Genomic DNA, 72,089 nt, shown 5'->3' on the forward strand with positions numbered 1-72,089 from the left:
TTTGTATATTGATACAAATTTAAGGTTATTTTTGTTATACTTTATATATGTTGCTATTCCTATTTAAGGTATTGTACCTATGCAGCTTATTTTAAAAGGTTATGTAACGCTTTAGTCTTCAAAAAATATTAGGATAATAAGTACAGGTTAATAGTCATCTATAACCATCAAACTTATAGTCATACTAGGTATGTTTTCAAAGTCATACAGAGACATATTTTAGATAGATAGGTGATCTTCAAACACTTCAAAGATCTACAGAATATGGCTCTTAAAATATTTGAATAGCATAAGGCTTTTCTTGACAATAAGACACGCCTGCTCTTGGGAGCATCAATCTACTTTTAAAAACGATGATGGGCATCAAAAAACCTCCATATGGAGTTGCTTTTTATGGCAAGAGCTAGCCAGCCATCTGGGCCAGAAGCTGCCCTTGCCTGGACTGCTGACAGTATGCTGTCCTAACTGAATCAACAGGATACAAAGAAAAATGACTGATAAACTTTGCTGAGACAAAGTGGAACACTCCTTCAAGAATTTTTGCTTCACAGAAAAGCCTATCAGATATTCTGGGCCTGTAGGCCAAAGATAGATGCACCAATGTTGCAGAGGATCCTTGTGTGACTGTCCAGGCAGATAGCTGTTTCTGTCCTTTCTTTTAGTTTTGGAAGTTGCTTCTTCTATACTCTGTTTACAAAGGTAATATTATCTCCTTCCAAGGTCTTCAATGGAGTTGAAGACTAGATAGTCATTGTTACAGTTTTCCTTAGTTATGATAGTAAATTAGGTACAGAACTTTGAACTCACCAATATAAGATAAATAATATTTCTTCAAAACTGCCAAATACAAATCATCTAAACTTGTGAATGTAATTTTTACTCGATAATTGTAATTATATATAGCTTTACTGTGTTAGAGTTAAACCCTTTCCTTTTTGCTTAGACAAGAGGGGGGGAAATGTTATGGAATGATCTTTTTGTATACTGTGAAGATGTGCCATTCTGATTGGTTTAATAAAAAGCTAAACAGCCAATGACTAGGCATGATTTTCAGGTACATGGGATGCTAGGAAGAAGAAGAGCAGAGTCACCAATCAGAAGGAAAGGAAGCAGCATGGGCAGTACAGAGTAAAGGTAATAAAACCATGAGACAAAAAGGAGATTGATAAATGTGGGTTAATTTAAGTTGTAAGAGATAGTTAGGAAGCCTAAGCTATTGGCCAAACCTTTATAATTAATAATAAGTCTCGTGTCATTATTGGGGAGCTGGCAGTTCTGAAGAAAAGGTCTGACTACAGACGAGTGTCCTTATTGGCCGAGTCATCTCCTCAGCCCAGACTAAGAACTTTTATAAATAGGATCCGATTTGACCTTCTCAAGGATCCTGATAGGCAGGTAGAATTGACAGGCTTCTAGTATATGAACGAAGGAACTAAGAAGTTTAGAGAGGGTTTTTGTGGCCCAAAGTTCAAACAGACTAGTCAACTAAACTATGACCCTCTCTAAGTCTGCTTCTTTCTCTGCTGCACTATATGGTCAAATCAGTTCCCACTATACATGGAACCCTGATTTCAGTCACCAAAATCAGTCCTTGTCCTGTCTGGATAGTTTAGTAAAGAAAGTACAATTTATTCGTTCAATACAAAGAGGCCCATAATGTCTTGTGTTTCCTAGAGATAAGACCTGAACCCTATAACCCTGAAATGCTAGTGGACCTGTGAAGGAAACGTGAGAGATCCCAGACACTCCAGAAAGGTGTGCTCCTAAGATGCCTCAAACCCGTCCAGGCACTGGCTGAGTAAGTTTCCATCATATGTTTTGCTTTGGCATTGCCTACCATTAGGTCTTCTCTATCATTTCCTGTGACAGACCCAAGTAACCATTCCCCATATTTTCCAAACCTTACCCCAAACTCAGGCATGCTGATGTACCTGGCCTACATCCTCAGGTGCCTTTTCTGTCCATTTTGCCCATCTGTTCTGGACCTGGCCTTGTTCTCCATGATTCTAACTCTTCCTCCACAGCTCAGCTTCTTCTCTACTGAAACTGTGCTTGCTGAAATACTGATGCCCGCCTGTCTCTGCAAGTTACACATTAAAATCATGGAGCACAGGCACTGTAAAGGTTGCTTCAGCAAGCAGACATTTATTAAGGAGTCGTAGATGGAAAACACTTGTGACCTTTGAGTTTGAGCAATAGGTAACCATCAATCACATTAATAATTAACCAGACATTTGTGTCTGTGGTTCAGCCCACATGTAGGCAGAGTAGGTGGCCAGTGGAAACAGCCAAAGGACTGCCTAAATTATCTTTGTATCAGAAGGCCCACTTTGGAGCCAGCAGACAGATCTGGGAAAGCAGACACACCCCATTGCCATCATTATTACAGAGACTCTTGCTGACTGGGTGTTTTTGAGCCTATTAACAATGCTGCTCCATTAGCTGAGGAAAGGACCTTGAAGAGACAATGGAAAGGAGCAGAGAAAATGGCCATGGAAAGTCTGAAGCACAAAGCATTGGATGATCAAGGAACAAACATCAGTAGGTGACCTTGGGTAGCCAAAGATTAATGAGAACACCTAACACTGAGGGAAGGAGTGTCTAAAGAGAGTGGAAAGGCAGGCAACAGGCAATGGGCGCCCTTCCCCTTTTGTTTCAGCCCTGAACAAGCCCCAAGAATAGTTCGTGGGACCCTGTGGACAAGAACCTTTCTCCCAGTGACTCCCAGCCTAATCAGAACCTGGGAGCGTGCACAGTGCCATGGCTGAAAGTCTTCCCTCTGCTCTCCAAAGTTATCTGAATGCCCCAAAAATAAAGACCATTGAGGCATCTTGGGGCTCTCAACCTACTGTTCTTGTTCTGTCAGAAAAATTGTCAATAGGGCTGGAGATATAGCTCAGTTGATAAAATTCCTACAATGCCTGAAGTCCTAAGTCCAATTCCCAGGCCTGTATAGAGCAGGCATCGTTGCACACCTGCAAAGCACTGTTTAGGTGGTGGAGACAGGAGTATCAGAAGCTTATAGTAAGTTATTGGAAAGAGGAGGCAGGGGTATCAGAATCTTAAACTCATGCCAGGCTCAGGTACATGAACCCCTGTTTTTGTTTTGTTTTTATTTTAAAGATGTTCACAATTGAGATCTACAGCCCCTCTGGAATGTTCTAAACAGAATAGGACAGTACTCCAGCCTTCAAATCCATCTAATTCACTGACCATTTTTTGCATAAAATTAGCCCCATTTGATTGTTCCAGGAAGAAGCTGAGATTGAAGCTAAGGGAAATAATCTATAAGGAGCATTAATAAGCACCAAGTGTAAAACCATCAGTGTGAGTAGTCCTGGGATAAATCATCTTTGTAAATGACCAAGGGTGTAGAATTTCCCAATCCTCAGATTGTAGCCACTGTTGGATACTCTGTCAAATCCAGAGAAGCACTCAGCACTCCAACTAACCTCCCCGCATGGTTCCCCTGTAGCTACTAGAAATCAAAACTGTACCTGTAATGGGATTTATTTTGTTTTATTTTTGTGATGTTGGAGTTGAACCCAGGGCTTTGTACATGCCAGACAAATGCTCTTGGCCTGGCCAGCACTCTTCATCCTTTAATGGGAATGGGAAGGCAAATGTATACAGCTATTCCATGCTTGTAAAGTGAAAGCTACCATCTGATGTTTTTTGTTTTGTTTGTTTGTTTGTTTTTCAGGGCTGAGGGCAGAACCCAGGGCCTAGTGCTTGCTAGGCAAGTGTTCCACCACTGAGAGAAATCCTCAACCCCGATCATCTGACGTTTCACACACGGCAATTTTTCAATGGATTTCTTGATTTTGTTCTTGTGAATATGGGAAGTAGGAGAACTGGGGGCCAATTACCATTAGGCTTTTCTTTGCCACACTCTGCATGGCTTCAGGGACTGAGCAAACTAGAGAGAGAGAGAGAGAGAGAGAGAGAGAGAGAGAGAGAGAGAGAGAGAGAGGAGGGACTGAAGAAAGGCACACAGGCACAGTACAGAAAAGATAGGATCTGGAGGTTTGTGTCCCCTCTGATAGAAGGCACCAACGGCAGCAGCAGCCCAGGAGCTAAGCATGTGCACTTTATACATCTGAACCAGGAGGCAGGCTTATTATATAACGCTGAATAAAGAGGCAGGTTTACTGTATACAGCTGAATACGGAGGCAGGCTTAGCTATTCTCAATAGGGAGTTGGTAGGGGAGCAGTCTCAGGCAGAAACACCTTGGAGAAGGAAGCTGTGGTTGATAGTTTCTACATACACTGTCAACATTCACACTGAGATCAGAAGTTTTTGCCACTCCCATGGGTGTGAGGCCTTGGGGTTCTTGACATGGCCATGCTCATGTCAAAGACACACATTTACTCAGGGTTTCCTTGGCTCCCCACATTTTTTAAGTGTATAAGCTTTGATCCCCATCCCCCTTTGCTATTTCACTCTGGGAAGGTGTGCTGTGTCAAACTCCCGCAGTTGGAAGAGCATTTGCCAGAACCCACTTATGGCTCTGAAAGAGATTTGGCCAAAAGAGGAATGTATGCAGAAGTTGGAAGGTGGAAGCAAAGGAGCAGCCATTGTTCTCGAAAGTGACAGAAAGAGAGAATGGCGTCTGCCCAGCTCATGCTCACTGCTTCCTGCATTGTTGCACAGCCGCCAAAATCACTGACCAACAGTGTCCTATGGCCCATACAGGGATGCTTGACCACCAACCTCCAGGAGCAACAATCATAGAGAACAATGTCTCCCGACAGCATCCCTGCACAGTCCTGCCCTGATGGGATCTGTCTACCTTCTCAGGCCCACTATGATGTCCAAATGGCCCACCATAGAGTCAGACTGGCAACATTTCTCCAGTTCCCCAGTTCCTCCTTTCACACTCTTAGTTCCCTAGTTTCTCCCAAAGTTGTCCTCCACGACACTCCTAGTAATTCTCCATACCTGATTAAACGCCAACTCCCTTACAGGGGGTGGAGGGAGTCTGGGAGCATTTATCCAGCCAGAGAGAATTCTCTCCAGTCAAGAGCTGACTGTGCCTCTATGTGATGAAAGGCACACAGAGCGGTAGCAATTCTCAGCACAGAGACAGCCCTGTAGGGAAAGATTCTACACATGTCCTCTATTGTGATAGTAAATGAGAGGTCCTGGCTCTATAAAAGGACTGAGAGATTCTTAGTTTTCTATTGTCCTTTTTAAATCTCAGTATACGGTACACATCTGTAATTCTACCACTCAGGAAGCTGAGGCAGAAGAATTGCCCCCAAGTTCAAGGTTAGCCTGGCTATACATTGAAACCCTGCCCTCCACAAAAACAAATAAAAAGTGAAAATGAAAAAGAAAACGGTCCTTTTTAGATTTCAAAGGCGGCGTCAAGCAGGGTGGGCATCGCTTTTCTACAAATATTGATGTCTCAGTTATGCTTACTAGTTCACAAGAATGCACTTGGGGACAGAATCCGTGGTTATTAAGCCCTATTTAAATGATAAACTCCCATCTTTGTTCTCAAGCTATCTATAACAACCGCATACTAATCATAAATATCTTTTCACCTTTGGAAAATAGATGACATGAGAAATCCCCAGGAACAGAGAAGCTCCCTTTATCACCGACATATCTCCCCTGGTTGCATAGCATCCCCACGGGTCCCATCTCAGTGTCTGTCAGGTTTCACGTCTCCTGTTGTCTTGTGACATCCTCTGTGAGTTCTCACCCCCTCCTGTTTGCTTCCTCACTTTCTCTGTGCTTTCTTAGTCACCCAGGGGACAACCTGCGCTCCAAACATCTCATCTCTTGTGACTGAGGATATTCTGCTATGTGGTATTAAGTATGGTGAGAGGACACACACAGTACCACATAGATCATTGCAATGGCTCGCACAGAGAAAGGAAAACCCATTAACTCACCCGGGAGGCTTCCGCCTGTCATAGAGGTGCATGCACTATGCAGTGGACAAGATAAGAAGCTGTAATAAAACTACCAGCTGGAAACCGGAATCCCAGGGAAACTGAGTTCTCTCCAGTCCTGGCTGTCCTCATTTGATATGTGTAAAGGCACAAACCACATACATTTGTGGAGGCAAAAAACGTTCAGTTATTTCCAATAAGCGTTTGCCCTTTGAGAGTGCCATCAGCTTATCTCAGGCAGAGACGGCCATGAGTAATGACTACAATTCCCAGTATCCCTTGCAGCTAGACATAAACAGATAACTAAGTTCTGGCCATTGGTGTATAAGAAGAACGATTCCACAGAAGTTTCCAAATGGTTCCTTGAGAGAGAACTGATAGGTGTGCCCTTCATTTTTCTCCTACCTTTCACCAAGCTTCTTGAGATGTGGAAATGTAAGACAGAATTCGATCTTGGACCTTAACAATAAAAGCCACACTTCAGCAATTATGAACCAAAGCTAGAAGTAAAATGGAGTTCTGTGAAAAGCTGTACACCTCATGTGCACTAGCCTTGTCACTATACACAACCACAGCCAACAAAAACTGGCAGTGGGCTCATTTGCCAACGACGAAAGAGCTTCCCTGTACTGACCAGGTTTGTGTTACTTTAATGAAATACCTGAGGCAGCTGAAGTTTTTACTATGAAGGGTCTACTCAGTTCCATTTCAGAAGTGCAAGGATGTAGGTGAGGAGCCTAAATCCACTCAGCTCTGGTAAAGAGCCTCCTGCAGCACCTGTCATTGTAAAGATGTGCCAAACAGGAAGTCAGACAGAGATGCTTGAGGTCCCCTAATCCCTTCCAAAGTCACATCTTCAAGACATAAGGACCCGCTTCTCAAAGGTTCTGTTACTTTGAAAAGGGCCACTTTGAGAACCAAGCTCTAAGTCACAATAGATCTTTTGGGGCCATAATTAAATAAAATTCAAACCATAGGACCCCTATGCCACAGTTTTATTTTTTCACAGAGTTTTCACTATTACTCCCATTTTTTGGGTTATCTATTACAGAGATCAAATTCTAGCAAATACATGTATGTGTTCCACTATATTTAGATGCTGCTAAGAATAATAAGATAAATATTCAATTGATATTATGATCAACTTTAGTCATTAGATTATTTATTTATTGTAATCAAGGTCTCACTATGTAGTCCTGGCTCACCTGTAATTCACAGAGATTCTCCTGCCTCTGCCTTCCAATGCTGGGTTTTAAGACCTGCACTCCTGTGGCCAGCAGATTAGCCACATTCTTAACAAGACATGTTTTTAATCATTAGAAACAAATGCTTTTATAGTTTCTCTGGAGATTTTTGACATTAGAAAATTGATTTAAAAAATTGAGAACACTCACAAATGTTTGAAGTCTCTGCTCTGGATACTGGGCAGGTAGTAAAAGTAAATGCTGGGGAAAGAGTAGAAGAATAGTCACAGGATTGGTTGATATACTTGGCATAATTAGAAAACGTCTTCCAAGGATGGTTCCTTCCCTAGTTGATCTCTTCTCCGTGTTCCCTTTACGGCATGAGCCATCCAAGTCTTGGTGACGCAGGGTAGGATGATTTAAAACTTAAAGGCTCCCACTAGGCTTTGAATGCTGGTTCCCTACATAGTAGCAGTTTGGAGACAGTAGGAAACTCAATAAGGTAGGATTTAGCTGGAGTAAGTAAATAGGTGGTTGGATGTGGATCCTTGGGGTTATCTTGTTCCTGGGTCCTTCCTGACTCACCTTCTGCTTCTTGTCTACCAGACATAAGTAGCTCTGTCACATGACCCTACAGCTATGACAGTCACCATACTTCAGACCCAGAAATAACAGAGCCAGCTGTGGTGGAATGAACACTCAAAAGCTGGGAACTAATGTGGGGTACCCCTCTGTATGATATAAATGTTTTATTATCATTGGCTAATAAAGAAGTTGCTTTGGCCTATGTTAGGGAAGAATATATCTAGGCAGGAAATCCAAGCAGAGATACAGGGAGGAAGAAGGTAGAGTCAGAGAGATGCCAACAGCTGCCAGAGCGTTACCGGTAAGGCATGGGCCCCAGTGGAGACACACAGATTAATAGAAATGGATTAATTTAAATATAAGAGCCAGCTAGTAAAAAGCCTGAGCCATCGGCCAAACTTTTATAATTAATATTAAGCCTCCAAGTGGTTATTCAGGAACTGGCAGTTAAAAACCTCCAGTTACAGGGAACCAAAGTAAATCCTTCCCTTTTAAGTGACTGATCAGCAACACAAAAGTCTGGCTAATGCGGACAGCCGCCTGGACATGTCCCTTTCCTGGCCATACTTTGTCACTTTGTGTCTGTACTGAGCTAGACTTTTTATGACATGGCTCCATGCTCCGATCTTCCAGGAACTCTAACCTTCTTTCTCTTTCTCCCTCCATGTTCCCCCCACCCTAGTTTCCTTTCTGCTGCTGCGATAAAAACCCTCTGGCCAAAAGCTGCTTAGGGGATAAAAGGGTTGCTCATCTGGCCTACACTTCCAGGCCGAAGACCATCACTGAGGGAAGTCAGGCCGGGAACTCAAGCAGGAACTCGAAGGTAGGCCTGCTTGCTGTTCCAAGCAGCCTTTTCTCTAACCAGGGAACTCATTCACAGCCAAGGAAGGTCGGGAGAAACCATTGAATACTGCTTGCTGGCTTGCACAGGCTCATGCTCAGCTGACTTCCTTACAGGACTGCTGGACCAGAGAACCACACCACCCACGGCAGGATAGGACCCACCTATACATTTTCACAAGAAAGATAATCCCCTACACATGCGCCCACAAGTCAGTTTGATATGAGACTCATCTGAGCCTCTCCTCTCAAATAATTCATAGGTTGGGTCAAGTTGACAGTTAAAGACATCTTTTTATTAATGTCAACTCTCTTAGAGTTGGAGTCTCCCACTGACATTACTTTCCTCCCTACCTGGTGTGGGAGGCCCTTCTGTCTATGTGTTGCTTTTATTGGTTAATGAATAAAGAAATTGCTTTTGACCTATAGCAGGGCAGAAGTTAGCTAGGCAGGGAAAACTAAACTGAATGCTGGGAGAAAGAAGGGCGGAGTTGAGGGAGAAGCCATGGAGACAGACGCTGGGAATGTTTCCTGGTAATCCACAGCCATGAGGCAATATACAGATTAAGACAAATGGGTTAAATTAATATAAGAGTTAGCCAGTAAGAAGCTAAAACTAATGAGCTAAGCAGTGATTTAATTAATACAGTTTTGTGTGATTATTTCAAGTCTAAGCTAGTCAGGCAACCGGGAACCAACAAGCGGCCCTGCTCCTACACCTACCTCTCCTGATTCTCTGCTCAGATTTAAAACAAGCAGTTTTTTTTTTTAGCACAGAAGGCATCCACTAGTCAGTCAGTCCTTCACCTGTATGTATAAGCTACACTTTTACCCTTGTCAACCTAAAGACAGAACAGAGACCCTTCTCTAGAACCACTCCCCTCTAGGTAATTGTCTGGTCTTTACAAAGTGTTAATGGCTTTCAAAGAGAGGCCAAATGAAGTAGCACTTCTGGTTGTCTCTTTTCCCAAAGGCCTAGTCTAGCTTTGACTCCAATGGAGTTACTATGTGATGGATTTTCTGTGTGCTTCCTCTTCATTCTCCCTCCATACCCCCCATTCCAAGAGAGCATCTGAGCTATCTTGTGGCCTAGCACTGTCCCTCATGGCTTCACCCTTCTCTCAAGCTTGCTCTATGCATTTGTTTCAGCAAATGCAATGTCCTTCTCAAGGGATGCTCTACCAGAAGTGAAGAGAATACGTGTCCCTTTAGTTCTGAGGTGAGGATTCCCTCAACCCCACCAATCATGGACATCTTCTCAGTTAACAATTCATTTCAATTTGTCAACTCACAGTCTCACTAAAAAGCATGAGTTCATCAAATGGGCTCGTAAAATGGGCAAGAAATGAGTTCTTAAAAAGAACCACCATGTAGTTGCTGGGAATTGAACTCAGGACCTATGGAGGAGCACCCAGTGCTCTTAACCTCTGAGCCATATCTCCAGCCCCATGACCAACTTTTTCACAAGAGAATTTCTTTTTATTTACTATTTTCCTGATAGTTTTATGTTTTTCTTCAGCTTATTGTTACTGGTGAGAAGAACATAACACAGTTCTGGATTTTCATTTGAAGACAGGCAGGCAGCATCCTTCTAGGGAAGTCTGCTTCTTAAATGGGGCGTTAATATTTGCTAGCAAAAAAAAATTAAAGAGCCTTTTAAAAGAATGTACAATGCCAACTTATCTTGATTATCTTGATACACTGCTGAGGATTCTCAGAGAAGCAGCACCGACAGTCCTGTATGTATTTAAGAGATGCATTTTGGCCATTGGCTTACATTATTACTGAAGTCTGTGTACCAGAAAAGCTGGTGGTGAAGTTCAGTATAAGAAGGCAGACCTGAAAACATATGTGGACTTTGAGGAGGGACCACATTAGTGTAAGTCTGAAGACTGAAGACCCAAAAGACCCAGTGTCCCAGACAGGAAAAGGGGTGTGTCAACTCAAGAAGAGAAAGCAAATTTGCCCTTTTTTCCTACCCTTCTGGTCTATTCCATTTTCCAAATGACTGGGCAATGATGTTAGTTAGAAAGGGTAGATCTCCACTGAGGCTACTGATTTAAATGCTTAATCTAGTCCAGAGACACCCTGATAAATATAAAAAGAGTGTGAGGTATCTAGACAATTCTAAGCCCAACCAAGTAAACTTAAAAAATGATTTACCATTGTATAAAGAAAATTGATATAAATAAAGTGAGTCTATCAGATCTATAACTTAAAACACAAATAAATTCTCAGATGATCCCATTAACCTTGACAGCATAAGGAGAAAGGGACAATTTCTTCAGTAGGGAAAAAGGTTGTTTGTTTGTTTTTAAGAAAAAAAACATTTGTTTTACCCACAAAAGTAACTTAATTATAAAGAAAAAAATTTCTCTATTTCTCAAAAAAAAAAGTGTTGTCTGGTGAAATAATCTCTACGGTACTTCAGCAGGGTACCTACAGTCTGCTGACCTGCATAATGATGGTCCCCAGGACAGGTGGCACCTACAGGGCTTAAGAGCGTGAGTTCTGTACCAACTGACTGGGTTCAAGTTTTTATTTTGGTGTCAGAATGTCCAAATCAGTCTGGTATTTACCTGAGAGGAGTAGAAAACAACCCTGACCAACTCTTTAAACAGGATTTATTACATATACAGTGTTCTGCCTGCATGCAGGCCAGAAGAGGACACCAGCTCTCATTACTGATGATTGTGAGCCACCATGTGGTTGCTGGGATTTGAACTCAGGACCTCTGGAAGAGCAGCCAGTGCTTTTAACCTCTCAGCCATCCCTGCAGCCCCATGAGCAACATTTACAAATGGGGGAATTTACTTAAAGCTTAGGAGGTGTGCATCCAAAATTGTCAGGCAGTCTGAAAAGCCTGTTCAGAGACTAGACATCTATGGCAGTGCCAAAATCATGGTGCAGACATGGTCTGGAGACAGAAGCTTAGCTGTGTCCTTGAGTGTTATGGTGTCTCCCTCTCCCATCTGCCAACACTTCAGTTCCTACACCACGGCCTTTGCTCAGAGACTTATGCTGTCCCGGGGGGGACGCTCACCACAGCCCCTGCTTCTTGTTACAGGTCAGCGACAAAGCGAGGTTCCTGGGTTACCTCTTCCCAGGGTCATTCATCACACGTTTTAGATATTGACTTCTCCTCCATTTGTCTAAACCTCCGACCACACTGGGACGTCTGGGTCCCCGGGTTAACCATCTGGAAATACCATATTCCAATATTTGTGTGAACATTTGAGTTAATGAGCACAGATCTCTTCTGTGAGGCTATAAGCCATCACTACAGATAAATAAGGAAAATGGAATGTTAAAGTCCTCCAAGCCTAAAAATACTAAAGAGACGTGCTCAGACTTGATTAGAAAAGCAGGACATACTGACAAAAGTCATTAATCTACTCCTAAATCTGTTCCCACAGGAAAGGCTGATATACTGTCATTTCTTTATGATCTGCATTGAGTCTGAAAAATGGTCACGACCTGTCATTTGCACATTAGCCGCGTACCTTGATAAATCAGAAGGTCATTACCTCAGAGTGCTGAGCCCTCCGGCGAGGCTACGGGCATGGTTTCCAGTTCCATTCAGATTTGCCCTATTTTTATTTATTTGGCAAATAAAACCACAGATAGACTGAGCAGAGTCAGCACTAAATGGGGTGGCAGATGCTGTTCGGGCTGGTCTCGCTGAGGCTGGCATCCCCATCCTGACTAAACCACTGAGATGCTGTTCATATTTGCCAAATCCCAGAATTAGAAAGCTCGGCCTGGGCTCCGATTGTCCAATGAATTTAATGGACAGTGACTAGATTCAAATGCCTCAGCACTCAGGAATGCCGTGAGGAGAACAGGCTCTCACTGTCAGAGATGAGATTTTCCATTTTTGCTACCAGCTGTAGGTAAAATGTATTTACCGTCTTGCAAATGATTAACAAATTCGGATCTTAATTTTCCTTCTACAATGGGATGCAGGTGAGAACTATGATAACCGGTCCTCCCAGATTGTCACATTTGCATCTGTGAAGTGCTCCTGGGGTCTGGAGGCGGCCAGAAGCCAGAATTACTTCTCAGGACCGCTGTGCATTTGATACATGGTATTCGTTCGCTATATTTATTTCCTCTTAGCCTTGAAATTTTACAGAAAATGACCTCTGAACAGAACATAAAAATTAATGGTGGCCAGGCAATGTCTAATACAACAGAAGCTGAACATATTTTACAAACCATATAAACTGCAGCTTATTCATGAACACAAATACAAAAATGCCTGTATTGGGGGAAAAAAAGATCCCCGTCCAATACACCTAATGCCCATGAATAAATCAGACGTTGACCTCACAGGACTCAGTTGGCTTGGCAAGCACTTCGGTGTAACTCAGAAAGAGGGAAAGAAGAGAGTGACGGTGGGGACATTATTTTGCCAAGGTCTCAGGAAAAACATTTTCTTATTGGGAAAAAGTCAATTCAAGGCATATGGCTTGCTGTGGTGCCTCTTCTACCCTCAAACAACCACAGTCAGTTTCTCTCTCTCTCTCTCTCTCCCTCCCTCCCTCTCTCTCTTCTTTCCTTTTTCCTTCCTTCCTTTCTTTCTTCCTAAGAGTCATTTTTATTTTATGTATATGGGTGTTTGCTGTAGGCCCATATTTCTACATGCTGTGACAGCCAGGTTCTTAGGCCATAGCTCGTACCTGAAGTGGTCACATGCCCTTCCAGACAGGCTGTCGCTAACCTAACAAAGGGTCGGGATATTGCTTTGCTCCTTCTCTGTAATTTGGAGGATGCCTGAATAGAGATGCTAATTCAAGCCTACATGACTGAGCCAGCATACAGACCAGGAAGATGTGACAGAGCAGACATAGGTAGATGTGGGTGTGACTAGAGTCATTCACCTGGTTACCTAGAAAACAGAATGCTAATGTATTTTCCCCTCAGTTTACGTTTTAGTATAAAGGCTGTTTGGAGAATAAATGAGAGAAATTTTTCAGGATGTGAACTCAGGATTTCATGAGGAATCACGGAGAATCTCCCTCCCAATAAAGCCATGTGAGTTATGTCTTTATTCCTGTGCCTCCACACTGGTCTAGAGAAATAATTTAGGGTCGGGGCTGCCACCAGACCATGACAGTTTGCCCCTATCTGTGTATGCCTGCATCCACCACATACATCACTGGTGCCCACGGAGGCCCGAAGAGACTATTGGAGACCCTGGAAACAGAGTTATAACTGGTTACGGGTCACCCTGTGGTTGCTGGAAACAGAACCTGGGTCCTCTGCAAAGAGCAGCCAGTGCTCTTACTACTGAGCCATCTCTCCAGGCCAGGATCAGTCTCCTGATGAGATTTTCTGTTCCTTCTCTGGCAGATGAGTGTGAAGATTGAAGGCCACGGGACTGTTATGGGTTTGAACTGTATTGCCAAAACCTACAAATGTGACCTAATTTGAGAATGGGACCATGAATGATGAGAAAATTAAGATGAGTTCCAACCCTCTCTGCTTCTGTCCTCAAACAAAGGGAATTGGGACACAGAGGGAGATGCACAGAGAAAGTGGATGATACAAGGACATGCAGGAGATGGCCAACTGCAAGCCAAGAACTCTTGATGTCCCCAGAAGCTAGAAGAGCACTTGGAGCAAACCATTCTCTCTCCCCATCAGAGAGATCACAGCTCTACTGGCAGGCTGGATTCACACTTCTAGCCTCAGGAGACAACAGATTTCTATTATATAAGCCACTCAGTGTGTGGCACTTTCTTAGGGAAGCTCCAGAAAAAATAATATGGCAAGTAACACTAGGGTTCAGCAGAAGGCACTACCTCCGGAGGTCCTGCCACAAAACACTTAAAGGTGTTGATGTAAAGCTGTTTGCATACTTTTTGGTGGTGGCAGGGACTTTGAAATGCCATAGAGCTGTGGCAATAAACATGGCTCCAGCCAGTACCTCCACCATGAGGCTGGACACTCAGAAAGCTAAGAAATGGAGTGGATCCAGCTGTCAAAGCCATGACTGTAATCCTAGCCATATTGCTTAGCAAATTAAAACCTCATATGGTCAGAAAAAGAGAGATATACAGTAAAGGGAGATTCACAGACAAAAAAACCCTCTAAATGTTTTACAGTGTGTCAAAAATACATATAGGCTTGTGAAAAAAAGGATAAAGTCCTTAAAGTAAATAAGAAAGAAAGAGAGTAGTTGGGTGTGGTGGCACACACCCTTAATGCCAACACTTGGGAGACAGAGATAGGCAGACATCTATGAATTCAAGGTGTGGTAGCACACCCCTTTAATCCCAACACTTGGGAGGCAGAGGCAAGCAGATCTCTGTGAGTTCAAGGTGTGGTAACACACACCTTTAATTCCAACACTTGGGAGGCAGAGGCAAGCAGATCTCTGTGAGTTCTAGGTGTGGTGGCATATACCCTTAATCCCAGCACTTGGGAGGCAAAGGCAGGAAGATCTCTGTGAGTTCAAGGACAGCCTGCTCTACAGAGGGAGTTCCAGGACAAAGATAAACAGAGAAACCCTGTCACAAAAAGTCAAAAACTTAAAAATAAAAATAAAGGAAATAGAAGTTAAAATAAAGTCACATAAAGATGAAAAACAAACAGAGTCTGGATGCTGTATGTTATTATGTTCTCTTTGAATTGTTTGAATGCTGAGGAAGGAGCAACAGCTGCTAAAAGATATTTGTTTATAAATGTTGTTAAATTAATCCATGGTAGGTATTTTGGAAATACCTTGACTTCAAAATTGAAGTCAAAATATATGTTACTTTGGAGAAGAGGTTTTGCTTTTGTTTCCACAGGAAATGAGAGGCTGTGGATTCATTTTGGGTTAGGAAAAATCAGATTTGATCAAGGAAGAACCCCTGAGAAATCTCCACTAGGCCCAGATGGCCGAGCTCCACAGCCAGAACAGATTCAAGACTGCTGTCTGAGATGATCAAGCCTCACAGAATTTTCCAGTCAGGACTTGGCCATAATTATAAATTTTCTTTATGTTCCTGTAAGACTATCAGTGCCCAATCAGCAGGAAATAACCTGAAAAACTATGCCCACATTCCCAAAAAATGGACTATGGATATTTTCCTTTGTTTGGAATGTTAGTTACAAGTTGTTAATGGTCAGGAGAAAAGCTAAACAAAGGATATTAGATTCAGAGTTCTTGTTTAAAAAAGTGGAGGGGGGGAGTATTGTGGGACAATGGTCTTTTATCCTGTCACTTGTATTATTTTTAATAAAACACTGATTGGCCAGTAACCAGGCAGGAAGTATAGCAGAGCAACGAGAATTCTGGAAAGAGGAAAGTTTCAGTCTTCAGTCGTGACCCAGATGCAGAAGACACAAGATGTGACTGCCTCGCTGAAAAAGGTACCAAACCACATGGCTCACACAGACGAGAATTATGGGCTAATATAAGTTGTAAGAGTTAAGAAGAAGCCTGAGATACTAGGTCAATCAGTTTATAATTTAAAAAGAAAAAGTTACAAAAGTATTACTGGCCATTCACCGATGGGGATAGTTTCTTTACTATGTATAGAAACCAACAGAATGTTGGAAGTCACTGGAGGATTTCCAACTCAAGGCAGAGGGATATAGGGACATGGTGTTTCTATATAGTGTGTAACACAAATGTTTAATTGGCCCCTTTGGGCAACATTACTGAATGTTTTCTAGTTCCTGTGGATAAACCCCATGCTTGATGTGAACTACCCAGGCCGTTGCCAGTTGAAAAAGAATCGTCAGATGGCCTAAGAGTGAATACACTGAGTCTTGTATTATGTTTGTAGAAGAAGAAACGAACTGAGCCCACAAGTGAAATGGAAATAGGTTTCAGAATAGAAAGAGAACCATGCAGGGGTTCTTCCTACCTCTATCATATCCGCAGAGAAGCAGAGGCTCTGGGTATATTTCTGTTTGTCCATTCCTGACTCCCCATGCATAAATAACTGGCTAACTGAGCTATAACCACAGAGTCCCAAGTGGGTCCATTTTCCTAGACAGCTTCAAATCTTCTCATAACCACATTCAGTTGAAATGCACTTTTCCTATAACCCATGAAAGGGATGTCACATTCCTCTGTCACACAGAAGGTGAATATTACCCAGGCCTCTGCATGCTCAGCACTGCCCAGATGTTTATCATTCCAAATCCTCCACATTGAGGCAACAAGCACTTCTTTGTCTTTTAGAGAAAAATCAACGCTGACTATTTGAAGGAAGACCCATAAATACACCACACGCTCTAACAGCACCACCTACAAAATCACCGGCAATGCAAAGAAAGACGAGAAATGCTATTTTTCAGCATCGCTTTTGACCACAGTAGAGATTAACTTATGGGAATGCAACATTTATCTTCTCCCCTGCGGTACATAGCTAAATATGTCTTGTCACTACATACTAAGAGTCTCTGAAGGGTTTTACCTGGGACTTTTATTATTTCTCAGGAGTCTTAAGGAGGAAACCAAAGGTCACTAGGAACCTATGAAGGATGGTAAATACCTTGTCATGTTGTTTTGGTAGATAAAAAGTGCTTTACAAATCACACCATGACTGCGTCGGATCACCAAACCATTCAGCTGGGGAACATTTTAATTACTAACCAAGATCAGCTAGGGGACCAATCTGACCCTGGTAATGAAAATAATAGAAATGTTTAATTGAGCATTTTTTATCTGTTATTCTCTACCATGTAGACATAAAAAGGATTGTGCAAACCACACACACATACACACACACACCCGAACCCAACCAGTGAGACATGGGATCAGAAGAACTCTTGTCTAATAAAGAATACAGGACAGGGTGACAGCTTCCAGTGAGATGTAGAGAGCAGGATCAGGCATTTGGGTTCACAGCCACCATTTCTTTCTGCCCCCAGACTCTGAAGGGCAGATGTTCTTTGTGCTTTACGGTTCAAGGAATGAAAATGTCTACCACACTGCTCTCTGACAGAACTGTGAGGGGTCCGAGGTTTTACCGTTGGCACACTGAGAGAAACCACCTGTGGCTTCATGCATGCCTGCAAAAGACAGGAGGCTGACTCCAAGATGAAGATGCACAGCAGCCCGTGTGAGCGCTGCACACACGTCAGTTTCCTAGTTAGGGTGCCCAGCCAAGCGGTGTGCTCAGGACCACTTCAGTTGGAACCCTGAAAGGCCTCAGCATCCAACAGCATCCTACAGCATCCTACAGCATCCTACAGCATCCTACAGCATCCTACAGCAACTAATCACTTGAGTGCGTCTCACGAAGGGACCAGAGAACAACTCTAGAGGATGATGTTCACACAACAGGCCTGGCTCGCAGCTTAGACATCTGAGATTAGGGGACCCCAACTTTATAAAGTTTTGCAAATAAACACAACCAGTTTTTGCCCCAAAGAAGACCCTAAAAATTATTTATTAATCCATCCATTCATTCATTTACTGTAGTACTTGTTCTTGTCCCTGTTGTTGTTGTGGTGGTGTGATGGAGGAGGGTTATCTGTCTATTGTGTTATTTTCATTGGTCAATAAAGAGACTGCCTTGGCCCTTTGATAGGACAGAAAATTAGGTAGGCGGAGTAAACAGAATAGAATGCTGGGAAGAGGGCAAAGAGGCAGACGCCATGGAGCCAGCCACCAGGTCAGACATGCTAAATCTCTCCCGGTAAGCCACGACCTCGTGGTGCTACCACAAGATTATTAGAAATGGGTTAATATCAAGATATGAGAGTTAGTCAGTAACTAACTCTTTAGAGATAATGGGCCAGGCAGTATTTAAATGAATATAACTTGTGTGTTATTATTTCTGGGGCTAAGCTAGCCATGCAGGAGCTGGGCAGGATGAAAAGCAGGCCTGCCCGCAGCTCCTTATAACAGTGGTGGTGGTGGTGGTGGTGGTGGTGGTGGTGGTGTGTGTGTGTGTGTGTGTGTTTTTGGATGTCAGAAGACAATTTTTGGAGTTGGTTCTCTCCTTCCGGCTTAAGTTCCAGGAACTGGACTCGAGCCATCAGTCTTGGTGGCAAGCACTCTGACCTAGTGAGCCGTCTCACAGACATGGGAGATGTGATCTGTAATGTCTTGACTCACAAAGAAATCCTCCCGCTGCTATGAAACAAGATGCCCTACCTCCTGAGACTGTCTGCTCTGCAAGCGCACTTGAACAGACACAACTGTGACAAGAAGGACAGAGTGGGGGGCCTCGTGGGGGGCCTCGTGGAGAGTTTGCTCCCAACACTTCTGGCAGTTAATCGGTGATGAAGACAATGTGTAATTCAAAATTCTTCAGCTTTGTAAACACTTGCTACCCCACCTTTTAAATTATGCATGGGATTTATGACATCAAAGTAGGATAAAGAAGTCTTCGGTTTTTGTTGTTTATTTTTTGAGGAAGGTCTTTCTCTTTTCATTCGAACTTTGAACTCTTAGTCATATGTTTACTGTTTAATACTGTCCGTATCATCTGCGCTTATGAAATAAAAGTTTGAAAGTTTGGCAGGATAATACTATAAAATAAAATAAAGAATGGGTTGGGCTAATTGACTCCTAAATGTCCTATCATTCTCTTTTAGCCTTGTTACTACCTGGGATTTGATTTATATTTGAGTTGAAGGTACAGCAAAATAGTAATCTGGTGTGTGTGTGGTATGTGTGTGTGTGGTGTGTGTGTGGTATATGTGTGTGTGGTGTGTGGTGTGTGGTGTATGTGTGGTGTGTGTGTGGTATATATGTGTGTGGTATGTGTGTGGTGTGTGGTGTAAGTGTGGTGTGTGTGGTATATATGTGTGTGGTGTGTATGTGGTGTATGTGTGGTATATATGTGTGTGGTGTGTATGTGTGTATGTGGTGTGTGTGTGGTATATGTATGTGTGGGGTGTGTGGTATATATGTGTGTGGTGTGTATGTGTGCATGTGGTGTGTGTGGTATATGTATGTGTGGTGTGTGTGTGTGTGGTGTGTGTGTGGTATATTTGTGTGTGGTGTGTGTGTGGTATATTTGTGTGTGGTGTATGTGTGTGGTATATGTGTGTGCAGTGTGTGGTGTGTATGTGGTGTGTGTGTGGTATATGTGTTGGTGTGGTATATGTGTGTATGTGTGTGGTGTGTGTGTGTGTGTGTGTGGTATATGTGTGTGTGGTGTATATGTGTGTGGTATGTGTGTGTGTGGTATATTTGTGTGGTGTGTGTGTGTGTGTGGTATGTGTGACTTGAAACTGGAGCGCTGTACATGCTAAGCAAATACTTTAGCCCTGAATGGTAGCCCTGGCCAGCCTGCCTCATTTTTTAATCCAGGCAAAATTCCAAAAACAAACCTGGGGTATGAATGTTAATATTATGTTCATTTTTTAAAAATACGATCCATCAATTAAAAAGAAAGTAGCTAAGATTGTTGCATAGAAAACCTATTTTTCACAAATTTTCACCATTTTGCACAGTTGTTGACTACAGCATCAAATGTGTATAATTATTTTAGGCAGATTTTTAAAGTCTCTCCCCCCACCCCGTAATATTCAGATCAAATTTCCTTTTCCTTTCTCTGTTTAACACAAGGTGCCAGCAGGGGCTGACATTACAGCATGTTTTTAAAAATTTATTTTCATTTCCTTTTGGGTGGAACTAGTTCTTTTTGTCTGCTGCTCTCAAAGATCCAAAGGATGATGAACTGAAAAAAGAAATGAGCGACCAGAGACAGAAGGTGTAGAATGAGTTTCTATACTAACTGAATGAAAGTTGCCTTTAAGAACATCGTGGCCCAAATAACTGTCCAGGAGTCAGAACAAAGTATGGAAACATGACAGACACAGCTGACCCTTTGAGAGACGTTTGGTGTTGAGATGCCCTTTGGACCTGAACACTCTGACGGCAGCTACATGGAGATGCTCTTGGGGCCCCGCCTCCCAGCCTGAAGCTACCAGACTGATGTGAGAAGCGATCCAGGGGCGTTCTCAGAAGACCAGTGGTAACACAAACTCTCTCCTCCGGCGGATGCCTTTAGGAGCCTTCATCTCAGTGCAGGAAGTAGAAAAAAAACTCCACAGGAGACAGTGGCCTTTGACAAGCAACAGCACAAATGTCTCACCTAAACATAATCAAACTCAGTTTCAGCAAAAGATTGTGACCTGGGGTGGTCCCCAAATTACCTCAGACTCCAAGCTGTTGGCCGGAATTCAATCAGAAGACAGGAAATTCCCAAGCAAGCTTGGCTTTAGATATTTGATTAAGAAACATGGAAAAATGGCTTGGTCTCCAGTGCAGTTGAGCTGACAGAATCTTTCAAAATATGGACTCTGTGGAATAGCAAACAGCGGGGAAAGATGCTTAGCATGGAGCTGTTTTTCTTTCCAAATGAGTCAGAACCTGACATGCAAGGAGAAAAACCAGAACGCATTTGGATCATGCAAGAGAATTTAATAAAACCTGATTTTCAGCAGGCTACTTTCTTTTAGAAGAAATGTTCTTTTGAGGCTTGAAGGCTCTGTTTTCTACTGCCTGACTCAAAGCATGAAGTTTCCCTGCCTTGGAAGCACAGACACACAAGGGTTATTGACATTTCCAGTTTAAACTGAAAGGGTGCAGGTATTGCACGGCACAGGCCACGGCTGCCTTTTGAAAATTTCCCACTGGCTCCGAAGCACAGGAAGCCGTGATTTCCAGGACCCACCGTTCTGGGCAGTTTGCCCTTGAAGCCGGCTCGCCTCTCCTCCTCACTCTGTGCTCCTCCCAATCTCCACATTCTATAAAGCGTTCTTAGTTGCTGCTGCTTCTTCGGACTCCCTTTCCTCCTGCCCAATTTCTGACATTTCCTTTCTTTGCTTACCACCCTATAGCCAACCTTTTCTGTAACTTGCAAGCTGAATATTCCTTTTCTCGGCATTTCTATTTCCTTGGAATACATTCTGATGCAGCGAACTCCAAAAATGATTGTCAGTCACAACCGGTTGCCATTGGGCCTTTCATTACCCTCAGTAACACTGGTCAGTGACCAGCATGGGTCACCCTCCTTTGCTCAAGGGGATTTCAGAAGTGGGGTGCAGCTGGCTGTCCTGCTGACTAAGACTGGGATGCTTCCCATGACTGTCTATCCTGGAATTCTCGGCACTGTCACTAACACACATTGATTTTGTGCCAACCACGTGCCATGTGCTCTGAATAACAAACATCCCGCTCCCATGAGTCCCAATCCTGGAAGACAGAAACAGAAATGCTGACATGGCAGGCTAGCTGCTGCAAAGTCCATTGAGGGGCTGACAGAACACAGCTAAGACTCTTTTCATGACTGTCTTACATCTTAAAACCCATGGCTTCTGATTTCTGTCCGTGATACCAGGGAAATCCAAGTCCCCCGTTGGGATTCTTAGTCTCGTTAATAGAAGAATTTAAGAACGGACTCAAATGGAAACGAGAGGATAATTTTATTAGCGCTTAAAAGATAAAGAATCCCAGGTAAGACAAGCTGGGAATCTCAGCAGCTGCCCAGAGGATGAAAATGGGAAGCCAGCACAGTGGTCAGCCACGTGGTGAACAAGCAGCCATGGGGGAGAGAGGGGAGCCCTAAGAAAACCTAAAGTACCAGGAAAAGGCACACTGAGGCTCCAGGAGCATCCAGAAGGTGACAGAACAGAAGAGAACACAGCTTTATGAGTCAGGAAGGCAAGCTGACCAACCAAACCAAACCTCACAACAACTTTTGGGACCTCACAAAGAGGCAGAAATTCTGGGAAGAAAATACATAGTATCTCATTAGAAGTATAATTATTCCACCTATGTCTTTAACATGGCTTAGGTAAGCCTGCCTCCCAAAGTCTGAAGAGCAGAGAAAACAGCCCAGAGTGTCAGGGAAAACTTAAACTTCTGGTATCAGGCAAAAGGAAAAACAGGAACAAATTAACGAGTTTCTTCAAGCTGTGGAGTCTGAGTTCACAAGGCACCCACATCCAGGTTCCTGTGTCTCAGGACAAAGGATTGCACCAGGGAAACATGGTTAGAAATAAGGACATCTTATAAAGCCAGGCAAACACATCCAAGAATGAGTGGGCTAAGGAAGAACACTGAATGCACTAAGCTTCCAGCAGCTGGACCTGGTAGGACGTGTTTAGAGCACCCAGCTCTCCCAACTTGTGTAGCTCCAGCTTTCCTTATGCTTCTTGCATTTGTTAGAAGCTCAAGGCTTCCGGTCTTCCTTTGCAAACTAGCCCGTGCACGCTGCGTTTGTCCTATGAAGCCCAAATGGGGAAAGGTTTCCAGTCTCTCTCTGCCACCTGGATTCTTCCACATGGTAACCCTGAGGTAGCTTTTGTTTCAAAACATAGGGCACTGAGCGAAAAGACTGTCTATTCATCTCTGGGTTCAGCTGGTGACTATACGAGAAAGAAGGCAATGTTCGATCATTATCTATGTTTGAAAGTTTTCTTTCCTCCCAGAAATCAGATTCTTGGGTGGTATACTTCAGTAGCTCTATTAATAATGGAATATAAAAACTTAAAGCTGGGAGGCAGCTCCATGGTTAATACCACTGGTTGTTTCCCCAGAAGACCCAGGTTCGACTCCCAGTCATACACATGATAGCACACATCTGTAACTCCAGTTTCCTTTTCTGACCTCCACAGGCACCAAGCGTGCATGGGGTGCATAGACATACATACAAGCAAATACACACACACACACACACACACACACACACTTACTATTAATTACTTAATAATACTTAATTCTTAGCCACATGTCTGCAATTCTAGCACTCAGGAAGATCTCAAGTTTTAAGCCAACCACAGATACTTAGTGTATATTGTAAAACCCTGTCTCAAAATAATTTTTAAAAATATTTTAAAGCATTGTTTAAAGTTTCCAATCAATGCTACTGACACATAGTTTGAGAAAGTGGATATTTTAAGTTCTCCACCTAGCACTACCGAAATCAAAGCAGTCTGAATCTTTACATGCTCAGTTATTTTCCGACCAATGAAGACATATCGCTCATTTATGTAGCCAGACCACATGCACCCACAGAACAATCTACAAGAGAGAACAGGGCATGTCGCTTCCTCTCCACCCCGACTGCTCCTCAGCCCACGCAAGAATGGGCTCATGATCGACAACAAACCGTTGCAGTTTCTTTTATGCCCACAGGAAAGGGAGGGAGGCCCAGAGAGGGCCCTTTGTGGAAACTTTCCAAGGACAGAATTTCGCCACTTTATCTTTAGAGATCACCAGGAGGACAGAGACGGGAATGGGATTAACTAAAGATTGACGGAATTTTAAAAACCATTTACCAGATAGAGTTATTCAAAGCTGTGCCTTTCCTTTATTTGAAAAGTAGGAAATGATCTCTTACCCAAGACATCTGCTTGGTTGTATTCATTCCACTGAAATGGACAAGCAATTGCAGCAACTCTACGGCGGCTTAGGGGAAGCAATTTTCCATTGAGAAGCCACTTGGCCTACTTGTTTCTGAGAAGCCACTTGTTTCTGAGAAGAAACATCGCTGTAAAGTTACGCCAAACAAACTTGATTCCCTTCAAGCGAGCGCTTCTGGAAGGCGTAGGGGCTGACTCAGACCCCAAGGCCTGTGAGCTCATCAAACTCTCAAAGCATCACACCTGGCCAGAGTTGGCTGTGTGGGGCCAACCCACGGACTGATGGCACGTGGGAGCCGGGGACTTAGTGAGGATGGAGGGAAGAGAAACGAAGACACGAAAGCACAGAGAGCCGCAGACATTAGGAACCGGCAAATCCACAAAGCTGGGCATCTCCAAGAGCACAGCCGGGGCCTCCTAGGGGCTGCTGTCCAGAAACTCTCACTGACGTTAGAAAGGCAGGAGCAGGTACACTTTAAAAAGTGATACATACGTCCTAAGATGCAAAAAACCTTTACTTCCTCTAAGGGGAAGGAAAAGCCAGGTGGGGAGGGAAATGCCTGAAACCTGAACACGTTTTGTCATCACGAGCCAGCAAACTACTCAAGACACCTGACAGCAAGATTCAGGAGACAAAGGAACTCAGAGATGAGCGTCTTCATCCTGTGAGTCTTCCACTGGGTTAAAGAGTGATCGGCTCTTCACGGTGCTTGGGCTCTCCTCCCCAAAGCAAAGTGATGGTTTTCTCCTTTGGCACTTTGTTTTCTACACTGAGACAAATATCATTTTCCATAGCTAGTATCATTCCTTCAGAACAGTGTGTCAACTGCAAAGACAGATCAGCCACAACAGCACACGAAGACAACAAGACGTCATGGGCCGCTTGATAAGACTCGACAGGAAGTGAACAATAACTCTGCTGAAATATGCCTGCAAAAGAGCAAAGAGAGAGAGACAGACAGACAGACAGACGGGGGGGGGGGGGGGCAGAGGGAGAGAAAACCTATCCGGCCTCTAGATCTACCAGTTTGCATGAAATAGAACAGGGAAACATACTCAAACAAATGCCACTAACCTGTCAGGATCTGAATGTGGCAGTTACTGGACTAAATATCCACGACCTTCAAGGAGTAACAGCAAAAATATTTTCTAAAAAATGAAGTAAAGGGCCCAAACATAGTTCACTGTGACTTAACAGCAGCGGCTGAGGTTATTAACTGAGCAAAAGTTGCATTTAGGAGCCCCAGAGTTCAATCTGGAACACCCCCAAAATAAGACTAAATAAGTCAACAATGGTTGCACATGGCTTTAATCCCAGCACTCGGGAGGCAGAGACGAGGGGTGGGGGGGATCTCTGAGTACAAGATCAACCTGGTCTACAGACCAAGTTCCAGGATGACAGCCAGGGCTACACAGAGAAACCCTGTCTCCAAACAAGCAAATAAAACACAGCAATAAGAATAAACGGATTCATCAAAGAAATGTCTTGTATACAACTGTTTGGTTTCTGGTGGAGCAAGCCATCTATAACCAAAAATTTATGAACAATCAGACAAATCCAAATGCTGGCTGAATATTCAGCAATGTTAAATAAGGGCTTCTAGGGACTCAGGGGACAGCTCAGTTGTTAAAAGCAAGTTTGGTTCTGAGCATCCAGGTCAGGCATTTCCAGACCCCTCTGGCTCTGGCTGCCTGGGGATCTGATGCTTCTGACCTATATAGGCACCTGTACTTACATGCCATAGTCCCACATATTCATACACACACACACACACACACACACACCCCTAAAACTAAATTTCAAAAACATTTTTTAAGGATGGCTTATTTTTTTAATAAAGATGTAGTAAGACTTTAAAAATAATGGCAGTTATCATTATTGAAAGTACATAAATGCATAGATCTTCGCAACCAAGGACAGAAGAAAAAAATATGAGGAGTTTGGGATCCAGGCAGGAAGACAGTTGTGAATATTAGGATGTTTGGAAAGAGGGAAGGCAAAAAAAGAAAAGAAAAGGAAAGGAAAGAAAAGAAAAGAAAAAGAGAAACCCACCCCTAGCTGAGAAGCTCCTGGCAACCGACGGATGCTGGCGGAAAATCGAGTTGCTTTAGCCGTGTGATTCCAGAGAGGCTCCCCCTACTCCAGTAGATGGCCCTACACACACATCTCTACAAACAGCACTAAGTGGGCTCAGTGGGTTTAAAAACAAAACCCGTGAAGTTGGGAGTGGAGAGTGGCGGGGGGTGGGGTGGGGGAAGAGGGTAGGAAAGGAACTGGAAGGGAGGGATGGAAGGGAGGATTTGATCAAAACATGCTACATGGACTGGGCATGGCGGCCTTCCATCCAGCACTCAGGAAGCCAAAGAAGGTGGGTTTCTGTAAGTTTGAGGCCAACCTGGTTTCCATAGTGAGTTTTAGACCAGCTGGGGCTATAAAATAAACCAATAAACAAATGAAAACCCACATTATAGGCATATATGAAACTCTCAAACAATAAAAAGAAAAAAATTAAAGATACAAAAACTCACTCATGCAAAGAGAAATCCAACTTGTAAATAAATTTAAGTTGTTTAGCTTTCCCTTAGCTTTTCTGAGAGCAAAGGTGACGTGTAGGCAAAGCACTTGGGAAAAGACACTCACTGGTTCCTGTGCTTTACAGGGCGACTCAGCAATGTTGATGGATCACACACATGTCTAGATCCAAAAGTCTACTCCTAGGAGTTTTTCTTGTAGATGATATGCAATGTCTAATTTGTGCCTATAAGGAATTCTTCACGGCAACCGTTTTTGGAATATAAAGTGCTACAGACAAACCTTCAACAGAAAGACACTGGGGAATTTTCATCCATCCAGGAAACAGAAGGCTGGGGAGTTACCTGGGCAGAGAAGCGGTTGTCTGCTAAGAGCTATCTTCGGGACACTCTGACAACAGAAAGAAGTTAGGCACACAAAAACAAATGTAGGGACACATGGGTTTTTCCCCTATGAACCCCATTTTATCCTCTGAGTTTTACATTATTCAGATGCATTGCCTGCTTGCGGTGGTTTGAATGAGAATGCCCTCCAAAGGCTTATGTATTTGAATGAACATCAGGGAGGAGAGAGCAAAATATAGAAATGAGATGCATGCTGCCAAAAAGTAAACGCGGATGAGGCATGCATGTAATCATCCACCACGCACACAGATTAAGAGAAGAAAGTGTTCTCATGAAAGTGAAGCCTGATTCATGTCATTAATGTTATATAGGCCTTTCATTTAGAAGTCAGAGGCCGTCTGGAATCCTCCGGGTCGTGAGAATCTACTTTACTAGGCTTTTATCATTACTAAGCACGATTCCAAACGCTTGAGTCCTAGCAGGACCACTCCCCCACTGGGGCTGCTCACACCGATGCCTCCTTTAAAGAGAGGTTTATAAGTCCACTCCAGGGGTAATAACATGTTGCTCTTCTTTGGGAAGACTTTCATCCTTATAGAAGATCTGGTAGTATTTTTAAAAGCCAATAATGCTGACTCCAGCTAATTCATGGTCCGCAAAACAGACCTAGGCTTCTGATGACCGACTTAAAGACAGGCATTGAGAGCGCTCCACCTCTGGGCTAACTGCACACCAAGGGGATCAGAATGGACTCTTGGAGCTAAGGGCATGAAAAGAGACCACCCAGAAGGCAAAGCCCAGGCTGCATCCCCTTCCCTCCTACGGTTAAGCAGGTGGTTTGTCTCTTCATGGGTGATGACACCCTTTTATAGGTCACTTTTACAGTCCTGCTATAAACTCATAGTTTATTTTCTCGTTAGGGGTAAAGAGCAAAGCAAATGGTCGTATTACCCATTACAGGCTGAGCAGCCTTTATCTGAGATGCTCAGAACCAAAGTGTCCAGCTTGTGCTTTTTCAAGTCCTGGAATCCACACATGAGACCTCTTCAAGATGGGGCCCAAGTCTAAACATGAGGTTCATTGTGTATCACAAGTACTTGAGGGCAGAGTCAAGTCTGCACATGGTGTTCCAATAATTTTATGCCCACGAACACACACACACACACACACACACACACCTGTGTGTGAGCACCTGAACACACAGTTAATAAAAATAAACTCAAGAAGATTTTTTTTAAAAAGCCAACAGGTGATATACTACTTATAAACAACCCCTCAACATTTTACAGTACACATCCATCAATTTGTTTAATAAGCAGATATTCATATTATTTATTGAGATGTATTTTCACATACAGTAATATTCACCACTTTTATAGACAGTATGCCTGTGATTTATGAAACCACCCTATAGCAAGAAACGGAATAGATCCACCGCCCCCCAAAGCCCCTTCCCATTTCTTCACAGTTTGACCTCTCTCCTCTCTTCTGCAGCAGTCACTGATTCGATTACTCTTGCTCTCCTTCGTACCCACTGCCTTTTCTTCTCCCTCATGCTGGGGGTTCAGTAGGTCTACCTACATGCTATGTGAGTGCTCTTACACTGAGCCCTTCTGTTATTTTTTTTTAAATTTAAGTGTGTGAGTGTACGAGCATGTGGGTTTCCAAGGAGACCAGAAGAAGACGTGAGATCGCTTGGAGCTAGAGTTACAGGAGGCGTGAGTTCTGGGAACAGAACTCCAATCCTCTACACAGCAGCCTTCTTAACGACTGAGCTATTTTCCCAGCCCTTTTGGTACTAATTTGAGACAGGGTCCTATTACGTTGCTCTGGCTAGCCCCAAACTTACAGTCTTTTTGTCTCGGCTTCCTCAGTGTTAGGATTCTAGGTATGTGTCATCACATCTAGCTTGTTTTGTATATGAAATTATACTGCAAGCAACTTGTTTTATACTTTGATTTTTTGTTTTTTTAGTCTGGCGTATTTCATTTAGAATAATGATTTTGTGTCCCTCTGTGCTGTGCTTTTCTGTGACTGAGTTTTATACCGCTATGAGCATGTAGCACAAATTGTTTGTCCACTCCTCAGTTAATTAGTTAATGGGCTTTGGGGTTGTTTTTAACTTTTGTCAATTCTGAGTAGAACTGTTTTAGACATCCATACACACATTTCTATGTACACAAAAGCTTTTATTTCTCTTAGGAGAATTCCCAGCAATTGGATTATTGTTCCCACGATATACGCTAAGTATATTGAATTAACTTATAACATTTTTGCTTCTCTTATAGTCTCATAACATCGTGGAAGAAGCTCCTTTTGCTCCAGCATCTTCACTGATAATTTAATTTCTTTTCCTGCCATTGTGGCATTCTAGTACATAGGCAGAGATATTTCAACAGTGTTCCAGTTTGCGTTTCCCGAACTATTAAAGATGTTGACCATGTATTTCTTTGACAGGGGCTTGCTGTGAACCTCTCCACTGTGGATTGTGTTGTAAAGATTCTTTACACAGTGGTTTATATAGTCTTATATATTCTAGATAGTGATACTTCATCCAAATTGTATTCTATCAATATTTTCTCCCTTTTATGGTCTTTTTCAATTTCTTCTGAGTGCGTGTTTCTTTGTTTCATTTTTGTTTTTGAGGCAGAGTCTCTCTGCATAGCCCTGGCTGTAGAACTCACTCTGTAGAGCAGACTGATCTTGAACTCACAGAGATCCATCTGCCTCTGCTTACCAAGGACTGGGATTAAAGACTTGTGCCATCGCACCTGGCCAAAGAGCAGTTTTGGGTTGAAGAACAGTTTATCTGAGCACCATCTGCAAATGTTGACCCTGGAGATACAGCAATAAGTATTAATATATACATTGCATCTATCCATTTATAGACTACTATTTTATTGTATAATCACTAATATTTTTTCCATCGCTAAATATTACTTGAAGCAGGATTTGGAATATGCACTACATAGCATTCTCTTGGCCACATCTTAGTTTAGCTAAGCCTCTATTTGGGGGATATTTATATTAACTCCCTTCAAAGCAAACCAAAATAAGAAAGAAAAGAAATGCATGATCAATATATTTGCACGGAAGCCTCTTCTGTGCAATTATTTTCTTAGTATGAATTCTCACCACTGAAAAGGGCTCCAAAAGACATAGTGCTCACTCGCGATTGTCTCTTGGAAAGACCATCGACGTCTTGAAGAAAAGACGTTGTCTTGTCCACTGTGTCACGGCTGTATGTGTGACAAAGAGCCTCACACTTACTGGAGAGGACTGTTGATGTTACCGTCACCTTCTCTGCTTTCTCCTCAGAACTTTCTCTGTCCTGCAGACATCTATCTCCCTTGCTTTCCCAGATCAAAGAAAGAGGAGAAGACCTGCCAAGGAGATTCAGTCCAGGGCAGCTGAGTGACAAGCCCAGTTGTTGCTCAGCAATACCCTCAAGGGGCCCCACCCCCCTGCAGTTATAAAGCCCTAGTGAGGTGAGGTGGGGCAACCACAACTGGCACTCAGCCTCCAGAGCACCAACAAGGCACTGGCACACAGGCGCTATGGCAAACGACGTGCAAGTCCCGTTGTCCCCGCTGAAAGGGCGGCACGCTCCTGCAGGTAGGTCCCCCGCAACGACGTGGCTCCGGCAGCTGCAGGGGCTATCTCGCCCCCTTTCATCCTCCCAGAAGCAACTCTGCAAAACCAAAGTTGGAAGTCCACAGCTGTCCCAGCAGCCTGAGCTCCTCTCTGGCTGTAGATGAGCTGGGGGCATACCCTCACCTGTGTGAGTTACCCCCATGGGGATAATACCCTCCTCAGTGTCCCACTTCTCACGCTGCTTCTGTAACATACCCACGGTTAGGACGTCATACTGACTCCGGGCAGAGAACAGTGCCCCTTTTCCACTTCTGGAGTCTTTGGGGTTGGGCAAAGCTATCAGTACCTTCTAATAAGCACCCAGGGACTGGAGGGGCTCTAACATCTCGAGTGTCTCCGGTCTTTAAATGCATGCTCTTCGCATCGACTCTGCGGACTATAGACCCTAGCTCTCCTGTAACTACGTATATGTTTACATAGCTTGGCTAGCACGCACAGGCCTGTTTTTAGTCAGCTTTACATTCTTCCAACTGCTGTGCTTGTCTCCTGACATCTCAAAAACTTGGCTGCTTGGTGCTGGCCTGTCTCCACTTACAGAACCTGTTTGTGTAATGCTTTGGTACCTCTCAGAGGAGGCTGAGGCCTCCAAGCCGCAGGCCGGTATGACAGGCACAGGCTGTGCAGAGGATGGGGGAATCTGATGGAGACCCAGCACATTCTGGAAGGCAGCCCAGTAGACTAGACTTTTCTGGCGTCTTCTAGACACCATGTCCGATCTCCTTTGTCAGTCTACTGACATGCTACCCTTGTACTTGAACTTAGCAATTTTTAACATTAAAAATGTAAAGGTATTGATGCAAACGAATGGGGAGCTGTGCATCCAGTCGTTAGGCGGACTCGTATGTTGCACAAAGGAGAAGAAATACGCCACTCCCTTCATGCCTCTTCCACTTTAGAAAATGATCCAACTAAAAAATCTGATTTGCTACAGTACATTTATGCCCAAAGTTAAACCTAAACAAATGGTTCCTTTGGCTTAAGTCAATTTCAGAAGTGCATGTTTGAACACCACCACCAGGAACTGCCTGTCCCCGTCACTAATGATTGCTAATTACTCTGTGTACATAGCACACCATGACTCCATCAAGCATGTCACAATGCCTCCGGCATGACAATGAATTATTAGGAACTGTGACACTGCAGATAAGAAGTTTGGGATGATTGGAACGGAGAGGCAGGCCGACCTGCATCCCACTGAGCTCAAGAGAACAAAGGAGCGTCACCCTTCAGCTGGTTCCACCCCCCTTTTTTTTTTAAAGTCTGAGCCAGTTTGCAGTATTGCAAGTTGTGATTTATGGAACAAAGCTCGTAAGATGCCAAGAATTCTATTAAATTTTCACCTGATATTTAGAAGCAAAATACAGGTGTCTGACAGCAGGAAGGTGATGCCATATTAGTGGGAAGGTAAGGCATGGCAGTCAGAACCCGACAGAGTAGGGTTTGAGCTTCACTTGTAATTTGCATCTCGGAGCCTCGCTTTTCTTACCTATGGAAAGGGTGATAAGTAACAGCAATCTGGTAAAGCTATTGTGTGATGAGAAGGGACAGTGAGCATAAATAAGGGACGTGATCCTTAAACGTTGACCCCTTGAAAACGCAGGCCTCGCAAGATCCACTGTGGTCAGCAGAATGATCTTTCCGGTACCTGCTGCGGGACTCCGGACAAAAAAAAACAATTGCTCTGGGAAAAGACACTAGCGATTTTCAGTATAGTCATGAATGAAGCCACTTGGAAATCGGCTAACCATAACTCTCCCACCCCGTGCATGTGTGCTGGGCACTTCCTTTACATGTGTTAATGTAATATATCACACCACTGTTAGCCTTGATTTTACATTTATGCCCTGGAACAAGACAATGTCAGTCATGAAGCAGCCTGGGCTCTAGGAAGCATAACTTTGAATTTCCCGCTGTTTTGGTTTACCTTTATCTTAGTTTTATAATCACCCCATTGCATGAATGGCAACACCAAAGTGTTGTGAGCAGAAGACGGTCCAGGGACGCCAAATGCATAACAAATAGAAAGACAAACCGTCGCTCCCCAGGTCATCTCCAGTCCTGCACGTTTTAAATTGACTTAAGTCAAAGAACTCAGAAATGTGCTGCGGGCCAGCTGTGAACTGCCAGAGGCATTTTCGGGCTTGTGAAGAGAACAGGAGAGGTTATGAGGAAAGGTTATCATGAAGAATCCCAGAGGCGACCGTAACTGCCTAAGGACCAGTGTCTTTTAAAACAAGCAAAATGGAGGGCGGGAGGGATGGCATAGGTCAGTGTGCATGCGTGCGTGCGTGTGTGTTAAAGAATACATAAAAGGTATTTTATTAAAACAATAAAAATAGGTCAGGATCATGCCTTTAGTTCCAGCACTCAGGAGGCAGAGGCAGGCAGATCTCTGTGTATTCAATGACAGCCTGGTCTGCAAAGAAAATTCCTGGTCAGCTGGGAATCTACATAGTGAGATTCTGTCCCCTCAAAAAAAATAATTTTAAAAAGACATGAAAACTAAACAAAATGAAAGCTTGGTTTTTCTCAGTCCAGCTAGTTAACTCATGGAGTTTAGGGAGAACAGATCTGGGGAGTTGAAAAAGAAATGTATGAGATCCACTGCCCAAAACATTGCGGAGAAGGGGGCTGGTGTCTGCAAGGGCAGCCGCCAGTCTCTCAGAGTCAATCTTACACCTGCATAACATAGAAACTCCTAGAAATGGCAGCAACGCTCCAGATAAACGACGCTCTGCAGAGAAGCCACACAAAGGAGCACACTAAAAGTCAGAGAGGCCAAGAGACCCTGCTAACTCCATACAGCCCTGAGACTGGAAGATAATTGGCTTTGTGATGAAATTTTCTTTCTCCAAAAATGCCCCTTCTCTTGAGAATTTTTCAGGGGTCTTGATTGGCCACCAAAATTTACTGACTGTCCACTGAGCAGCCTATAAGCACTGGCCTCTTCATGAGATCTTCAAGGAAGTTTTCAGCTGTAAAGCAGAGTGTGGGCAACCTTTGCGTTTTCTTGCTTCCTTTGACACATTCTGGACGGTCTAGGGAAAGAAAGGGGCCAGTTTCTCTTACAGACTGGTTTTGGGCTTGTCTATTCGCTGCGAAATACTGGGAAAAACCTTAACTAGAAACTGCATAATTTGAGACTATAAGATCAACCTTTGAAAAACTACAAACCACAAACTCTACCAGAAGAAGTCAGCTCTAACCAAAGACAGGAAGGGAAAGGTTCAGTCCTGCACCAACACAGGTTTTCTACCGAAACAACCTGAAAGAACCTCACTTTATACTTCTGTAGATTCTAGTTCATTTTACTCACCAAAAGTACTGAAAATCTTATTGTATTTATATTCAAATTAGTATTTATGGTCCATTAAGATAGTAAACCTAGTCACATTTTACTGTGTCTAATTGCAGTTGGTTTTACACAAATATTCTAGAGAAAATGCAGTCCAAATATGAAGCTGGGAGGGGGGATGCGTGTAAGTTTGAAAGGGTTGATTTAGACACAGTGGCTCCTTAGAAAGATCTCCCAATCATCCGCGGGGTCAAGAAAACAGGGTGACTGTCGTAGGCTATAGTGGCAGTTTGTCTAGATCCTGCGAGACCAGTGTTCCCAGCAGAGCTTTGAAAATGACCCTCCCATAAACTGGTTCCAACTGATTCACTCACCCCAAGTTTGTGAGAGCCTTATTCTAGAAACCAGGGCATCCACCCACAAAACAGGAATATCATCTGTCTTGCCATGATGAAATCGTCTTCCCTAAATGTCTTTGCTTTAGTCTTAAGAATGAAGAACTTCTGCAATGTGTGTTTCTAAAATATCCCTTGGTGTTTGGTTCCCTGTTAAGTGTGGACGCCCATTCCCAGGTGAGGCAAGTGATGGACACTCTTTTAGCAGTAGTTTAGGAAGGTTAGGAAGACAGTAAGAACCTCATTGACAATGACCGTGTGACTCGATTTCTGCTAAGCTCCTCAGGATTCCCCTAGGATGCCCATGACAAACGAACCTTTTTCCCTTGCTCTAATATGCCGCGAGGCACTGACCATTGTACCAGCAATGTACTTTGCACTGACTCACACAGCTATTCTGAAAATTTTCTTATGTGAGATTCACTCTGCCCTTCCCTTCTGGACCAATCTAAAACAAATCTTAAGAATAATAACTACTAGTTATCAAGCGCCTGCCATGCACCAAAGGGTTGTGCATCTTGTTTTAAGTAGTCTCCATTTTTTTTTAAGTCTATATTTATTTATATATGTGAGTGGTGTCTCCCCAGCACCAGCACACACACACATGGAGGCGAGAAGACAACCGGCAAGAGTCAGATCTCATCTTCCACCATGTGGGTCCTGGTGATCGAACTCAAGTTAGCAGGCTTGGCGACAAGCATCCTTACCCACTGCTGTTTGGCCAGTCTGATTTACGTATCTTTATTCTCACAAATACCTCTGAACAGTGGGACTTACTCCCTTTTGAGGGATGTGGAAGCCAAGTCTGAAAGAAAACTAGATAGTTAGCTCACAGCCACTTTATGAGTCTGTTCTTTGTTAGCATGAAATACCGCAGACAGGCTAACTTTGTGAATAAAACGGGCTTATTTAGCTCCCAGTTCGGGAAATTGGCTCTCTGGTGAGGACTTTATGGTAGAGGCAGGACTTCATGCATGAGAGAGCTAGAATCACCCACAGACGGCAAGAGGAAGACTGACCACAGACAGCAAGAGGAAGATTGTCAGGGGTCCCTCTATCACTCCCAAGGGCCATTCTCAACTGACCTAGGGATCTCCCAGGAGACCCCACCGCTTATCAATCACCACCCCGAGGACCAGCTTCCCATCTGTCAGCCCTTGGAGGACAAACTCAAACTACAGGCCCATCAATCACAGCAGTCTCATGGCTTTGGGGAGTGAAGAGGCCCTACTTCGCCCAGCGTTTCCTCAGGACTCCCATGACTATGACATGACCCCTGGCCCTGCCAAACTTTGGTGACCCTCACCTGCCTCTCGTGGTCTTACTGGATTGCAGAGTTCCTTCTGGGATCCCCCTCCTTTCTCTCTCTCTAATCGTTCTCCTTCAGAGACTCTCAAGAGTCCTTCCAAGTGAACTAAACATTGCTGAAAACAAAGATCTAATGAACCACATTAAGGAAAAAAAAAACTCATATGACCATATCCATAAATGTTAAAAAAAATTGTTGAAATCTAGTATCTCTTCAAATAATAGAATAATATGGAATGATAATAGAAGGATAGTCCCTAAATGTGATGAAAATTCATAATGTGTGTATTATAGGAATAGATATGTAGGAATAAAAGGCCACACAAAGAATGTATTACATTTAATAAGGAAACACAAGCTCTAAAAATCAGAAAGACAAAAATGTCCACAATCACCACTATTTCACATTTTCCTAAAGGAGACATATTATTCTTTGTAAATTATATTTTTTCACCTAGAAAACCTATAGAAAGCTATAATAAACAGTAATAGAATTCTCTACAACTTAAGTATAAAACTAACTACAATAAACTTACAAATATTCAGCTAATTTTTTCAGGTTCAAGTTTGTTGTTTGGGCATGAAGAGTAGACCTGATTTACAACAGCAGTATCAACAAAGATAAAACGCTTACCAAAGGGGGAACCTAAGCATAAGCCTATAAAATTGATCTGGACAAATTTCCAAGGGACTCAGAAGAGGTAAACAATAGAAAATCACACATATTCTCAAATACAGAGCCACCAGTATTATAATGACATAAATTTTCCTCTTTAACAATATCCATAAATTTACCCAGGTGTGGTGGTATAATCTCAGTTCTCAGGAGGCTGATGTAGAAGAGTCATAAGTTCAAGGCGACCCTGGAATACACAGTAATACTGTATCTCAAAATAAAAAAATCTTACAAATTAAAAAAATAAAAATACATCATCAAGAATTTATAGGAAATTAGCTGAACAGTGGTGCTGCATGCCTTTAATCCAAAGTCACAGAGAATCCCTGTCTCAAACAACCAATTTTTTAAAAAAAGACTTTGTAGGGAATTAACAATTTTTAAAGTTCTTGGAAAAATAAACAATAGATCATAAAATTGGTTTTTTTTGTTTTTTTTTTTTGAGACAGGGTTTCCCTGTGTAACAGTCCTAGCTGTCCTGGAACTAGCTCTTGTAGACCAGGCTGGCCTTGAACTCACAGAGATTCACCTGCCTCTGCCTCCCAAGAGCTGAGATTAAAGGTGTACAGCACCACTGCCCAGTAAAATTCATTAAATAAAATGTAACAAGATGAATTGTCAAGTACTATAGTATACTATAATACTTCAACTATTCAACTACAAATATACTTATAGTGATAGCTGTACAAATTAATTGAATGGAAAGTTCAGAAATACTCATAGACGTACATGTTTTAACACACTCTTAAATACTCCCATATATATGTATATATGGTGGTTTGAAAAAAAATGGTCCCCAAAGAGAATGACACTATTAGGAAGTATGACCTTGTTGTAGAAAGTGTGTCACTGTGGGGCAGGCTTTGAGGTCTCTTTTGCTCAAGTTTCCCTCAGTGTGACAGTCAGTTGACTTCCTGTTGCCTGCAAGATGTAGGACTCTCAACTCCAGCGCCATGTCTGCCTGCACACTGCCATGCTCCCTGTCATGAGGATAATGGACGGAACCTCTGAAACTGTAAGCAAGCCATTGTGGGATATTTGTACATATATGATATATGTATGTATGATATAAAGAGGTATTGCTGTGGTTGGGATAATAAAAGCCTGAACGGCTAATAGTTAGGCAGGAGAGTAGAGGTAGGACTTCTGGAAAGAGAGAGAACTCTGGAAAAAAGAAAGGGAGATTAGCCAGCAAGATATGGAGAAGAAACAGGAGATACAAGATGGAAGAAAGGTAATACCATGTGGCAGAACGTAGATTAATATAAACAGGTTACCTCAAGTTATAAGAGAAAGCAGGATAAGCCTAAGCTAAGGGCGAGCTTTTGTAATTAATAACAAGTCTCCATGTTGTTATTTGTGAGCTGGAGGTCCCAACGAAAAAGCTCCCATCCCAATAAAATATTTTATTTATAAGAGTTGCCATGGTCATGATGTCCCTTCACAGCAATAGAAACCATCCCAAGATAATTTTTGTGTACATATATATATATATATGTGTGTGTGTGTGTGTGTGTGTGTGTGTGTGTGTACATATATGTCTAAGAACTCAGTGGACAGTAAAGGTGCATTTCAAATTGACAGGGAAAAGATTAATTTTCAATATTTGGATCAACTAAAACAATCTTACATCAAACCAGGTGTGTGGTGCGTGCCTGTAACTGCAGCCCACAGGTGGTAGAGGTATGAGGACTTGGAGTCTGAGGGCAGCTTGGACTATGCCGGGAGGCCTGGGTTCATAGCAAAATCCAGTCTCAACAGCCTCAAAACAAAGCAAGAAAAGTTGCCTCTTCTTTATGACTTGCATCAACTGTATCACTGAAGGACCAGGGACATAAGGATATAGCCAGAGCCTGGCTTCACAAGATGAAGACACTGAACTTCTAGAAGACAGCAGAGAATGGTCAGCAAAAATCCCATTTCCTTACAGATCCATCCGGGACTGACAAGTCTACATAAGAACAATAAAGGTTTGCAATGGGCAGACATTATCAATAAGTTTAAAAAAAAAAAGCAGTAACTGGTACAATTAATCAATTTGCATTTCACAAACTGCTCCTAAAATTCAGTAAGAAAGAGATGAAAGACTAGTAATCCAGTGGGGGGGGGGAGGAAGTTGGGCAAAAGTCACGGAAAAAAAAATCCGAACACCCTTCTAAAACAAGCTTAAGCTGTAATACAAGAATGAAATGCAAATTAAAGCAACGAGATACTGTAACCTGGAGTTTGGGGACAAAAGCCTTGGCTCTGGCAGCCCCAAGTAGCTAAGTTTGGCCATTTTCCCTAACATGCCAGTTAAAGACGTGAGCAGTGATCAAAAGCAGAGAAGAGATTTGATCTGTGTGCTTCGGGGAAAGGAACAGATGAAGAGATCCAGCGACCCCAACTTCATCTTTCAGGCCCTGGCATGAGCTTGAGGCTTAGGATTTATTATTCTTTATATTAGTGTAAGTATGTGTGAGTCCCGAAAAGGCTGTGCGCGACCCAGGTGCCTGAGCTAGTGTGGATGCTGGGACGGAACCAGTTCTCCCCAAGATCGCAAGCACTTAGTGCTGATCCGTGTCTCTAGACCCAGTCCAAGCCTTAGGTTTAAATACAAGGAGAATCAGGAAGGATAATGTGAAACTATTTTCTTTCCCCAACCAAGCCATCTGACCCCTCCCGCTTTCTAACACGTAGGCATAAGGCAGGTAACCCAGATGAAGGCAACAGCACAAAATGAAGGCTGGGATGCTGGGCTTCCATCCTGCTTCCAGTGACTTTCTTACAGGACCCAAGACAGCTTCTCCATGCCTGTTACAGTTCTAATCTATAGATTATGAGTTGATAAAACATCTTCTAGCTCATTGCCTGGAGAAACAATTGCTACCATGGCAGCTGGTGAGACTGTAAACTGGCGTAACCTCTGTGAGGGCCAGTTCAGCCGGATTTAAGGAAATTCCAAATACACGAAGCAAAGTCACTTCTAGAAATACAATGCACAGATAACCGTGTGCTTGTACGACACTATGTCTACAAAGGATGCTCATTGCAGCTCTGTTTATGAATTAGAAACGAGCGAGACACTTAGCATTAGCAAAGTGGCTAAGTCAACACGGAAGGTTTTCATATGGAATTGCAAAACAGATATTAAGAAGAAAGGCACACTGGGCGGTGGTGGCGCATGCCTTTAATCCAGCATTCTGAAGGCAGAGGCAGGAGGATCTCTGTGAGTTCGGGGCCAGCCTGGTCTACAGAGCGAGTTCCAGGACAGCCAGAGCTACACAGAGAAACCCTGTCTTGGGGTCGGGGAGAAGAAGGGAAAGGAGGGGGGAGGAGAAGAATAAAGACGGAGATATGTAGAATAAAGACAGAGAAATGCAGAACATTCTATAAAATGTGTGGTTAAGGCAAGGGGAAGGAAGGGAATAAATCAGATACAGAACAGTTAGTATCTTATTCTACCATTTAAAACAAAGACTGCGTCTAATAACATCTGTTGGTGAAAACGAGGAACTCGGAACTTGGGGTTTAGCAGTGTCCAGGGAGGTTGTCTGCAGGTGGAAGGAGATGGTGGCAGAGTCACAAATCTTTCATGTTTCCTGACCTGTGCACCTTCTGCACTTAAATATTAACATTTATAAGAAGAGAAATAAAGTCAGCCCATAAAGGCTTGAGACACAGGTTTTCTTTATTTTCCACTGGAATTAGTTTTAGAGAATTGCCCAAGTGGCGCTTCCGTGAAGAGAATTTATCAGGTTCAAGCACATCAACGTCCATGTAGCCACTTTTCATTTGAGCGTGTCAGGTTTTAGATGTGTGATTTTTCTGAGAAAGGAGGGAAGCATTTGTTTTGACTTGCAATCTGAAGCGGGCTGTTCCTTTTCCAAAGCTGATTTCAGCTGACACTGTTAAACATTTGAATTGCTTTCAGGTCGTCTGTAGCCTAATTAACACTAATTGAACTCTTGAATGGCATGACTATTAATACAATTTAATTACTCATTAGAATCTCAGAGCTTAGCCAACATGGAGGTTTGGGGTCTGAGATGAAGGTGGCTGTCCCCTGGAATTCAGAGCCCTTCGTTTGAGTTAAATGTCGGTTAACACCCTGAAATTTGGCTCATCTCTCGGAATCTGACATTTGAAAGCTTCCGTTGAAAAAACAAAAGTGCAAGCCATGCAAAAGCTTTAGTCTTGTGGGAAAACAGAGGGGTCACATTGTAATTATGGGTTGCTATCTTGAAGATTGTAATTGGTTTGATAACAAGAGGGAAAAAAACTGTTTTTCAGCTAAATGCCTAAGGGAGTGTGTTGTTATTCTTCCTAAGTCTGAGGCGTGACCTTCTGCCTTTTCAACCTCGTTTCCACCTCTCTGAGCAGAATAAAGCAAACCCCAGACCTTCCCCCCTCCCTGCCCTGGTTTCCTTAGATTTTATTTTTCTTTAATTCTGTTGTTTAGAAAAAAGTGTTTTTTTCTATGTCAGTCTGGAAACTCATGTTCGACGGGAGTCCTGTCTGAAAAACAAAGCTGTTCTAACGTGCACGCCTGCTTATTGTTTCCCAGTGAAAGCTGGAGGGATGCGGATTTCCAAGAAACAAGAGATGGGCGTTTTGGAAAGACACACCAAAAAACCAGGACTGGAGAAAACAAGGTAGGGACTGCTTATAGTTCTGCTCCCAGAAGTTATTTGGGGACAAACCAAGGCCCCCAAGGATTTCGGGGGAGGCAGCCAGGCTTGGGTGAGGGCGATCATCGTGATGAGTACTGGTTCTGAGATACCAGCTGGAGCGTTGCCCCATTACACCCTACCCGCCCTCCTCTCTGCAGCCACCCAGCTGCCTCCTAAAGTGGTCCTAAATGCATCCGACCCCAACGCTCACCCATTCATCTTATTTTCTTTAAATACTGCACCTCCTCTGGCCTGTCTCATATCGTGCTCTATGATATCTATAAAGAATAACTGCCTCTAAAATTTTGAAACTGCCCTTCCCTTATTTAAGAAAATAGTCACTGTGCGCTGGCTAGTTTTGTGTCAACTCGACACAGGCACAACACAAACGACACAGTCACTTGGGAAGAGGAAAGCGCGGTAGAGAAGATGCCCTACCAGACAGGCCTGTAAGCAAGCCTATGGGACATTCTCTTGCTTGAGGACTGATATGGGATGGCCCAGCTCCCTAAGAGAAGCCAGCCAGTACACAGCATCCCTCCATGGCCTCTGCTTCAGTACCTGTCCCCAGGTTCCTGCCCTGCTTGAGTTTCTTTTTTTATTATTGTATTTATTTATGTTTGTTTGTTTGTGGTATCAGTTTCTCCATCTGCATGTGTCCCTGCACACCAGAAGAGGGCATCAGGGCATCAGATCCCATTATAGATGGTTGTGAGTCACCGCATGGTTGGTGGGAATTGAACTCAGGACCTCCGGAAAAGCAGTCCGTGCTCTTAATTAACCACTGAGCCAGTCCAGAGTTCCCTCAGTGATGGACTGTTACCTGGAAATGTAAGAGGAAACTAACCCTTTCCTCCCCACGTTGCTTATGGCCATGGTGTTTATCACAATGACCGAAACCGTAACTATGACCAAGCTTGAAAGCATACCAACACTGGGGTTGTTTTCCTCCCTCTTTCTACCATGACCTTGACATTATAAAGTTAGAGGTCAGAGCTGGTGCATCCTATACACACAGAGACTGATGACTTGCTTAAGGAAAATGAGTGTATTTGGAAAAGAAATGAACACACTGACCTGATTCCTCCAAGTAGCTCAATGAGGAATGATGCTTCGGAGACTGGTTTCCATGGAGGACTATGAGTGATTCAAAAGAAATTGTTTAAAGGATGCTCAGAAAACCTGCTTACGTCTCACAGAGAAAATGTGGAGGGAAACAGATGTAATTTCTTTGTCCCTTTCATACCAAATTATTGGCCTTGTGTGTGTGTGTGTGTGTGTGTGTGTGTGTGTGTAGTGTTTATGCGCATGTATGCTCACACATGTGGAGACCCATAGTTTACATCAGGTGTCCTTCTCAACCGTTCTCCACTTTATTGAGCTCACTGCTCTGGCTGGTATAGACAGCCAGTTTGCCCCAGGGCTCTCCTGCCTCTGCATCTTAAGTGCTGAGGTTATAGACAGGCTACTCTGTCTACCTGGATGTATGTGGGCTCTAGAGATCCAAACTCAGGTCCTCGTGCTTGTATGGCACGCATTTTCTCCACCGAACCATCTTCCCAGCCCCCAAGTAAAGTTATTTTTAAATTACTTTTCAAAGCTTTTTATTTTTCCAATATGCGGAAGGGATTTTTGTAAAGGATTTCACACACGAATGAAAGAATGAACTACTGGTAGATTTCCACGAGTAACAAGTCTGCTGCCTCTTCTTATACCAGAAAATAGCAATCCCGTGATGAACGTGAAACTTTAAATTTTCAAGAGTGAGACCCACACAGTGCTTATCTTCTCACCCAGCATCCAGGGCAGCTCCCAGGATCACAAGTACACATGCTGGAAATGGTATCAGACTGCAATGACTCGGAAGATGGTTAAGTCAGGGAGCCTGCCTTGTTCTTAAGAGTGCCAAGCAGAAGCCCGATTTGCCAATATACCAGTTCTTCAAGCCAGGGACTCTGAAAAATTAAAATGGTCAAGCAATGGACAAGTCATTGATTTCTCTGCACTTCAGAGAAGCAGGAGCTTACTATTAGTCTCAGTTCAACTGGGCAGGAGTTGGCTAAAGAGTAGTGAGGTGGTGCTCAGATGACCAGAGGGTGTTTGCTAGTGATCACAGATGACTACAGAATTTAAACAACGGCACCTCTCTCCCTGATGCCCACCTGCCAGGGTCAGATTCAGGTTTCAAAAAACCTGTCAACCTACAGGATGCCTGGGAGCCGCTACCAATGAGTTGGCAAAAGTCAATGTCTGAGAACCCATGACAGGTCAGTAGATTCTTCTTCACTGTGACTACCCTCCTCCCCTCCCCAGCTGAGCATAGAATTGTCCATGTCTACTTTCCTGACAATCACTTCTTAGAGAACAATTTTTATTTATTTTTGTTTGTATGCTTTTTATGTTTCGAGGTAGGGTTTCTCTGTGTAGCTCTGGCTTTCCTGAAACTCTCTCTAAAGAGCAGAGATATGCCTGCCTGTGCCTCCTAAGCACTGGGAATAAAGACAGGTGCCACCACCATCCGTCTACAGAACAGTTTTAAAACACAGGAAACACTTCTCTCATAATCATTGGTCTAGATCCCTAATAGCTTCTAGCAACCAACACAAACCATGTAGAAAAAAGATGCACAAAACACAGAATTCGTTTAAGACACTGCACTGTGGACTTGGGCCTGACTGAAACCTTCCTATGGCATAGCATGACCAGAGATAAAGAAGGGAGACACAAGAGAACACGTGCTATCATGGCTTATTGTATGATATCCAAAGACAGAACCGGTGGTCTTTGCAGGGAACTGATTATTCCCAGAGGTCACTGATTTGACAAGTGTTTTAGTTTATGAATCCATGAACTATAGGCTTATAATATGTGCATTTTATGTGTGCATAGCATATGCCAGTGCAAAGATAAAAATCAGTTACAGTAGGAACTTGGTTTACAAAGCGTGGTGTGGCACATGCGGACATGGAGACAGAATGGTGTTCTCTGGGTGTTGCTGAGCACAGTAAAAACCTGCAGGAATCATTTGACCTCTTCAGCAGCAGTATTTTGAAAAACACAAACTTGTGTGTGTGTTCGTGTGTGTGTGTTTATGTGTATGCATACACAGAGACCAGAAGACAGCTTCAGGTATTGTTCCTCAGAAACAATTGGCTTTTTTTAATAACAGGTTTTCTCACTGGCCTGGGCCACCAAATAGGCGGGGCTGGCTGGCCAGCAAGCCCCTTTCTTTACCTCCCCAGTGCTGGAATGACACCTCCATACCTGGCTTTTCTTTTTTCTTCCCTGTGGGTTCTAGAGAGCAAACGCAGGCCTATCATGCACTTTTGCTGACTGTAACATCTCCCCAACCCAATAAGTAACCTTGTGGGGGTGGTGCTGGGGATTAAATCTAGGGTCTGTATAAACCAGGTCCACACTCTATCAACCACTGAGCTACATTCCCAGCCCCAAGCTTTGGATCTTACATAAAGACCCTTTTCATCTTCACAGTGCCATCCCAAACGCTGCCAAAATACAGATGTTGGATGCTCTAAACGACACGCTGGACAAGGTGAGCCATCCGTGCGGCGACTCACACGATACTCTGACTCTGTATTTGCCCGGTGGATCAAGTAACTCACGTGGGTCGGCAGACGACTAACTGAGATTTTTCCAGCCCCTGAGTTTGATGTCCTTGTGGGAGAAATCGATCTGTTCTCAGTTAGAAACACATAAAATAGTTCAAATGAGAACTGTTTCATTTAGAGATTCTCCCGAATCCCGGAAGGGTCTATTAATAAATCACTTCAAAACAAGACAAGGAATGATGAAGTGAGCACCATGAAGCCGAGTCTGGAGAACTTTTCATTGGTCCTCCCAGATATTTCTCAGGAACCGGCTTGTTTTATACAAAAGGCAGCGTGGTGTGCCGGGACCCTTCTTCTGTACCTCAGCATGTCCACAGGAAATATTTGATTTGTGACCATGGTGGATAGTGCAGGGCTGAGTGTTGATAGGATGAAGGGAGCCAAACATCATCTGGGTTTGTCTAGCAAAACACGTTTAAAGAGGGTGACCACTACTATTTTTCCTTTTAGAGCTTGAATTTATCCCAAGTAGCTCAAATAATGCAAAAAAGTCATATTGAGCAAAAAAGGAATTTGGGGTTTGGGACTCTGCAGCTAGTCCCATCCCCGACCCCATTCACCCACCCTTCATCCATCTGTCTGCCCATCCATGCTTGTCCCCACATCTTCACTCCCCATCCCTATCCCTACCAAACTCTGTAGGTAAACTTTATGCTCCCTTGCTCTGTTTTCACAAAGCAAGTGCACTGATCCTAAGGGTAATAAAGAGGGCCACTCTCTTTCTTCTGCTCACCCACTGACTGAACAAGCAGGACAGGGTTGCCTCTGCCTCTGTTTAGCAAGGACTTGAAGGTGTAAGGGCATTTCCGACTTCTCTCCCACACTACTGAGAATCGACAATTATTCTGAAATAAACCAGTAGACAGATCAGCAAGGAAAGGCCTAGAAGTTTATTGCATCCCCAGGAGCTAAACAGAAAAGTGAATGTCCAAGAGCCCAGCACAGAGTAGGAGCATACACCCTTGCAGCATAAAGGGAAAGGACATGGAGAATGTGAGCAATACAGAATATAAATCACTTTTAGGGGACTGAGTGGCTAGAACAGCCGACAGCCTGCTACCAAGTCTGCTCTGCTCTCTGTGTGGGGGTCAGCTCTTGCCTCCCTTCCTGAGATCTGCATCCGTTTCTTGGCTCTCAGATATCTGGGACAGAGCTTCACAGCAGCAGAGAATGTCCTGGAGGGTCTGGCCTTTGGGTAGAAAGAGGACTTCAGTGGGAGCCACTCCTGCACCTGCCGCCTACTTGGCTTTCTCAGTGTGTGGTATCAGTGAGCCAAGGGGCCATACTTTGAAGTATTGTGTTGCCAAAATCAGGATCTGAGGAGCAGCAACTCAGCTCTAGAAAGAGTCTCATGCCTTCCCCCCTTTCTTTGTGATGTGTATCTGTCTGTCTGTGTGACTGTGTCTGTGTATCTGTGTGTGTGTCTGTGTGGTCTTTTATGTGTATCTACGCAGAGACCAGAAGGGGGTGTTAGGTATCCTCTATTGGAATCCACCCATCCCTTTTTGAGGCAACTACCTTTTTTTGTCTTCCATTGCACTTGTATATATCAGCAATTATTCTGAAATAAACCAGTAGACAGATCAGCAAGGAAAGGCCTATGTATTCAGGGTACATAAGAATAAAAATTAATCTGTAGGACATGGTGTCACAAAACTTTTATTCCTAACACTTGGGAGGCGGAGGCAGATGGATCTCCATGAGTTCGAGGCCAGTCTGGTCCCCATAGCCAGTTCCAGGACAGTTAGGACTACATAGATAGACCCTGTCCCAAACCAAAAATAAAAGAGAGATCTATATCTTTATGATGTTTTCCTCTTGTATTAAAGTGGTTCCTCCCCCATACTATACATTATCACGAAGACCTAACTATTGGTCAGAAGAAATGCAATAGTATAATTGAGGACCGTATTTTTTGTATTTGCTAACATTCTTTCTCACTTTTGGCTAGTTATGTTGAGTCCCAAGAGCCCACAATGTTCCTGACCTTGATTTTGTAATAGTCTAACATGAATACTTCCTTCCTATAAAGCTTCACCAACCATTCCATCATTTGTCTACCAACCTGGGGTTTAAGATTTGGGAGATTGGAAACACACCCCCCCATACACACACACAGAGGGCTGGAACTGGATTAATCTAGGTGAGGAGCAGCTTGAACATTCTCCTCCCACTGTTTTCCTACATAGACTTCTTTCTCTCACCCCACCCTGCTGCTGCTTCTTCTCGGCCTCTCCCATTAGCTCTCCCCACCCACCTCGCCACCCCTACGCAGAATATTCGCACTGTGCAGTGGCCGCACACATTGCCAGATGTCACTGTAGGAAAGGCGTTGTGTGACCCAGACGCTTTCTGGGCCAACATCTGGGAGACCTGGCCATGGCTAACTTCCTGCCAGTCACTTTCAAAGGCAATTTGACTTTCAAGATGTCATATCGTTCCTCAAAGATTTATGACTTCTGAACTTTTCTTTTTAAGACAAAGGGAGGAAAAGATACTTTTTTTGAGTTGTGTTCTCAGCACACAAAGGTATCTGATTAAACTTTGACAATGTTTATGTTTTGTAGAGGTGTGATATTGGAGTCTGATTAGAGTTCAGGGACATTTTCCAAATCACCAGGCGTTGGGTCACTGGCCAAAGTTGCCCCCTGCCCCCCCCCCGCCTGTGAAATGGGATCCCAGGAAGGAAAACTATCAAAGGCATCTGTGAAATTAGGAGGGTTCCTCTCATTCCACAGATTAACATCTCCATCGGAGTGTCCTTGAATGTCACTGATGCAGAGTGTGTGTATCGCTTTACGTGCTTTGCTTAATAGGCTGTGCAAATGTAAGCGCCAACCCTGGAGTTGGAACTTAACAGCCGGGAAAGATAAATGGGCGAGTTGGCATCCGCTCAGTCCACCACACTTCAGCCTCAGAAGCAGAACCTGCCCTGGATCTCTTTCCCTTCCGAATTTACTTCAGAGCTCCAGGCAGACAAGTTTTGCTGGCTGGCTTCCCTGAAACTAAAAATAGGAGTTTTGAACTCACAGGTGTCTACAAGGAAGGAAAATTCTCAACACAGGAATCTCTCTCGTGTTTTCATGTTCAGCGACACCCCTGTAATGAAGCCAGGAGGCAGAATACACACACACACACACACACACACACACACACACACACACACCTCAACCTTGAATTCTTCCTCTTATGTTCTGTTAGGTGCTGTTGCTTTGGTGGCTCAGACAAGAAGCAAGTTTTATTCTACTAGCACTATCCCTTTACGATGACCATTGATTAAAACTCTAGAACTTTCCCAAGATGCAAGACTAAAATATAGATGGTTTAGACCATATTCTAGAAACTGACTTCTATTTGTTTCCAGTTCGGTTTTGATAATCTAATCTCAGTACCTTCAAAGACAAATAATCCATAGCAAAGACCCTGGTCTCCTGTAGCCCAGGCTAGCCTCAGACTCCTGGCCCTCATAACACCCCCCTCCAAATGCTGGGATTACAGGTGTGCCCTAGCACATCTGGCTGGAAGACAGTTTAAGACTCTCTGTCCGCAACCGCGACAATTCTCCATCAGAATGTTCCTGTTGACTGGGACAGGGATATGTCAAAGAGAACTTAACTATATTGTCATTGTAGTATTAAATTGTAGTATTGTCATGAATCTCTGGTGCTGACCCCCCCAAAACCTACACACTTTTAGTTTAACACTTGTCTTGTGTTGTTTTTGTTTTTAATATTATTTGTGTTCATTCTCTGAGAATTTCGCACAGTGTGTTTGGATCGTGTTCACCCTTTTTCCCCAATTGATCAATGCGGGAGGGCCCAGGTCATTGTGGACGGAACCTTCTCTGGCCTGGTGGTCCTGGGTGCTATAATAAAGCGGGTTGAGCAATCCATAGGGAGCAAGCCAGTAAAAGCATCCCTCTAACATCTCTGCATCAGCTCCTGCTTCCCGGTTCCTGCCCTGCTTGAGTTCCTGTCTTGACTTCCTTCCGTGACAGACTTAGCTGAAGGCAGATGATGAAACCCTTTCTTCCCCAAGCTGCTTTTGGTGAACTAAGACAAAGAGTGTTGTTTAATGGGTACTGTGTTTCGGTTTGGAGGTCAAGTTCCTTAGATGAGTAACAGTGGGATGGTACAGCAATATGAACATATTAATGTTACTGAACTGCAAAATACTTTTATAAATAGATAAAATGATCAATTTTATATTCTATGTTACCACAATTTTTTTTTAAAAAAAAAAAACCCAGAAATGAAGCCCTTGAGTTGTTTAAGATGACCCAGGACAGGGCCACTAACAAATCCATGCTTTGCCAAGAGACAAGGGGCCCTGGCGCTGTCCCTCCCTTCTGGTTTCCTAGCTCTGCCCATCGCCTCTCACACCTAAAGGACAGTGACAACTGTGGCTTTCTCCTTCCTGTCCCAACTTCCTGTCTTGGCCCCCTCATCCTGACTGATTACCCAGACCACAGTTCTAGCAGAGGCTCCCTTTGTTTTCCTGCTCCGTTTACCTCACATTTGACTTTCGGTAACTTGCCAGGTTGTTCTTCCTGCCTGTGACTTTTTTTCCTTAACTGTGATTTAAAGTCAACCTGAAATAACCCATCTGTTTCAAATGAAGCTAAAAACACCCACTCTGGAAACAAACCACTAAAGTCGGTGACCCCCAAAATTTCTTTTAGGCTCTAATGTTGAAAGAAAAAGAAAACACAGTACTCTCCCTTACCGTACTGCAAAACTCATATACACTGATGATAATTGCTCTGACTTAAAAAATAAATAAGTCCCCCATTTGTTTTCAAACTTCCAAGCAACATTTATAGCCAATATTAAATTATTTTGATCCCTTCTGCTGGAAAGTCAGTAGGGGACCATCCTTGGGGTTAATTAGCATATACTGTATCTGCTCATTGTAAGAGACAAAGTAGAAAAATACTTGTAAGTAAAACACTAAGAATTTCCCATGATCTTATTCTATGTGTGTGTGTGTGCGCGCGCATGTGCGCACGTACACACGCGGGTGTATTCACAATCCTATTCTGTGTGTGTGTGCGTGCATGCACATGTGTTCACATGTGCATTTAATGACCAAAAAAAGACTTCTCAGAGTCAAGTTTCACATGAAAGTCAATGCCGTTTGCAATAGCTCGGCCAGGGGTACCTGAGAAGAGATGGAAGGCAGACGCTCTCCCTAGTTTAGAAGAACCCATCAAACAATGTGCTACTTCGAGTCCTAACAGTCTATCTCCCCCCATATTTAGCTTGAGTGTCAAAACAAGGACAAATTCAATAGTGATATATTAAGTGCCTAGCAAGCCAAGGCCCCACTTCCTGGCTGGCTAACAGCCGTGTCTTGCTTGAGGTACTTTGGGACAATATTGATGAGCTTGGAAACCCAAAACTGAACAGACGCAAAGGTCACTGAGTCCAAACTCTTCCTAGGAATAATGCACAAATCACTCAGCAGCTCTGAAACCCTCCCCGTCTTAATCTGCGCAGAGTGTAAATCCCAGGGGATCTTTGGTCGATGGGAAATTTCTCTGACTGTCAGAAAGTCGCACAGTCTGTGTTCATCTGAATGCACTTCCTCACAGCTGACTAATGAGAATCGTTTTCACCTAAAACTAGTAAGCAACTTCTCAGTGTTCCTTCACCAGGCTGTGTAGTTTGAACCAGATGGAATGGCCACTCTTTACAAAAAAAAAAAAAAAAAAAAAAAAAAAAATTTAAAATGTACTGCCCTAATGAATACAATGATGTTTTCTAACTTCTTTCAGAAGGTCTTTTTCCTCATAGTTTGATAATTAAATAAATAATTTTCCCATCCTCAGAGCCTCTCCTTAATGTCGCCACATCCTTCTCAGAATATAACGCTCTGTGTTACTTACCCTAGTAGTAGAATCACCTGCGGCCACACATGTAGGTCACCATTTCTGCTTTTCAAGATGGGACCTCAAAAACAAAATATATAGCCTGATGTGGTGGTGATACTTCTGATCCCTTCAAAGGCTGAGGCCAGAGGATCATGAGTTCAAGGCTAGCCTAGACTTTAGCTTATTTATGTCATATGTTCCTGTGATAAAAGTTAAAGACATGCTAATGAAGGAAACAACAGTGTAGCACATACACTCCCATGGGCTGAGGGCTGGAAGTGCCTTGAAAGGAAGGTCTTGACAAAGGCTAAGAAAACTATGACTTGACCAACTGTATTGATTTTTTTTTACTGTAATATTGTATAACCCAATAGCTCCAATGTGCTATATTTCTTCTTCCCTTCTCATCCTTAGCTCAACCATAAATTTCCAGCAGCAGTTCACACAGCACATCAAAAGCCCACACCTGCCCTGGAGAAGGCCACTCCCCTGAAGCGGACCTACATTATCCAGCAGCCTCGAAAATGACGGGCCAGGATGTAAAACTCAGCCATCTGGTCAACCTCCCCATTATCTGACAGCTCAACAGACATGACCAACACTTCCTGTAGGCCTGCTGCCCTTGCTTGGTGAATAAAACAACTTTTGTATCTTCCCTTTTTACTTTGGATAATAAAGCTCCAAATTATAAACCCAATACATTCCTGGGCTCCTCCTGAATACTGACTCAGAGTTACTTCACACATGCTCAGTTCTCCTTGCAGACAAAGGTGAGGGTGGGGGGAGAGCACACTGAGCTTTGCAAAAATGAAAATTCTATGCAGACAAAGGAATACATCTTTCAGTTCGTTTGTCTTAGGATGGTGACGTTTTCACCTAAACCGAAATGCTCGCCTCAATTTCCTACATAAATACATAGTTTGTTTTGAAGGTTTGGTGAGGAAAGACGAAAATAACAAATTGATTACATAGTTCCTTTTGCTGAGGAATCAAAGATGGAAGGTAAATTGATCGCAAGCATATTTTCCCTCAAAGATTATTTTGGTAGAAAATCGCTGATAACCTCCCAGAAGGTGGATGCTCTAAACTGAGGAGATTGTAAGACTATGGTGTCTTACCCCTTTAGAGGCTTGGTGCAAAGTAAGTATTGTCATAACTAAGCCTGCTCCAACTTCCCTTCAACTCCACTGCATGGCTAGCTCCTTCCTATCCTTGGGTGACAGTAGGGGACAGTCACATTCCTGCTTCACAGCAGTGGCTATCACTCACTGTCCCACCATTCTGCACCCCTTGTAGATCATACTCTCCAACAATCAACTCTTCTCTTTACTTAGGGAAGGAGATCCACGCTTTATTCGTCACCTATCAGCTTTCCAATTAGCATTCCCGAGGGCAGTAATTCTCAATTTTCCCAATGCCATGAGCATTTAATACAGTTCCTCGTGTTGTGGTGACCCATGACCATAAAATTACTTTCGTTGTTATTTCATAACTGTAGTTTTGATAATGTTATGAATTGTAATAGAAATATCTGATATGCAGAATATCTGAGATGTGGCTCCTGTGAAAGGGACATTTGACACCCCCTCCCAGGGTCCCAACCCAACCCATAGTGCCCTGCTACTATGTGTCCTGCTATTGAATCTTATCTGAGAAGCCTAAGGCACCTGGTAAAACTCTGGTGGGGTGATGGAATAGATCAGCCTACTTCCTCCTCTGGATTGTTAAGATTTTTTCAGGAATAAATAATTTGTTGGGGACAATTTCAAGCCTTCAGTCAATATCAGCAAGAGTTCAAAAAAAAAATAATCCTAACCATTCCACCTAGGCTTAACCGAGGTCCCAGTACTTGGAGCTATTGTCAGAAAATTCTAAGGTTTAGAAGGCAGGGTTCTACTTCTGTCTCTCACTGATTCTGAAACCTTAAATAAACCACTTACCCTCTGTGACCCTTGTCAAATGGATGCAATTATACATGTCTCCCCAGTTGAAACCTCGAAGTCAAAGTGACCCCTAAGATTCATAAAAGCTATTTTAAGGTAGTGAGAGTAAGGTAGAAGCTGCCAGAATGAAAATAGTAAGAGACGAACAACTGCTAGGAGCAAATCACAGAAGTCCTTGAGCCCACAGATCTCCAGGAAAACCAGAAATGTTAAGCACACGGCATTATTTTTCCAAAGGGAAAGATGAAAAACCTGTTCTTACACCCAAAAAGTTGAGAATTAGGAGAGATTAACTGCCTATTGGTCTAGGTCATATCAAGCTCTTACAACCAAGACTAGAGGAGGCTAGTAATCCAAATGACCCTGATAGCCAGAGGTTCCCCCAAGCTCCAGCAACCAGAATCGAAGGTGGCTAAGAGTCCAAATGACCTCTATACTATCTGTATGACCAATACCAGGCAATACTCTTTGGCCCTTATGCTAATACAGGTAGTATATCTCTAGAACCCATTTTCTTGGAAGAAATGACATGTGCCCTGAGTTGAGATTCAATGTAATCATGCTTCCTTGTGCAGTAGGGATTATTTTTCCAAACTTTTTCCAAATTATTCTGAACTTCAATACATTGGGAGTAATTGTCTGTTATTAGACTCCCCACAGTCTGATACAGGTTGACCAAGTCAATCAGTGTGAGGTTTTCATTTTTATCTTTTCATGCAGTTCACTTCCTTGTATGCTACCTGCAGGGACCCCCCCCCCCAAACAAGGGATGGATCCCAACATAAAGAGTTCAGGGGGATGTCGAGGATTTGGGTTTGATGGGAGAAACATTAGGAGCAAAAGAGAAATGGAAAAGATGGAATGAAATGGGTCCAGTCACCCAACAGATGTGAGAAGAGAAGGGATGAAGGATGTACTGAGAGAGAGGATGCTCAAAGGCATACTTACTATACAGTGAAGGCACTAATTTACATCCACACCTGAGTGATTAACTACAAATCCCTGGAAGCAGCAAGTCTAGTGTTACCTTTAGATCTGAAAGGAAACTGGAATTGTCAGAAGAAAAAGGACCAGATTGATGAGAAAATCCCACAGTGATATGGCCTTGTGTGCGGAAAGTCAAGGGGACTCACACTCAGGGAGGAAAACCCTGCACAGATGTGCTGGGACTCCACTCAAGAGCTCCTGCTGTCACAGTTCCAGAAAGGGTTGTGCGATGGAGATTTCCTTCAGCTCATATCAAGTCGATAAAATGCTAGGTACTGTGCTCAAAAGATGAGGAAGGCACTGTCCCTGCCAACAGTGACAAAGGTGTGATAATCAGTCAATAGGAAGCAAGAACTGAGAAGTCATCTGAGGGTCACATGCAGTCAAGAAACCTGAGGTGACTCTGGGAACCAATGAGCCATGTCCCGAAACATTCAAGACACACACACACACACACACACACACACACACACACTTTACACCTTTGTTAACAAAATGTCAAACATCCTCAAAGCTTGGGTCAATATAGCTATTGAACCTTCATGTGTTTGTTATAGAACTTTGCAATGTGACCAATACTGTTTAGCCACGACATCTAGTTCCTTCCCTGCCTCCTCCTCTCCTCCTGGGTTATTTTGGAGCATGGTCCAAATACATCATTTTCTCTAGAAATGTGTCAATGCATTCTTCCTAAAAGATGGGTGCCTCCTCCCTTTCTTTCTTCCTTCCTCTCTCACTCTCTCCCCATTTCTTTGTCTCTTCCCCTATGCTTAAGCAGGCTCTTCACCAATACTGTGGAACAAAAGACAGTATCTTTGCTAAGCCACCAGGAATCTTTTACCGTAAAATGGAGATTGTCATTACCATACGAGTTACAAGAGCCAAAACAAACCAACAAGAGACACCGGGCTGAGACCATGAAACCAGAGCTGCAAAGGGGAGAACACACATTAGAAGATGGCTTTCAGACAGAAGGAGCGAGTGAATTGAACAAGAGGTTACAGTGAGTTAGCTAGAAGGATGGAAAGAAAGCGCCAGAGAACATGGATCCTTGCTGAGAACAATGTATAAAGAACCATCTCCAGGGCTGCTCAAAAACCTAGGCTGGAGCAAAACCCAAAGTAAATAAATGAAGGACAGACAAACCTGCCGTTACTCCACAGACAGTGGCAAGGCTTTCTGTGTGAGCGGCATTCTTCAGAAGGACCCGCAAACAAGCCTTGCATTTGGTGCATATGGTGCATGTAGTGTCAGCTGGGGTCACCATTCCCCTCTGACTAGATAAGATTACCTTAAATCCACCCCTATGGCTCCCTCCACACACCCATCCCATTTGCAGTGGAAGCTCAAGACGTCCTCAAGATGACTGGGAATTCCCAGGAGTTCCTCTGTCACGTGTCGCCTCTGATTTCTGATGAATTCATTCCTTGCTTCCTGTCCCTGTCTGCCACCTTGATCTGAACCCCCATCTTTTCATGCTGGCTGTCCTCCCCACTCTTCCTTTCCTTTTTCTTCTCCTCTCCCTGACTTCAGTCAAGCCAGTCATTCAGCTTTTTCTTGAATACCTCAAGATAGCTTCGCAACCTCAACAAGTTTGACATCGACTGCCAGCGCTGCATCCAAATATGATAGAATGGCTAAAGGGTGAAAACTTCATTAGAAAAAGTGAAGCGAGAGAGCCTGAGCGGTCAGAGAAAAGGCAGAGAACACTCAAAGAGATATCAAAGGCCTGAAAGGAGACCAAGCCCCTGGAAGGTCAAGCGCATCTCTGAGTTTAGGTGGGGGCCGTTTCTCTGGGAATGTGTTAGTCCTAGGTCTACAACAGCCTCTTCCATCCCATAAGAACAAGGCTAGATAGGAAGCTGAGATCATCTCAGAATAGACAGGCTCTGGTGTAATTTTGACAAGAAACAGAACTGAATTTGAAGAGAGAAATCTTTGAGCGAAAAGACGGGGGGGGGGGGGGGGGTAACCAAATCCCCCCCAGGGCAAAAGCCCTGTAAATTCAGGCTTTTGTTTAAAAAGAGCAGGGTGGGAGTTGAAGGATTATGAAAGTGGCCCGGAGAGGGAAAAGAGATCAAGGCATTGATGTGAGCCCTCCAAGGGGCACTGGAAAGATAAAGGGGAGGTCTGAACAGGATTCCTTGCCTGTGTACAGCCTAAGGCACGGCCTGGGGAAAAGACTGGAGATGGCAGACAAAAGGCAGCCTCTGTGGTAAAGTGTGTAGCACCAGACGGCCAGGTATAGTGGCAGACTGCAGCCTTATCCACGAGGGCTTTGCAAACAAACAAATATTACAGCAGCATAATTTGGGGTGACTTGGACGCCCATCCAGTAAGCCAGCATGACACTCGACCTCAGGTACAAATTGGCCCTAGAGCCGCCAAGACCGCAGGGTATGATATGCCACCGTTGAAATTATCAGACGCTGAAAAGAAAAGACCAACGCATCTTCCTCGTGAGCAAATTTCCCAAGACTTGGGAAGTGAAACATGAGACATGAGTCATCATAACCTTGTGTGAGTCAGCACCTTATCTATGTTATTACCAATAAAATTTCTTCAACACTTCTTAGCTCTTAGCACTTAATTCCTGTGCTTCTCTTTAAGAGGGGTCTGTCAGTTACTCAAAGATAGAATAGCTAGAAAAAGCAGGTGTAGTCAGGCACCTGTCTATAATCACCAAACTCAGGATGCTGGAGGAGGAAGATGGCAAATTCAAAGCCAGCCTATGCTACAGGGCAAGACCTTTGCTCAAAAAGTCAAATACAAAATAACAACAAAAGGTAGCATTTAAGAGAGGAGATGTAAAAGAAAAGATTGTGTCACTTCTATTCACGCAAGAGCAGGGGTTGAAATGGATTCCTTAAAGCATAGAAAATTGAGAAAAGACGTGGAGAAAAGGAGTCCTTCTCCCTCTTTAAAGACTGCAGAATAATGAAACATTTTCAGTGTCATAAAGAGAGAGCTTTCCAAAGAAACAGACCCAGAGGCTTTCAAGAATGAAACAGATATTGCTGCAAATGCATCCAAGGGAAAGTGTAGAGAAAGAAGACGAAGGTGTGGACCCGGGGGCAGAAATCACAAAATCAAAGAACGGATGCAAACAGGATGGGGGAGATGAGAGCAGAGAAAGGTCACTAAGACCAAAACCATCGCCTCTGGCAGCTGAGGCCCAGGAGAGCGCTGCACGGATCCAGCAGGCAGAATAAGAAGGCATCCATAGAGATAATGGAGGGTTTAGCTGAATGCTACAAGAGCAAGGGAGCCCAGTGCTGAGCTCGGCTGGACTGTGGACTGCCGGCTGGTCAAGCGGTTCTGATGCAGCCGGCTTTCAAAGTAGGGAAATTCTCTCAGGTCTGCAGGTGGAGTGTGTGGCTGAATGCAGTCACTAAAGGGAAGGCAAGTTGTCCTGGAGAGACAACATGTGAAACTGGTGATATTTCCAAAGAGAAGATAGCCCCGCACTGCCCTTTTCAAAGAGTATTATTTATTTATCGATTGATAATTTCAAACATGTAGACATATCTATATCTACCACTACTCCCCTGTCCCACTCCCCGGGCTCCCCCGAAACATCCCCCTCCAGCCTCCATATCATGTTTTTAACCCACTGAATCAGATTCCTGCTGGCTGCATGTGCAGGAGACTGCAGGCCATCCTACAGCGTCCACACCTCCAGAAGAAAACACCTCCCTCTCCTAGTGAAACCTTAACTGCCAAAGGAGGCGTGGCCTCGGGAGCCCCTCCTATGCCCCCACCGAACGGTGATGGGCCCTACCTTGTGCAGATAACCTCAGGGTTTGTGAGCTCATGAGTGCAATAGCCATGGCATGTCTGCAAACATACTTCGCGGCATTTCTTTCCACCCCTTCCTGCCCTGAGCCCTGGAGAACTTGTTACAGGTGCCCCATTTAGGGTTGAGCCGCCAACCCCATGGCTTATTCTCAGGCTGTAACCGATCTCCACATTAACTTCCCCCATCTCCTCTCTCTCTGTCTCTCTCTCTCTGTCTCTCTGTCTCTCTGTCTCTCTCTCTCTCTCTTTCTCATTTGGAAGATCACGATGACAGACAGCTAAGACGTGTTGGAAAATTACTGTGTGCCAGAGACTGCCCACTCTGTCTGATCTCTCGCTAACATCTCCCATCCCCAATTTTATAAATGCTGAAGGATTATTCGAAGGACCTAAGGCTTAAAACACCCACGCCGGTGGGCTTTTATTTATGTTCTGTGACTGGAAATCTTTCCATTACTTTTCTAAATTACTTTTTCACCAAGATAAATTACATAAAATATTTTTTAAAAAAACCAGCAAATGACAAGTGCTATTCCTAATAACCCCAAATTGGAAACAGCTCATATGTCCATCAAGAAATGAGTATGTAAATAAACCGTAGTCTCTCCTTGCAGGGGAATGTGTTTTGACAACGAAAGCAAATGAAGAGTTTGGGATATAGGATATACCTTTTAGTAAACACGGGGCCCACGTAGGATTCCAGCACCAAATGAACAAACAGAAAACAAAACGGCAGAACTGACACGTGCTGTACACTGATGACCCTGTTGCCCAAAGGATGCCAGTCACAAGGTGCCATGCATTGCATCCAAACCAAATGTCCCCAACAGGCAGATCCGCAGAAGCGGGAAAGAAGCGAGTAGTCCTGAGCGGAGGTCGTCGGTACCATTTTTAAACCTAAGCAGCAAGGGATGTCTTTTGGGAAAGGCCAGGATATTCTCAAATTGATAGGATGTGCAGATATACAAGTCTGTGGAAACACTAAAATTGGATTATATTATTTTTTTAAAAAGTTACATTTATTTATTCATTTACTTGTGTGGAGGGAGGAGGGCGAACATGTTCCAGCACACATGGAAGTCAGAGGGACAACTTTCAGGAGTCGGTGCTCTTTTTCCTTTGGTTCCAAGGATCAAGCTCACGCTGTCGGGCTTGGCAACAGGCTTTTTCACCCACTCAATCGTCTCCTCAGCCCTAAAATTATTTGGTTTTGGTTTTGTTTGTTTTGAGAGGAAGATATCGAGGTCAACTCCCAGCACCCACATAGTGCCTCACAACCGTCTCTAACTCCACTTCCAGGGATGTGGCTCCCTCTTCTGGCCGCTACAGGCACTGCATGATGTCGTGTGTTTGCATGCACGCAGGCAAACTATTCATACTTATCTACAAATAAATGTTTTGTTTATTTAGTGAGTGGTTGCAGTGCAGATGTGTGACCCTGGGTTTGTTGCCAAACAGGGTTTGCCTATAATTCCAGTTACTTGGGAGACCTAAATGTCAAGTGTAACCTGGGTACTTAGTGAGATTCTGCCTCAAAATTAATGGTCTTAAAAGTTAGGGATATGGCTTAGTTTCAGAGTTCTTGCCTCCGATACTTTAAGGCCCAGAGTTTAATCTTCAGTGTCTTTTAAAAAAATCAAAAGAAAGTTGAACAAGTAAACATCATGATTTTCACCCAAGTATCAAATTAGTTCAAAATTCTAATCCCTAGTCACAACTAACTGATCAATGAGGACGAAGCACATTCCCCACCAGTGTGGCCAAGGTCAGGTGTGTTCTGAGGAGAACAGTAGAAGAGCAGAGGGAGCGGGCAGAAAGAGAATCAGAGGGGAAAGCCCAAACCAGGCCACAAGTCCAGTCTGGCTGATTTACGTCACCCCACCCACCACCCAAGTCTCCACGGGACTGTGGAACAGTATCCGTTAATGACAGAGCCGTTTTTCCTTTCATTTAGCCAAATGGCATCGCACTAAAGCATCTGTGGAATGCTTCTGAACTTGTGTTTTAAACACTAGACGGCACAGCACTGTCTCCAGGAGTCAGAGCAACTGTGTGGGGCTCGGGGCCTTTGACGCAGCCGCAGAAGGAAAGGCACCCCTTTCCCCCTCCAACTTAACAGCTTCCGCCATTATCCAGCCGCGCATGTCTCCTCTTTCTCAAGCTCAGCTACAGTGGGAAAAAAACAGGGTCCAGACTCTGACCCCAGTGACCATAGCAGTCGGTAGAAGGAAGCAAATGCCCTTGGAATAATGTGCCGTTTATTTTTTTTAATTACTTTTAAACAAAGAGTAATTGAAGAATCTTCTCTCAGTTCCTGCACAACTATGATATGAATGAATCTGTGTGACTTTTCCGTGTAGAACTTGAGGGGAGCTGCTGGCTTTTGGAGATGAATGGCTTGGTTTGGAGCAACGGCGAGAAAGAGGAAACCATGTACTAGAAATGAACGGACCCATTTGACGAGTTTAATAAGCTCCGTGGTGACACCTCCCTTATCCCCTCACCTGTGACGGGAGATGCTCCGCACCCATTTTGTACAATATAGATGTTTCGAAGGGTCTTTGGTTGAGAAATGTTCGTTTCCGCTGGGTGGTGGTGGCGCACACCTCTAATCCCAGCACTTGGGAAGAAGAGCAGGCAAATCTCTGTGAGTTCAAGGCCAGCCTGGTCTACAAAGTGAATTCCGGGACAACTAGGACTGTTAGAAAGAGAAACCCTGTCTCAAAAAGAAGAAGAAAAGAAAAAGAGGAAGAAAAGGGAAAGGAGGGGAGGGAGGGAGGGAGGGAGAGAGGGAGGGAGGGAGGGAGGGAGGGAAGGAAGGAAGGAAGGAAGGAAGGAAGGAAGGAAGGAAGGAAGGAAGGAAGGAAGGAAGCATTTGCTTCCTTGCCCTCACTAGGTAACCATAAACTCTTGAAGTTGATAACTGTCCAATAGCTACATTCTTAGGAGTTACTGTGCTGACAACCCCTAAAAGAGACCAGCCGCGAAGTGTATCGAGGGACTGTCTAGATTCCACCCTCCCTGAGCCACACCATTCCCCAGCCCGGGTTCCCAGACTGCATAAAGAAGAGACAGTGAACCAAACTTCTATCCTCTTTCTCCGATTCTTGACCAGCCGCCTGAGGTCCAATCATGATGACTCCCAACCATGATGAGCTCTATCCACCCCCCCACACACACACACACAATCATATGCCAACATAAAACCCTTCACCCTCAAAGTGACCTTTTTTAGGTCTTTTGTCCCAACAACTGATACAAAATGTGATCAACTTTTAGACATAGGCAAGCAAGATCTCAGATGGGCCAGAGATACAAGTGGTTTTAGACAGAAAGGGAGGCAGATAGGGTAACCTCAGACAAGACAAACGCCAGCAGGTGAGTCTGCTAAGGGTACCCGGTTGTTCTTTGCGCTTTTACTTTTATGTTTTTTTAAGTCGAAATCTAAATAAGTTGTTTAGAAGGCTCTCTAGGCCAGAACCCAAAAATCCACTGGTTCTTCTCAAACAGTAACGTAACACATGAGGACTGTTACTGGCCACACCTTCTATTATCTTATTTTTCAAATGACCAACATTTCATTAATTGTGTGTGTGTGTGTGTGTGTGTGTGTGCTCATGCGCATGTGTGTGTGCATGTGTGGATGTCAGAGAACATTTTCCTTTTCTGAAATAGGTTTTCTCTGTGTGACAGAGCCCTGGCTGTTCTGGAATTCTCACAGTAGACCAGGCTGGCCTCAAACTCAGAGATCTGCCTGTCTCTGCCTCCTGGCAGAGAACAACTTTTGAGGCTTGGTTTTCTCCTCCAAATGTGAGTGTTAGGGAATCAAGGTCAGGTTGCCAGGCTTGGCAGCAAGCGCCTTTCCCCGCTGAGCCACCTCACCAGGACTTATTTCCATTGTCACCTCAAACTGATACTACACGATTCAAAATCCCAGCTATTACAAGTGACAAGGAACTGCCCCTCACTCTCCATCTTATCTCCTCTGGTCACTCTCGCATGCTACCAGAATCCGTATCTGATTTATTTTTCCAGGAACCGCTCTACAAGCATAAGTCTATGTCGTCCTTCCTTTTCTTCAGAAACCGAGCACGCTGTACACAGAGTTCCACATGGCTTGGTCATACAAAAGAGCCGTGTTGCAGCCGTGACGTTCAATGTTCTGAGGTCACTCCAGGATGCTGTCCCTGACTGCCGTATACAGAGACGAGCACACACGCAGCTTCTTTTGTGACTCAGCTGTGAATTAAATAAATTACACGTTGTCCTTACACTTCACAGACGATTAGAAAAGTCACCTTCTAAGACTGCCAGAGGTCAAATTCAAAATGTCTGAACAGCTTTAAAAGATATTCTGACTCGTTTTGAACATCAAGGAAGCATTAAACTTAAAATACTTTTCACAAAAACACATGGAGGAGATGAGCGGACCGTGGTATTTATTAACATTTCCATTATTTTTTTCTTAAAATTTTATACAATATTTGCCTGGGGTTTCTGTTCATCCTTACTCTTGGCGACAGCCTAGTACTGCCAGAGGAGATTACATTTACAAAAGAAAGGTTTCTAAATGTCAAAAATATTATGACCAAAGGAAACACGTCTGTGCTGTCTGTAATACAATCTAGTTCAATTTGCAGACTCTCGGGAGGCCTTGTGCAAAGCATTGAGCTTTCGCAGGCATTGATTCTGGCCTCCAGATGCTCAGACAAATGCATCTTTCAATGTGGATTGCATCGTATAACTTGCCTTGAAGCTTGGATTTCCTCTGAACGGTGGCTGCAGGAAGGATCTTGGTCAGCTCTGCCTTCTAGAAGGTTCATGTAGGCTTGGATATGGAGAACTTGATGAAAGGATAAATCGGTAGGAGGACAGCCATAAGGGTGACAGGGACAGGCCTGTTGGAGGAGGCATTAGGCAGTCAGCACCCAGGACCTCATGACTATTGGCTGTGGACCAGTGGAGGTCAGAAACATCCTGGTTCTCACTTGAGATGCATGAGACGTTGCTTCCATTAAATAAAGCACAGAAATGCGCAAGGATGAGGGAGATTGTCCTGAGCTCTGTTCAGGCCTCACTGGATCCGAGAACGAGCAGATGCACACACGGCTCTGACCCAGCGGAGAGTTCTTGTCCGGAGGGTGGACATGTGAGCGCGGTGGTCACATCCTGTTGCTGCAATGACAAATGACCTCCCAGCTTAGCATGCTCAGATTTATTCTCTTATAGTTCCAGATCAGATGTCTAAAATCAGTCTCATTGAGCTACAGTTGGGGAATCAGCAGGACTAGCCCCTTCCGGAGGCCAGTGGGGAGAATTCTCTTTTTGTTTTACTCCTAGAGGTCACTTGCATTCCGCCTCCCTGGCCCCTCTTCCAGCTTCAAAGCCAGCCGTGTAGTTTCTAATCCCAACTTCACCTTTCTCTCTTCCTTTGCAGTCAAGTCTCCCTCTGCCTTATAAATATTTTGAGTCGATGCCAATAATCCTAGGCTTATTCTAATCCGAAATCCTTAACTTAGTCACATCTGAAAGTTCCCATCTATCATATAAGGCAACATCACAATCCTGGGTCTATTAGGGCCCAGGCAGGAATATCACTGTGAGTTTGAGGCCAGTCTAGTATATATACAAATTCCAGGTCTGCCAGGACTACATACTGAAACCCTGAACCAAAAAACAAAAATAGCAGGACAAGGCGCTGCACACCTTTAATCCCAGATGTGGGAGACAGAGGCAGGTGGATCTCTGAATTCAAATCCAGTCTGGTCTACATAGTAAGTTCCAGGAAAGCCAGAGCTACACAGGAAAGCCCTGTCTTTGAAAAAAAAAAAATGAAAGGAGGAGTTTGAAGTAAAAAGGTCTCCAAACATAATACATAAAGAAAATGCAAAACCTCTGAGTGTCTGCACACAAGAGAGGAAGGGAAAAGTGTTTCTGGCTATCTAATGCATGAACTCCTTCCAATCCCTGTTCGTAAGGAATTGCTTAATGAGCAAATGGGTAAAAGCTAAAACTGGCACTCACAGAAGACAAAAAGCAAATGGCTAACGCATAGTTTTAGGAGAGCCCATCATTCTGGTGGTAAGACTGATGGGAATTAGGAAGATTGGCATCAACTGGGGTAAGGTTATGCAGAAAAAGGCACAGGTTGGCGGGGGAGGGGGGATAAACATGTGCACTCTCCGAGAGCAATTTGAAAGTACCTGTCCCAATGTCTAATGGACCATCTGATCCAGCAGTTCTTCTAAGAATCTATCTGCATCACACTCATACTTCTATCAGTGGCCCCTGTCTCACTTGTCCGTTGCACTTCTATTCCCCTAGAATGGTGGGAAGCTGGTCACAGCCTGAAGATCCACTAAGAGAAAAGCATCATGAAAAAAAATGGGTCGTTGTTTATGAAAAAGAATTAGATCTAAATGGAAGAATCTAGGTGAAAGCAAGTTTATGATATTTAAGTTTGCAAATGAAATAGCTAAGCAGCCAGTCTCAGGGGAATAAAAACTGTCTGTGTACTAGGTAAGACAAGAAGTTGGTAAGTCACCAGCGTGAACAGATCTCAGGCACGCTGTGTTAAGTAAGAGAAGCTACACTGCAAAAGTTCCAGACTGCAAAATTCTACTAATGTGACCTTTCCCTCACTGAGACAAAATATCTGAGCAAATGAAGTTATGAAGAGGCCAGATACACTTTGGCTCATGGTTTCAGAGGGCTTGGCGCATGATCACTTAGATCTGTTGCCTTAGGGCCTGTGGCAGAACAATTCATATGACAGGGTGTGTGTGATCTAGGAAGTTACACATCTCCTGACCTCTGGGGAAAGCAAATGGAGAGAAAGAGGAAGGGTAGAAGTCCCAATGACCACTTCAAGGGCATACCTCCAATGACCTATAAAATCTAGACCAGGATAGTCAGGGACTCACTAGAGAGGAAAGAACAACAATAACAACAACAACAAAATCTATATGGCAGCAAACAGATAAATGGTTGCCAGGGCCACCATCCAGGTAGGGAGAACCAGAAGGGGCCACAAACAAGAAAGTTTGGGGGAGTGATGGAAATGGCCCATCTCTGAATTGTGATGGTGGTCATGAAACTACATGGATTTTACAAATTCACAGACTGTACGCTACAAAGGGTGAGTGACACTAATAAGAATTTTACTTCTATAGACCCTAATTTTTTAAAAAGTTCACAGTCAGATATGGCGGCACTCAGTTGCAATCCTGGCTATGTGGGAGACTGAGGCTGAACTGTCGAGAATTCAGGCCTGGGCTGCAAGGCAATGAGAGCTGATCTCTAAAGTCAGAAAGGTTGTGAGCAGGGCCCCTGGGAAACAGCAGGAATTTCTATGTTTCTCTTCTGCGTGACTTAATAAGTTACTTCTAGTAAGAATATGCTACTTAGCAATATTTTTAAAGTTTTAATAAGCAAATTAAACTTGAATTACAGTAAAAAAAAGAATGTACTAATACAAAAAGCACCTAGCCACCATTCAATAGAAAAAAAATTATATTATTGTTGAATCTACTTTTAAATAAGCATTAATCTCAAATATTTTATGTTGGTATGGAATTTTGTATATTGATACAAATTTAAAATTATATTTGTTATATTGCATAAATGTTTCTACTCTTATATATTTTTGTATGTTGATACAAATTTAAGGTTATTTTTGTTATACTGTATTATATGCTTCTACTTCTTGTTTAAGGTATTGTACTGATGCAGCTCATTTATAAATGTCATGGAAAGTTCTAGTCCTCAAAAGCTAGGATAATAAAAAAATACAGGTTAGTAGTTAGTCATAACAGTCAAACTTATAGTCATTTTAGGTATATTTTCAAGGTCAGTCAGAGACACATTTTAAATAGATAGATGGTCTTCAAACACTTCAGAGACCTACAGAATATGACATTTTAATGTTTTGATAATGTAGGACTTTTCATGACACTGAGACATGTCTGCTCCTGGCAGCACCAAGCTATTTCATAAAAAGATGATGATCATCAAAGAGCCTCCATATAGAGTCCGCTTTCTCTTTATCAAAGGTTAGTCATTTGGGTTAGAACCTGCCCTTGCCTTGACTGTTCACAGTCTGCTGTCCAAACTGAACACACAGGACACACAGAAAAGTGACTGCTGAACTTTGCTAAGACTCAGTAGGATAGTCCTTCAAAATTCCTGCTTCACATAGAAGTTTGTCAGATATTCTAGGCCCATAGTCCAAAGATGGATGCCCCAACATTGCAGGGGAGTCTTGGGTGACTGTCCAGGCAGCCAGATATCTGTCGTTTCTAGATTTTTGGAAGTTGCTTTCTCTGCACTTCCTGTTTACTTAAGTAATATTGTATCTTCTGGGATATTTGATGGAATTGAAAACTAGATATAGTTCTTTGGCTATGATAGAAGATAAATTAGTATAAAACTTATGTTCATCAAGAGAGGATAGATACTGGAGTATTTTTTTCTAAATTTGCCAAATACAAATGGATTGGACATTTTAAATGTAATTCTTATTTGACAGTTATTCATACTGTATATAGTTTCATTTGTTAAAGTTAATACCTTTCCTTTCTATTTAGATAATACCTGGTAATTGCTCTTATTGTATATAGTTTTACTATGTTAGGGTTAAAACCTTTCCTTTTTATTGAGACAAAAGAGGGGAAATGTTATGGAGTAATCTTTTAAATGCTGTGAATACGTGTTACTCTGATTAGGTTTAATAAAAAGCCGAATGGTCAACAGCTAGGCAGGATTTTCAGGGCAGAGTGAACACTAGGAAGAAGAAGGACAGAGTCACCAGCCAGGCACAGAGGAAGCAGAATGTGCAGGAGATGAGGTGACAAGCCATAAGCCAAGTGGCAACATGTAAATTAATAGGAATTGGTCAATTTAAGATATAAGAGCTAGTTTTAAAAAGCCTAAACTATCAGCTGAGCATTCATAATTAATAATAAGTCTTGATGTCATGATTTGGGAGCTGGCTGGTGGGACAAAGAAAGACTTGTCACATGCAATAGCATGTAGCATGCAATCTCCCCTTTTTGTGATTTTTCAGGACAGGCTTTCTCTGTGTAATAGCCCTGTCTGTCCTGGAACTCACTCTCACTCTGTAGACCAGGCTGGCCTTGAACTCACAGAGATCCACCTGCCTCTGCCTCCAGAGTGCTGGGATTAGAGGCATGCACCACCACCACCCAGTGCAATCTTAATTTTAGAAAAACACAATAAAATTTTGTGTACAAAAATCTGTTTAGTAGGTGAGCCTTGTGAAACCAGACAAGGAAGTTATCTATGAAATATTTATCAGTAATTTAATCATGTTAGCTTTGGGACAGTGGTATTGTTGTGGGTTTGTGGAGGAAGTGACTTTTTAGCTTTTGTTAAATGGTTTGAAGTGATGTCGTTTCTGCAATTATATTTTATAAAGGGTTTTTAAATAATGCGGCTGAAGAGGTTCCTTTGACTAAAAGCTGGGGGCCGTCCCATTCTCTAAGAAGGCAAGAATTGTACATATAGATACAAGTGTGAAGTCTGGAGAATCGATGAAACATTCAGTAACCAGAGCCACAGGTTTCTCAGTGAGACTGATTATCTGCTGAGAGAGAAATGAACTGGTGTCAGAGAGGGTGGGGGCATAAAGAACGTGCAAAGGCCTTGGGTACCTTGTAAACGGGAGGACACAATTCTTCCGGAGGCATCACAGAGCCAAGCGGCTATGTGTAGAACGACCAGCAGGGGGCACCAGCAAACTGGGTAGAGAATTACTCGGCATGATCCTGGTGACTGCCATGGACTAGTGCCAAGCTTTAAGAAGGTTTTTAAATAAAATCATCCCGTGAAAAGCACTGGAAACCAGTTGAATGTTGTTTTGCTTACTGCCAAGCCAAATGACCCCTGTCAGCCTGTGGCTGAGGCACCCGATGAGGGACTTGAGAGGTGGCACACACTTATTTTTCTAAAACTTCTCTGTAACCACAGGGCTTAATTTTGTTGTTTTGCTGTTGTTGTTGTTGTTGTTGTTGACAGGGTCTCCCCATGTAGCCCAGGTTGTCCTAGAATTTGCGGCCCTCCTTCCTCACCTCCGGAACGCTAAAGTACAGGTGTGTCACCACTTCCGGCCCTTCCTCCCCCGTTCCCAGCATCTTTTAACTCATCGCAGCTTGTTTCACAGGAAAACGAGATACTGCTCAGTACCAGGAGGAAAGTCCCTGACCAGATGTGATGTCCAAAATGGGGTTTTAAAAAAGCACCAGGCAGAAGCGAGGTTTGGAAACCCGGGCTTCCAACAGTAAGGGCTTAGGTTCTTAAGAGGTAAAAGTCTGTGGAGTTCTCACAGTGTCTGGTACAGTATCCAGCTCAATCGGAGCCTGCGGGAGCAGGGATTCTGTGTTCCCCGGAGGAAAGTCTAGCTGTGTCTGGGAAGGGGAAAGCTGGGAAAGAAAGGGTGGCCAATCAGAGAATAGCGAAAAGCAGACCAAAGCCCCTCGATGCCATGCCAGAAGCTGCATTCAAATACCAACTGCAATGGGTCAGTCTCCACAGAGAGAAGGCCTGGGCCAGCCTCTTCCCTAAGGGGCTTCTCAGAGTCTGAGAGAGGCCTTGAGGGTTCCAGAATCTCCCACAGGCATAGAAGAAATAGAAATGAGTGGAGAAAACAGGCCTAAAATACCAAGAGCCAACATGGGGGGGGGGGAGCAGTGACCATGTGACCAAGGCTTATATGATGTCACCAAAGGCCTCAGATAAGCCTGTGGGGCTGAAGGGGGCTGAGAAAGGCTTGGGCCCCACTACACTGGCCCAAAGAGTGAGCACAAGTACTTCAGGCGATTCTGAGACCAATAAATGTAGAGCACAGCTAAACCAGTGCTGGGCTTTGCGACCCTCCTTCCTCACCTCCGGAACGCTAGAGTACAGGTGTGTCACCACTTCCGGCTCTTCCTTCCCCGTTCCCAGCATCTTTGAACTCATCGCAGCTTGTTTCACAGGAAAACGAGATACTGCTCAGAACCAGGAGGAAAGTCCCTGACTAGACGTGATGTCCAAATTGGGGTTTTAAAAAAGCACCAGGCAGAAGCGAGGTTTGGAAATGGGGGGGGGTGGCGGGGGGGGGAGCACTGGCAATAAGCATCCTGTGAAAAAACAGTTCCAGGGCTGGCGACAGAGCTTCCGGGATTTACTTGTCCCTCGAGAACAAGGCCGGAGTTCAGTCCCCAGCACCGCGGGAACTGGGTGTGAGGGCACACGCCTATAGTCCTAACACCTGAGAGGTGGAGGCGGGAGGTTCAGAAGTGCAAGGCTATGCTTGCTTGGTCATGAAGCAAGTTCAAGGCCAGGCTAGAATACGGGAGACCCTGTCTGAAATGAGAGGGGGAACTAGGAAGATTCCAGATACCCAAAGGGCAATCCAAACCAATACACAGGGTGTAGAGTACGTCAGGCACCCAAAAATAAAATAAATTAAAGCATATCACATTCTCCCTCTTCTATCTCCCTGCCCTCTCTTTTGAAAACACTCAGCAGACACCACAAGCCACAGAGTGGCCTTATTCCTTTTCCCCTAGAGACAAGAGCACAGAACGTCAGGGCCTGGGTCCTGACTTTCTGAATAACCCAAGAAACAGAGACTACCACAAGATGAAAAGGAATTGAGGCATCAGGGCCAGGACGGGCACTCTCTGGGACCAGAGGTCTGTCACAGAGCCGGGGATGGCATAAAAGGCTATGGTCAGAGATTCCTAGAGATGGGCTCTGTGCCGTGGCCTTGTGTTGTGGAGATGGGCGCCTGAATGGAAAAAGAAGGACACGAGATTGTTGCAAAGATCACACAGAACGCAGTGGGTCGCAGGATGAAGTGAGGACTAGCCGGTCAGATACCAAAGCTGAATGTGAAAGCCACAGAACCAATCGTTCAGCACCAGGCACGGTGTTCCAGAACCAACAGTTCAGCGCCAGGCATGCCATGTTACAGAACCAACCATTCAGCACCAGGCACGCCGTGTTACAGAACCAACGATTCAGCACCAGCCACGCGTGTTACAGAACCAACAGTTCAGCGCCAGGCATGCCATGTTACAGAATCAACCATTCAGCACCAGCCACGCGTGTTACAGAACCAACAGTTCAGCGCCAGGCATGCCATGTTACAGAATCAACCATTCAGCACCAGCCACGCCATGTTACCTATTCAGTCTCACACTCAAGGGTGGACTTCATAATATAGCCTAATAGTCATGTTATATTGAGCTCCAAGTTTATCCTTTTTAACATAGGGAAGCTTTGCAAAGTGTGCTGGGAATCATGTATTAACTGTTTCTCTCTACGCATGCTGCAGCCAAAGCAGGGGCTGCATGGACCGTGCCCTTTCCTGTTGAACAAGCCATAGACTTCTTTCAAGTCGTTCATCTGACAAAAGGAGGCAAGTCATGTATGGAAGGTTGTGTTCTCAGCTAGCGGAAGGTAGACACGAGCTGCTGGCGAGCCCACGCTGGCCATTTTCCCCTGACATCCTGAATGAGGCTGCAGACAAGGCTTTTCTTCAACACAAATGTCTTTTTTAGCTTTCCAGAGCGCATGAAGCCAGGAATGATTGTTTTTTAATCTTGCTTTCATTTTCCATGTGCCAAACTCAGTATTCCTGAGGGAAAACAGACCTTTTCAGGGAGCTGTTCTCGCTGCTCCATATATCTAATTCTGAGTGATTGCTGTTTTTCCTACGGGGGCTGGTGGGGAGGACCAGGCTCGGAGAGAATTCATGTTGACTCCTCGCTAATCTTCAGTTTTACAACCACCTCCACTGGTTTTTCTCTTTAACGAGCTAAGCATCTGCTATGAAATTTTCCTTCCAAATGAACTGAAGATCTGGCTTTATTCTAGTCTTAGATTTGCAGCTAAATATTTATGTACGTTCTGAGGGAAGAAGGCAAGGCAACGCCGCCTGTGACAGAGCACCCCCGGCAGCGTTGAAAACGACCATCCGAGTTCCCGCCGTGTAGATGTCCCTGTCTGCCTCAGTGAAGGAGGTGGTGTTCCTCGGTGGCATCTGTTTCATTGTCTCTGGTTTTTAACTTTGCTAGTCACGGTTTCTGCAAGACCTGAGGTGGCATTGGGTCATGCAGGACTTTAAGGTGAGTGAAACCCTTGAAAGCCTGCAGCTGTTGTAACAGAAGAGGCACTTAATTCTCCATGCGGTCAGTGAAGCCATATTATGTGTGAAAATCGTGGATGGTGCCGGAATCCTTTCCTGCTCTTTTGGAGTCTTGTCCTCCACACACATACATTTCTGTCCCAAAGTCCTGGGCTACGGCTGCAGATTGATGAGAGTCGAGGAAGGAATTTTTGCCAAGCCTACTTCACTGTCTCCTTAGAAATGTCAAAATTGGTCTGCTGTGGCTTGGAGATTCCTCAGGTAACACGCTGAGACAGACCCTCTAGGGCCTCCGAGGAGAAAGACTTCCGGTATACACTTCAAACCAGGAATGTGCCTCTAGTACTTTCCTAGTGCTGCTAAGGCAGATTATCACAAACAAAGTGGCTTAACACAAACACACACATATGCACATGCATGCACACGTGTACACGTGCACGCACGCACACACACACACACACACACACATACACACACACACACACACACACACACACACACACACACACACACGCTGGAGATCAGAAGCCCCCAACTGATCTCAGAAACTAAAGCCAAAATGTTAGCAAACCAATTTCCCTGGTAAAGGGTCTTGGTTTTTAACAGTTTCCAGAAGTCATGTACATCTTTAAAGCATACCTCTCCCATTTCTTCTTCTGCCCTTGAATATCCTTTTCTGGACCCCCAACCTCTCCACTCCCTGTAATAAGGGTCGCTGTGGATGTCCTTGGCCCACCTGCCACCTCAGGTACCACTCTATTCCAGTATCTTAAATTAGTCACATACATAGCTACCTTGGTATGGGAGCTAGCTCATTCGAAGACCTCCAAGACTAGAAACAGAGGTGGTTCAGTCGACCATATACCAAGCCAGGGTTTCACAACCTAGGGCCTGTCCCAGTGTCAGTCACCACCAGCAGGCTTAAGCCCAGCCAGGTCTTTCAGGACTCCAGGCTTCTGAGCCCCTTGACTGGCTTTCACAGCCTGCTTCTCCCTCTGCCTCTGCCTCATCCCCACAGCCTGGAAAACTGAGCGGCAGAATGAGTCCATAGGTCAGCCCAGGAATTCCAACCTGTATCGTGGACGCGGTAGATAAGCACAAAGGGAACACAATCCAAACATGCTTTCACTTTGGTCCGCCATCATCTTTTCCAAGGCCTGGCCTCTGAGGGCACAGCTTCGCAGGGGTGGGGCGGTTCAAATCTCAGGCAGGACAATGCTGGGAATGCTAGGATGCTTAGCATCCCAGGGCTTCGCTCTCTAACGGCTTGCCGCATCCTCCCCACCAACCATTGGGACAATGAAAACACACTCCCACACATTTCCTAATGACCCCTAGGGAGGTGGCATTGCCAGAAAGCTCCAGCAGGACTAGGCTTATCTGTGTACTCAGGTCCTGGGGAGAAATTGTTTCTTAGGTCACAAGCAAGCACTTGTTCAGGTATTAAATGCTAGGTCCTAGGTAAAACCCTAAACTCTAAGAGTTAGAGCTGCTCCCGAGGAGATTTGTGATGGGGAAAAGGAGCTGTCAATTTCTCCGTGATCTCACTCCCAGCTTGATTGCCTGAGCTGATGAAAACTGGAGGGTACAGGAGCGGAAGGAGGGGAAATCAAACAGTACCTAACAGTACTTGGGAGCTGGAGGCAAGAGGATCAATTCAAGGTCATCCCCAGCTACCCAGAGAGTTCAAGACCAGCCTGGGCTATGTGAAACCCAATTCCAGAATACAAGAGAGAGAGAGAGAGAGAGAGAGAGAGAGAGAGAGAGAGAGAGAGAGAGAGAGAGATGCTTTCCATACCACTTGCTGATGGTTTGGTGTTATGATTTCAACACGGTTTCATGTGGCGAACCCCTTGACCAGCAAGGAAGAAACGACCATGAGTTGAACATTCTTCTCAAATCACACTTTATTGGAGCCTCTTGGTTGAAGGGAGAGCAGGAAGTGAGAGAGAGTGAAGGCCAAGCGGCATCTGCTTATATAGGTTAAAGGGACTCAGGTACTGTCC

General features: G+C 43.9%; 1 protein-coding gene and 2 long non-coding RNA genes across 3 annotated transcripts; 2 read left to right on the forward strand and 1 right to left on the reverse strand.

The window, feature by feature from the left end:
* The first annotated feature begins 18,107 nt into the window (after positions 1 to 18,107).
* LOC146890431 (uncharacterized) lies at positions 18,108 to 19,029 on the forward strand. The gene is made up of 2 exons (XR_014998745.2): positions 18,108 to 18,158; positions 18,484 to 19,029. It is a non-coding gene; the product is annotated as an uncharacterized LOC146890431 (long non-coding RNA).
* An 8,995-nt stretch (positions 19,030 to 28,024) lies between these two features.
* On the reverse strand, positions 28,025 to 30,229 carry LOC146890430 (uncharacterized). The gene is made up of 2 exons (XR_014998842.2): positions 29,857 to 30,229; positions 28,025 to 29,556 (listed from the first exon to the last, which is right to left on the reverse strand). It is a non-coding gene; the product is annotated as an uncharacterized LOC146890430 (long non-coding RNA).
* Dapl1 (death associated protein like 1) lies at positions 30,217 to 50,899 on the forward strand. The gene is made up of 4 exons (XM_048426236.3): positions 30,217 to 30,336; positions 40,596 to 40,683; positions 44,194 to 44,254; positions 50,617 to 50,899. Exons 1-4 carry the CDS (start codon positions 30,279 to 30,281, stop codon positions 50,728 to 50,730), a joined length of 321 nt encoding a protein of 106 aa, XP_048282193.3. The 5' UTR covers positions 30,217 to 30,278; the 3' UTR covers positions 50,731 to 50,899.
* Positions 50,900 to 72,089: the final 21,190 nt, after the last annotated feature.

The sequence above is a fragment of the Myodes glareolus genome, chromosome 21 (assembly GCF_982192425.1).
Source record: "Myodes glareolus chromosome 21, mMyoGla1.1, whole genome shotgun sequence".
Lineage (NCBI taxonomy): Eukaryota > Metazoa > Chordata > Mammalia > Rodentia > Cricetidae > Myodes > Myodes glareolus.

Coding starts and splice junctions, on each gene's coding strand:
- Dapl1 (XM_048426236.3), top strand. CDS start 30,279: ATGGCAAACGACGTGCAAGTCCCGTTGTCCCCGCTGAAAGGGCGGCAC. Junction 40,684..44,193: donor CCAGGACTGGAGAAAACAAG/GTAGGGACTGCT, acceptor TCATCTTCACAG/TGCCATCCCAAACGCTGCCA. Junction 44,255..50,616: donor TAAACGACACGCTGGACAAG/GTGAGCCATCCG, acceptor TCTCATCCTTAG/CTCAACCATAAATTTCCAGC.